Consider the following 72,089-nt stretch of genomic DNA (forward strand, 5'->3'; position numbering starts at 1 on the left):
AGCAAGCACCTGCTAGATTTTGGGAGAGTTAGAGGGGTTCAACACCATATCCCTACGGGTACGCATCCACCCATTAAAGAGAGGTACAGGCCAATCCCACCTGCACACTACCAGTGCGCCAAAGACATGTTGAGGAACATCAAGGAGGCAGGGGTCATCCGGGATAGTTGTAGCCCCTGGGCAGCTCCATTGGTGCTGGTGAGGAAGAAGGATGGTACCATGAGAATGTGTGTGGATTACTGGAAGATCAACCAGATAACGCATAAAGATGCCTACCCTCTTCCCTGCGTTGAAGAGTCGCTTGCTGCGCTGACGACTGCTAATTATTTCTCTACGCTTGACCTCACTAGTGGCTACTGGCAGGTGGCGGTTGCATGGGAAGACCGCGGGAAGACTGTGTTTGCTACCCCCATGGGACTCTGCGAGTTCAACAGTATGCCGTTCGGGCTGTGCAATGCCCCGGGGACCTTCTAGAGGCTCATGGAGTGCTGTTTGGAGCATCTCAACTTCGAGACTGTTCTGCTGTACTTGGACGACGTGATTGTGTATTCCAAGGCGTATGAGGCCCACCTGGAGCACCTGGCAGATGTTTTTGCGGCCCTCGCCAAGTACGGGATGAAGTTAAAACCCTCTAAGTGTCATCTGTTGAAACCCAAAGTGCAGTACCTCGGGCATGTGGTGAGTGAGAAAGGCGTAGCCCCGGATCCTGAGAAGATTATCGCTATCAAGGGCAGCCGCAACCAACCACGGTGAAGGAAGTGAGGCAGTTTCTGAGCCTAGTGGGCTACTACCGCCGTTTTATCAAAGGGTACATGAAGATGGCCGCGCCCATGCAAGACCTCCTCGTGGGACAGACCAAGAATGGTAGATCTCCTGGGCTCCCGTTTGTCTGGGGTGAGGAGCACGAGGAGTCCTTACAACAGCTGAAGTCGGCCCTGACGGGGGAAGAAATCTTGGCTTATCCTGATTACGGCCTCCCGTTCATCCTCTACATCGACGCCAGCAATGTGGGCCTGGGTGCGGTCCTGTCCCAGGTACAAGATGGAAAGGAGAAGGTGATTGCCTACGCCAGCAGAAAGCTCCGGCCAACAGAGAGGAACACCGAGAATTACAGCTCCTTCAAGCTCGATTTCTTGGCCCTCGTGTGGGCGATAACAGAAAGGTTTAAACATTACCTCGCGGCGGCGAAGTTCACTGCCTACACGGACAACAACCCATTAACACATCTAGATACGGCTAAGCTGGACGCCCTGGAGCAGCGGTGGAGCGCAAAAGCGTTGTTATCGTATCATTGGTGTAGGGTCCAACATTTCCATAATGCCGGTGCAGCGACAGGTACGATGTTGATGATGGTGATGATGGTGGCGGTAGTGCAGGGGTGTGTGCGGTGATGATGGGGGCGGTAGAGTCGGTGTGTGCGGTGATGATGTGTGCGGTAGTGCCGGGGTGTGCGGTGATGATAAGGCAGTAGTGCCGGGGTGTGTGCGGTAATGATGGTGGCGGTAGTGTCGGTGTGTGCAGTAATGATGGGGGCGGTAGTGGCAGTGTGTGCAGTGATGATGGGGGCGGTAGTGCCGGTGTGTGCAGTGATGATGGAGGCTCTCTCTCGGCTAAAGAAAACTAACGCAACGCATCATTTCACAGGAATCCGTTGCCTTTATTATCACACTATTTACAACGCATCTGTCACATGCGTCACACAACGCATTGTGACAGATGCCAAACGACTCAAGTGTGAAAGTAGCCTTAGATTTATGAACACTTTCCAATTTTGATATATTAAGCATAAGATCCTATAGTGTTTTTTTCCCTCTTTTTCTTAGCTTTAGAAAAGTACCCCTAATATATGCCTTATGAGCCAGCCAAAGCGTCTCATCCGGGACTTCCTGGTTGTCATTAAATTCAAAGAAGGTTTTAAGTTCTGACTGGGTAGATTCCCTGTTAGTAGCAGACCTTAGTAGATTGGTGTTAACGCTCCAAGAGAATGGAAGGGAAGGGAAGGAGCTCTTGACCGCATCCAAGGTAATTGGAGCGTGGTAAGACCATGAAATAAACCCTATATTGGAATTGGAACAGAGAGGGAGGGCACTCCTATCCACCAGAAAATAGTCAATACGAGAATACATATTATGTCTCCCAGAGAAGAAAGTGTAATCCCTTTCATTAGTGTGATGGTACCGCCAAATATCATGGAAGTCCTCCAAAAGTTATTTTCCTAATGCAAAGATAACACATTGCAATACATTGGTCTTCCAGAAATACAGATAATAACTGTCACACCCAAGATGCCCGCACATAGAAAATGCCACCACCACAACTACAACCAGAGCTTAAAAGTACTGTTGAGCTTCCTCTTCTAAACACAGTTGCAGCATCACCTGCTTCTGAACTGGTAATAGAAGAAGGCCCTGTAAGATCTTTCCTTTGGATGTTAACTTTATTTATTGCTACCATTATCACCTCATCAGCACCTTTGTCTGATTCCCAGGTCTTATCCACCACACAACCATTATCATCATCATCCTGCACTCAGCTGACAGTTGCCTTAGTGTGGGAAATGTCCATAACTTCTTGTTCCCCCTCCTGATTCCCACCTCTAGATTTGCACTGATTTGAAGAGCGACTATCAACTTTGCTGCCAGTGCTCCTACCATCATGGCGTCAGAGCCAACAACAAAGCTTTGCATTTGAATCATGTCCTCCATCTATTCCAACTTCATCAGATGCTTCATTTTCTCCAATGAATTACTTGGATGAAATAATTGTGAAATTTCTTCATTAGCGCCAGGAGTTATTTGGTTTAGCGGGCTTAGGAGTAGGAAAGATAAAGGTATCATCATTGATTGAATTAAAAATCTGTGCAATGTAAGGATTAAAGGGGGCTTTACACGGTAGCGATATCGCTAGCAATTTCTAGCGATAGCGAGCGTGTAAATACCCGCCCCCGTCGCGCATGCGATTGTTTGTGATCGCTGCCGTAGTGAACATTATCGCTACGGCAGCGTCACACATACTTACCTGGTCGTCGTCGTCGCTGTGACTGACGAACAATCCCTCCTTCAAGAGGAAGGGACGTTCGGCATCACAGCGACATCACCGCAACGTCACTAAGCGGCCGGCCAATGAAAGCGGAGGGGCGGAGCTGAGCGTGATGTAAACATCCCGCCCACCTCTTCCTTCTGCATTGCGACCGGCGGCAGGTAAGGAGACGTTCCTCGCTCATGCGGTGTCACACATAGCGATGTGTGCTGCCGCATGAGCGATGAACCACAACGCTAAACAACCCTTACCGATTTTTGAGTTTGGGACGACCTCTCCATGGTGAACAATTTTCACCATTTTTGAGGTCGCCTAAGGTCGCTGGTAAGTATTACACGCTGCGATATTGTTAATGACGCCGGACGTGCGTCACTAACAATGTGACCCCGACGATAAAACATTAACGATATCGTAGCGTGTAAAGCCCCCTTAACTGTTACGATGGTGTAGAAAGAGGACTGTACAGAACACTGACGCAAGCTGCTTGTGTCACTGTCAGAGGTAACATCACAAGTGAGAGTGAGAGACGAGCGATGTGCAAAATATTTCATAACATCCTCCACTATCTCACGACCAACACACTTGTGCATTTGGTAATACTACCACCAAGATGGACTGAACAAGAAATGTAAAAACTCAATTCAGTAGTTTGTGGCATGCATATTTTCTCTGATAAAAACACTGATTTTAAATGTTCTCATTTAAGAAACATTTTTTGGCATCTTGCTTGCTTCTGCATGAAGAAATAATTTAAAATATGTAATTAAAATACAGCAGCTGCAAGCTATACTGAATCACTATGTAATTGTAAATAATTACAGGCACTGCTACTGCAAGCTCTTCTTTGTCTTTTACCAGATCAAATGAATCTCTTAGGCTACTTTCACACATCAGTTTTCTGTATTCAGGTACAGTCCTTTTTTTTGCCGTATCCAACGTTTCCGGTTTTGTTGTGCAAACCGGATCAAACCGGACCCACCGGATCCGGTTTTAAGCGGATCCGTTGTGAACGGATCCGGAAAAAAACGGATCCGGTGGGTCCGGTTTGCATCCGTTTTGCATCCGTTATGTCCGTTTTTTTACGGATCCGTTTTTTTAACACTAAACAAACAATTAACGAGTTCCGTATTCTGATTGGCTATTGGGAAAATATAGTATATATACAGTATTTTGAAGCATATTTTACAGAATGAAGACAGAGACAAGCAGAAACCATGGATGCTATTCTTGCAAATTACACAAAGATCACTGCAGATTTTATATTTGAGGCAAATCGCTTGGCTATCATCGTCAGAGAAAAGGAGCGACAGCGACTGAGGCGTCAGCGACATCGACGCTTTTGGATCCATCCCCTGACTGCCCAGAGACTGACACGTGGGGTGTTTTCAACCCTATACCTGGAGCTCCGTGGAAACCATGAAAAATTCACAAGCTATGTCCGGATGGCAGTGAATAATTTTGACGTCCTCCTTGGCCTTGTTGCGGACAACATCCGTAAAACGGACACCTACAGCCGGTTCTCTATAACACCCGAGGAGCGTTTGCTGGTTACGCTTAGGTAAGTTTTTTTTTTTTAGAACTGTATCCTCCTGTAAATTGACTTTTAACTGTAATGTGTTTGCTATTATTTTTTTATAATTATTGTCTTTCCTTTACAGATTCCTTGCAACTGGAGAGTCGCTTTCGTCCCTCCACTACCAGTTTCGACTAGGAATTTCCACCATCTCGGGAATCATTAGAGACACTTGCCAAGCCTTGTGGGATTGCCTCCATGAGGATTTCATCCCCCAGCCCACCAGGGACAGATGGCTTGCAATTGCTGAACAATACTATAACATTTGTCAGTTTCCAAATTGCCTTGGCTCAGTGGACGGCAAACATTTAAGAATTGTGAAACCTGCTGCTTCGGGGTCAGAATACTACAATTATAAAAAGTATTTCTCAATTGTCCTAATGGCAATAACGGATGCGGACTACAAATTTATCTCAGTGGACATTGGCGCATATGGGAGATCCAATGACTCGCAGGTCTTTAAAATGTCCCCAATGGGGCGGCGAATCTATGGGAATACTTTTGATTTCCCTCCTGCAAGACCTCTTCCTGGCACATGTGAGCCCCCAATGCCCTTTGTTTTTGTGGCCGACGAAGCCTTTCAACTCTCCCAACATCTGTTGAAGCCATATGCAAGCCGTGGATTGACGCAAACACAAAAAATATATAATTACAGATTATCCAGAGCCAGAAGAATGGTGGAATGCTCCTTTGGGATACTAACCAGCAAATGGCGAGTGTTGTTAACAGCCATTAATTTAAACATTGAAACTGTTGATGAAATAGTGAAAGCATGTGTGGTACTACACAATTTTGTTTTAACAAAGGAACCTTTGTCCTTGGATGACCAGAGTTTGGAATCCACCTCTTTGACTGACTACACCAGTCCTGGATTTAGGAGTAGTGTTGCCTGTTCAACAATCCGTGACAAATATGCTGACTATTTTGTGTCCCCAGAAGGTAGAGTAGATTGGCAAGATCAAATGGTATAAGATTTTTGTTTAGTTTTATAACAAATAAACATAGTTAAAAATAAATTAAAAAATATCTTGTTAACCTTGTTAATTTTAATCTTTCACTCGCTTTAAAAATTTGTAATTTTTACACCGTCAAATTACAACATGTTATGTTTTTGTATTACCTTTATTATTAACTTAACTTGCAAAATAATATTACCCCCCAAAAAAACAAGAACAAATAAATACTTTTCAACAAAAAACTTTTATTTTTATTACATAAATAAATTATAAATTGGTATATCTTGGGCTTGGGGTGGAGATAGTACTGGAGGGGCTGACAGGTGGGAACACACGCACAGTTGGAGTATTGAGGGTGGAAAGTGGTGTTGGTGGTGGTGGTGGGGAAGTAACAGAAGGTGAAGGTGTGGTTGAGAAACCAAGAGGGAAACCAGGAGATGGGATGGGATTTGGTAAGGATTGAGGGGTGGAGTGGAGGGATTGGGAGACAGAAGAGGTGGCGGGTGAATTAGTGGCTTGAGTTGGGGTCATGATGGGTGTGGAAGGCGAGATGTGGTAGTGGGAAGGAAGTGTAGGGGCAGATGTGGTTGGGAGCTGGTACTGGGCTGCAGGCTGGTACTGGGCAGCAGGCTGGTACTGGGCAGCAGGCTGGTACTGGGCAGCAGGGGGAGTAGGGACAATGGCTGGAGGGGGGGCAGGTGCTGGAGGAGGGGTGGGTGGAGGTGGTTGGGAGGAAACCTGCGCCAGAGCCTGCCGTGTGGCTTGCATTACATGCATCTGCTGGTCAGGAGATAGCTTTTCCATGCGCTCTAGTACAGCTTGAAAAAAACAATGATTGGGTGATTTACTTGCATCTAAATGCAGCCTGTCCAGACGCGTGCACAATTCGTGTGTATTTTTTTCCATATTGGCATTTATGAAGCTAAAAGATGAACGATTTTGTTCGGCTAATAATTGAATGGCGTTCTGGAAGGCTGCATTTAGATGCAAGAACTCGGGCGCATAGCTCTTTTCCTGACCCCTATGACGCTGACGCCCAGAACCCAAAGGTGTTCTACTGAGGGCAGCAGTGTCAGAGGGGTGGGGTAGGGGAAAAGCTATCTCATCACCAGCAGCTTCAGGTAATGAAGTCTCACGTGAAGCTCCAGCGCAGGTGGATGGGACAGATGTCGATGGAAGGGAAGGTTCAGATGGGTGGGGTCTGTGCCTGTGTTCCCCAGTGGCGGACTGTTCAGGGATCGCTCCTGTCGGGTTCGATGCAGGCTCCTGAGTGCTGCAGACGGTGCTGGTAAAAAGAGGAAAAACAAAACAATAATTAATTTAATTGCTATACAGTGCCACTGAATAAAAAAAAAAAGGCAAAAAAAAACAGACATAAAATATTATACTTTGTACATATTGTGTGGAATATTTACCTTCTGCACACCATAGTTGTCCGGAGGAACGACAACGCTCTAAAGTAACGGTACTTCGATCTGCGTCCTCCGGATCCACTCGGGGCCTGCATCTCTTGATTCAACTCCTTTTTGAAGCGATCCCTGATAGACCGCCACCGCTTCTGAAGTTTGTCACCTGAAAGTGGAAAGCACAAAGTGGTTAGTATACAACACATTACATCCTGCAGCATAACCTACTGAACTGTGAATACTTACGCTGTTTCTTCTGGCCACGAGAATTGAGCTCCCCCCAACCTTCTACCGCTGCGTGGCATACCTCGTCCCAGAGTCGACGGGTTACGATCGAATCAGCGTGGCGGCGGTCAGCCATGTTCCACAGCGGCTCCCTCTCTCTAACTTCATCGATGAGGAGGTCGATGTTGATAAATCCGGCCTCCTCACCGTCAGAATCGGGAGCACGCTGTGATGCCTGTTCAAAGAAACAAAAAAGAAATTAAAAAAAAAAAAAAATTATACCTAAATTCACACAGATATGAAAAAAAAAAAAAAAATAAAAAAAAAAACTTACACTAAGACCACCGCCACCTCGACGACGACCCTGGGACGGTCTTGGGGGAGCTCTATCGTGAGCCCTAGAAGTTGAAGCCTTTAGTGAAGGAAAAAAAAACCCATTATTTACTTATGTGTTTGGTGTGCTGTGGTAAACAATTCCTGTATGAAACTTACACTCTGACCGCCCGCTCCTTGTATTTCTCCACCCCTTCCGTCATCTTCTGGCAGCATCTCCTGTGATGTTTCGGCCACCTATGTAAATGTCGTTTATTTAAAAAATTTTTTTTTTTTTTTTTTAAAAAAAACCCCAAAAAAATATATACCTCAGTTTGTGAACCGGAGGGCGGGCTACCAGAAGACGACATATCTTTTTCTATAACAGGCCTCGCACTGCAAATGGCTTGAACAAACTTTGCCCGCAACACTGCACCTGTAAAAAAAGCAAAAACAATGTCTAAGTACATGTACGCAGCTCACATCAGTGATCTGTGGACAGTACTGTGGACATTACCTCAGGGACACTCTCCGCCACAACAATTCAAGACTGCCACCGAAACAAACTGGCACTGCAAATGGCTTGAACAAACTTTGCCCGCAACACTGCACCTGTAAAAAAAGCAAAAACAATGTCTAAGTACATGTACGCAGCTCACATCAGTGATCTGTGGACAGTACTGTGGACATTACCTCAGGGACACTCTCCGCCACAACAATTCAAGACTGCCACCGAAACAAACTGGCACTGCAAATGGCTTGAACAAACTTTGCCCGCAACACTGCACCTGTAAAAAAACCAAAAACAATGTCTAAGTACATGTACGCAGCTCACATCAGTGATCTGTGGACAGTACTGTGGACATTACCTCAGGGACACTCTCCGCCACAACAATTCAAGACTGCCACCGAAACAAACTGGCACTGCAAATGGCTTGAACAAACTTTGCCCGCAACACTGCACCTGTAAAAAAAGCAAAAACAATGTCTAAGTACATGTACGCAGCTCACATCAGTGATCTGTGGACAGTACTGTGGACATTACCTCAGGGACACTCTCCGCCACAACAATTCAAGACTGCCACCGAAACAAACTGGCACTGCAAATGGCTTGAACAAACTTTGCCCGCAACACTGCACCTGTAAAAAAAGCAAAAACAATGTCTAAGTACATGTACGCAGCTCACATCAGTGATCTGTGGACAGTACTGTGGACATTACCTCAGGGACACTCTCCGCCACAACAATTCAAGACTGCCACCGAAACAAACTGGCACTGCAAATGGCTTGAACAAACTTTGCCCGCAACACTGCACCTGTAAAAAAAGCAAAAACAATGTCTAAGTACATGTACGCAGCTCACATCAGTGATCTGTGGACAGTACTGTGGACATTACCTCAGGGACACTCTCCGCCACAACAATTCAAGACTGCCACCGAAACAAACTGGCACTGCAAATGGCTTGAACAAACTTTGCCCGCAACACTGCACCTGTAAAAAAAGCAAAAACAATGTCTAAGTACATGTACGCAGCTCACATCAGTGATCTGTGGACAGTACTGTGGACATTACCTCTTCCCTGGAGCACTGGACTGGAGGACAGCAGAAGTTGAAGTCAGGAACCAACGGCAGGAGGTGTGTAGAATGTGCTGGATCCTTTTATAAGTTTTGTCATGATGAAAAAAAAAAATTTGCGCATGCTCTGTTTACCAAACCGGATGCGGTCACCGCATCCGGTTTAAACCGCATTGCGCCGGATCCGGCATGCATAGACACCCATTGTATACAATGCCGCATTGCGCCGGATCCGGCAGAATGCGGTTTTTTTAAGGGCCAAAAAAACGTTACATGATACATTGTATCCGGCCGCCGGATTTAATTATTTTGCCGCATCCGGAAAAAAACGGATGCACCGCAAAGCCATCAGGTACAATCCGGTTACAATGCAAGTCTATGGGGATAAACCGGATGCGATACCGGATCCGTTTTATCCTTTTTTTTCCGGATTGTACCTGATGGCAAAAAACTGATGTGTGAAAGTAGCCTTAGACTAACGTCATGTGAGCCGTTTCTGGCTGATGCAGTCTTTCCTATTGTGTAAAATGGGAGCGGGAATTTTTCAGTAATTCACAATAATCAAATTGCAAATTATTCAAAACCGTCGGGTTCAATAAATATTAAAAAATTTAATACAGAGTCAATTTGTATCAGATCAATTCACACATCTCTAATAGTAACAATCAAATTTGCATTTTAAAATGTTGTTTAGTGTCCCACTGTATGTATGCATGGTACAAAATAATAGATTTCAGCTCACCTTCTATGTTCTGTATACTGGAAAGAATACCCCTCCTGCTGCATGGACTAGCAGGTGCCGTGCCTGAGGCAATTAGACAAGAAGTTTTAATAGACATTTGGTGTCTCAATTAGAGTTGAGCGTGGTTCGTGGTTCGAGGTTCTCCAGTTCGCGGCTCGAGTGATTTTGGGGGCTGTTCTAGATCGAACAAGAACTCGAGCTTTTTTGCTAAAGCTCGATAGTTCTAGATACGTTCGAGAATGGTTCTAGCAGCAAAAAAAAACAGCTAATTCCTAGCTGGCTTTCCGCTGTAATAGTGTAAGTCACTCTGTGACTCACACTATTATGAAATTTCAGTGTATAGTGTGCGGGAACAGCACATTCAGATCACTGCTGTATGTATAATGGCGATCACCATTTTTTTTAACTTGTCTTCCTTCCCTAAGCGCGCGCGTGTAGTGGGGCGGGCCAGCATGTCACCCAATCTCAGACACACACACAGCTAAGTGGACTTTTAGCCAGAGAAGCAATGGCATGTGTGATAGGATGTCCATGTCACATGTCCCTGCATTATAAAACCGGACATTTTCCTCCAGCACGCCATTATCTGCCTTCTGAGTCCTTGGTGTCAGACATCACTGGCGCAGCTCCTATCACCGATACTGCTGTATATGCTCCATACACAGCGCTGGACAGCTTAGGGATAGCACTTTCTATCAGTCCTTTTAAGGGCTCATACCGGCAGGGTCAGAGCCATAGGTGACAGAGTTTAAAACAGAGTTTAACAGCTACACAAGATGACAGCGTCTGTGTAGCTAAGGTCAGGGATTTCCTCGCTGCATTTCCCCATTAGGAGGGATAGAAAGGCAGGCTTCCTTTCCTCTACCCAGAGACCCACAACCCTGCCACTGTACCCCCCTGCCCTTTGCACACTCCAACTCATTGTTACTAAGCCATTATACTAGCAAACACTGAGTGAACCTAGTGGCATACTAAACGTGGCTGTTGGACTTCTGTATTGTCCCACTAGTGCAAAGATATTTGCAGCACGTCTGCCTGCATTGCACACTAAAACTCATTGTTACTAAGCCATTATACTAGCAAACACTGAGTGAACTTAGTGGCATCCTAAACTTGGCTGTTGGACTGCTGTATTGCCCCAGTAGTGCAAAGATATTTGCAGCACGTCTGCCTGCATTGCACACTTAAACTCATTGTTACTAAGCCATTATACTAGCAAACACTGAGTGTACTTAGTGGCATCCTAAACGTGGCTGTTGGACTGCTATATTGCCCCAGTAGTGCAAAGATATTTGCAGCACGTCTGCCTGCATTGCACACTAAAACTCATTGTTACTAAGCCATTATACTAGCAAACACTGAGTGAACTTAGTGGCATCCTAAACGTGGCTGTTGGACTGCTGTATTGCCCCAGTAGTGCAAAGATATTTGCAGCACGTCTGCCTGCATTGCACACTCCAACTCATTGTTACTAAGCCATTATACTAGCAAACACTGAGTGAACTTAGTGGCATCCTAAACGTGGCTGTTGGACTGCTGTATTGCCCCAGTAGTGCAAAGATATTTGCAGTACGTCTGCCTGCATTGCACACTAAAACTCATTGTTACTAAGCCATTATACTAGCAAACACTGAGTGAACTTAGTGGCATACTAAACGTGGCTGTTGTACTGCTGTATTGCCCCAGTAGTGCAAAGATATTTGCAGCACGTCTGCCTGCATTGCACACTAAAACTCATTGTTACTAAGCCATTATACTAGCAAACACTGAGTGAACTTAGTGGCATCCTAAACGTGGCTGTTGGACTGCTATATTGCCCCAGTAGTGCAAAGATATTTGCAGCACGTCTGCCTGCATTGCACACTCCAACTCATTGTTACTAAGCCATTATACTAGCAAACACTGAGTGAACTTAGTGGCATCCTAAACGTGGCTGTTGGACTGCTGTATTGCCCCAGTAGTGCAAAGATATTTGCAGCACGTCTGCCTGCATTGCACACTCCAATTCATTGTTACTAAGCCATTATACTAGCAAACACTGAGAGAACTTAGTGGCATCATAAACGTGGCTATTGGACTTCTGTATAGTCCCACTAGTGCAAAGATATTTGCAGCACGTCTGCCTGCATTGCACACTCCAACTCATTGTTACTAAGCCATTATACTAGCAAACACTGAGTGAACTTAGTGGCATCCTAAACGTGGCTATTGGACTTCTGTATTGTCCCACTAGTGCAAAGATATTTGCAGCACCTCTGCCTGCATTGCACACTCCAACTCATTGTTACTAAGCCATTATACTAGCAAACCCTGAGTGAACTTAGTGGCATCCTAAACGTGGCTGTTGGACTGCTGTATTGCCCCAGTAGTGCAAAGATATTTGCAGCACGTCTGCCTACATTGCACACTCCAACTCATTGTTACTAAGCCATTATACTAGCAAACACTGAGTGAACTTAGTGGCATCCTAAACGTGGCTGTTGGACTGCTGTATTGCCCCAGTAGTGCAAAGATATTTGCAGCACGTCTGCCTGCATTGCACACTCCAACTCATTGTTACTAAGCCATTATACTAGCAAACACTGAGTGAACTTAGTGGCATCCTAAACGTGGCTGTTGGACTGCTATATTGCCCCAGTAGTGCAAAGATATTTGCAGCACGTCTGCCTGCATTGCACACTCCAACTCATTGTTACTAAGCCATTATACTAGCAATTTATGCTGCCAGTTTAAGGGCCGTAGTTGCATTGTCAGGGATAATTATTCTTTATTATTCTGCTGTTAATAAAGCTAGACCAGCGCTGCAATCTACACCACCTCTCAATTTTTACTACCACATTTTAAGTGCACAATCTTGTCGCAATCAACATGAGTGGCAAAATGACAGATGCTGGTGGAAAGGGCAAGAGGCGTGTTGGAAAAGGAAAAAAAGGGTTTGTCCGTGGGGAAGGTGGCAAAGCTCTATTAACATCTGCTGAAGATAGACCATCTACCAGCAAAAGTAAGATGTCTACTACTTACCGTGGACAATCCGATGTGCTCCCTTTTTTACGGACACGAACAACAGGAACAAAGGTAGATGATGGCCAATAAAGGAAAATGCTTGAATGGATCTCAAGTGGTCCAACAAGTGCCCTCTCAGCCACCTCAACTACCGCATCCAAAAAACACCAGTCCTCTGAGTTGTCATCCCAATCAAACTTGCTTTCTCCCAGCTCTGAAGTCTCCATCAGCCCTGCACAGTATGGTGGAACTGAGATGGCTGAGTCTGCAGAGCTGTTCAGTCACACTATAGCCTGGGAATCAGAGGTCTGCTCCCAAGCTACAGTGAGTACAGACCAGGAAATGGTCTGTAGTGATGCCCAGAACCTTTGTGACTCTGATTCAGGCCGTGAGGACCAAGTTTCTGAGAATAATGTTGACCCTTTGTCACAAACTGTAACACCTGTGGTTATAGACAATGAGGAACATACTGATGACGATGAGACGCAGATACCAGATTGGGATGACAACTTAAATATTTGGTCAGGGCAAGAAGAGGCTCGGTCTGAGGGTGAGGGAAGTGCAAACACAACAATTGATGAGGAAGTTCTAGATCCCACCTACTGTCAACCCACAGTCAGGCACTCGAGGAGGTCAACAGAGGCGGTGGAGGAGGATGCAACCGACGACGAAGTTACCTTGCGCCTTCCTGGACAGAGTTGGAGCACTGGTAGCACGTCTACAACTGCATCATCAGCCACCACTCTGCCTCTGAGCACTAGTCGGGAGGGCTCAGCAGGTCGCATGCCCTCTAAGCCTTGCCTAGCCTGGTCCTTTTTTGACATAGAAAAAGATCACCCAAATTATGTGATGTGTAAAATGTGTCGTGATTCTGTTAGTAGAGGTCAAAACCTCAGCAGTTTGACAACTTCTTCCATGAATCGTCACATGAATAAATATCATAGGTCCCAGTAGGAAGCTCACCGTGCTGCAATGCGGCGTAGCGGAGCGAACCATCCACGGCCTGCCCCTTGCAGTTCATCCGCGCGCTCTTCATCTTCTAGTACTGTGGGTACAGCTGTCACACCTGGTTTTCCACGCACAACTTCCACCACTGTAACCGCAACAGGCAGTTTGCTTGGTAGGTCGTCAGTTGGTTTGGAAGGGGAAACAAGTGTGTGTGTACAGCTCTCTCAGACATCGATAGCACCAACGTTGGATGAAGGCAACATCATGTCTCCGACTGCACTTTCCTCACAAACCTTCATTTTTCCAGGGACACCCTACTCAACACTGTCTACACATAGCAGCCAGATCTCTGTCCCTCAGATGTGGACAAATAAAAGGCCATTTCCTGCGACCCATGACAAAGCTAAGAGGTTGACTTTATCCTTCTGTAAGCTCTTGGCTACCGAAATGCTGCCTTTCTGCCTGGTGGACACACAGGATTTTAGAGACCTTATGTCTGTCGCTGTGCCCCAGTACCAGATGCCCAGTTGCCACTACTTCTCTAAGAAAGGTGTGCCCGCGCTACACCAGCATGTCGCACACAACATCACCGCTTCCTTGAGAAACTCTGTGTGTGAACGGGTGCATTTTACCACCGATATTTGGACCAGTAAGCATGGACAGGGACGTTACATGTCGCTGACTGGGCACTGGGTAACTATGGTGATAGATGGTGAAGGGTCTGCTGCACAAGTCTTGCCGTCCCCACGACTTGTGTGTCAATCCTCTGTCTGTCCAAGTTCCGCCACTGCTTCTGCCTCCTCCAGCTCATCTGTGTCCTCCCCCTCCGCCCCAAACCTGCCTGGTCAGGCCACCAGCGTTCTCACTGCGCAGAAGGAATCACGCACTCCTCATTACTATGCTGGCAGCAGAGCGCAACGTCATCAGGCGGTCTTTAGCTTGACATGTCTTGGGAATAAGAGTCACAAAGCTGAGGAGTTGTGGTCAGCTCTGCGGTCCGAGTTTAATAAATGGTTGTCTCCACGCAACCTGCAGCCTGGTAAGGCCGTGTGCGACAATGCTGCAAACCTGGGTGCGGCCCTTCGCCTGGGCAAGGTGACACACGTAACTTGTATGGCTCACGTGTTGAACCTTGTTGTCCAGCAATTTGTAACACACTATCCCGGCCTAGATGGCCTTCTGACCAGGGCACGAAAACTGTCTGCTCACTTCCGCCGTTCAAGCGCCGCAGCTGAGCGACTTGCATCGCTCCAGAAGTCTTTCGGCCTGCCGGTTCATCGCCTGAAATGCGATTTGGCGACACGCTGGAATTCGACTCTCCACATGTTACAGCGACTGTGGCAGCACCGCCGAGCCCTGGTGTGTTACGAGGGGGACCCGGGGAAGCGTGCCAAGATGGGAAATGGACTGCTTCCGCCGGTCAAGGTCCACTGTGCGGTGTAAGGGACCGCCGCTATGGTGGGTGAAGAGTGAGCGGGTTGCTGCTAGCGATCGTCTGGAATGTCACAGACGATCTATGTACACCGATCTGCCCTAACCCGTGAGGATTGTATGGCACAGATCTCACGGCTCGGTGTACCTGTTGCACGGGGAAGCACAGAGGTGCCCACGCACGTGTGCCAGTGGAAGTCACGATAATATGGCACGAGGGTAGCACAGAGGTGCCTACGCACGTGTGCTTTCAATAACCAGGTGAGTCCAATGGAGATTTGAGGAGCTCACCTGGGACAGAAACACGGCCTGTTGACGGGGGTACTGCCAGAGCAGCAAGGCAGGAACACGGCCTGCAAACGAGGTACTGCTGGAGCAGCAAGGGCCAAGCCCACAAGAAACAGTAATGCCTGAGCAGTGGCGTGGCAGCACGCTGCCAGACATCCAAACATAGAAGGACAGTCGCGCGCCGCCATGATGGCAGGGGGAGCTTTTAAGGAGGTGCAGCTCCACCCGAGGGCGGGCGCGAGGCGGAGATGACGGACTTGACCCAATCAGGGTCCACGACGTCCCAGCCTGGCCAGTCAGGATTCACCACGTCACCAGCCTTGTCATCAAGCCATGTGACGTCAGTGAGCGAATCAGGACCCACCATGCATTGCACATGCTCACCCTCCTGCCTCTGGGAAATAGAGGCGGGATCCTCGGTCTCACAATGTGGAGAGATAACGGGAATCTCACTGCTTCCCTGAGCAGTAAACCTCTGCACATTGCGCAGCCTCGCAGACCTTCGGGGCCGCTGAGCAGGAGAGTCTGCGGCAGGCCAGGAATGGGAGACCGCTTCACTCCTTGTAACAGGAGAACCACTAGGTGTCACCCTTCTGCTGCCTCTCTGAGAAGGTATCTCCTGCACACTGCGCAGTCTGGCAGACCTTCGGCGCTGCTGAGCAGGAATGCTCGTGGCAGGCAAGGAATGGGAGACTGCCTCAGTCCTTTCCTCAGGAGAGCCACGAGATGTAACATTACCCCCCCGTCTAGGCCCCCCCCCCCCCTGTCCGTGCTCGAAGGCCGCTATCAAACCCGGGGCGCAGATATGATCCTCCAACTCCCAGGATCTATGCTCCGGACCACGGCCGGACCACGGCCGGCCCACTTCACGAGGTAGTACCTCTTGCCCTGTATGACTTTTGTCTCCACAAGTTTTGCCACCTCAGGGTCGTCGGACGGGGAGTCTGTTTGAGCCGGCAGGGACCCCGAGAATTTATTAAGTCGTACGGGTTTCAGGAGGGACACGTGAAAGGTGTTGGCTATAGCCCAGCGTGGAGGGAGCTGGAGTCGATATGCCACTGGGTTTACCTGCTGTAGTACTTTAAACGGACCCAGATACCTAGGGGCGAATTTGGCTGCCTGTACCCGTAGGTTAACATTCTTAGAGGACAGCCATACTAGGTCACCAGGGGCGAAGGATGGTGCAGGGCGGCGGCGAACATCAGCCGTTGTCACCATCCGGTCTTTAGCCCTTTTAAGAGCCTCTTGGGTGTCATCCCAGATCTCCCGGGCCTTGGTCGCCCAATCCTCCACTCTAGTATCGGGTGACGTAATGGGCATCGGAACCGGGATTCTGGGATGTTGTCCGTTATTGAGTAGGAACGGAGTCTGGCCAGAGGATTCATGGACCGAATTGTTAATGGCAAATTCGGCCCAAGGAAGGAGGTTAGCCCAGTTGTCGTGGTGCGCGGATATAAAATGGCGGAGGTAAGTTACCAAGATCTGATTAGTCCTCTCCACTAGTCCATTGGTCTCGGGATGGTATGCGGAGGAGATGTTCAGCTCTACCTGCAGGAGCTGACAGAGCTCTCTCCAGAAGCGAGACGCGAACTGGGGACCCCGGTCGCTCACCACCTTGTCAGGCATGCCATGCAACCTAAATACATGCCGAATGAACAAGGTGGCGAGAGCACGTGACGTCGGGAGTCGTGGGAGAGGCACCAAGTGGACCATTTTAGAGAAGTGGTCCGTGATGACCCATACGACCCTGTGCCCTGCTGACTTGGGCAGATCTCCCAGGAAGTCCATCCCCACCACTTCCCAGGGACGATCCGGCACTGGCAGTGGGTGAAGAAGACCTGCCGGTCTCTGCCGGGACGGCTTATTCCGAGCACACGACATACAGGCTCCCACATATTCCTGTATGTCCTGGGGTAGTCTCGGCCACCAATAATGCCTGGTCACCAGGTCTCTGGTCCTTTTGACCCCGAAGTGGCCCCCGACCTTGGAGGCATGGGCCCACGATAGCACCTCGTTCCGTAGTTCAGGGGGAACGAGGGTTTTGCCAGGTGGCACATGGTCCAAAGAAGTGGGAGTGACCATCCTCAAGCTGTCCGGGGGTAGTATAAGACGAGGCTCCTCCTCGTCCTCCTCCAACACAACCATACAACGTGACAAGGCATCGGCCCGTACGTTCTTCTCACTGGCCAGGTGGCGGATAATAAAGCGGAACCGGGAGAAGAATAAAGACCAACGGGCCTGCCTTGGGTTCAGGCATTGTGCTGTCTGGAGGTATGTGAGATTTTAGTGGTCAGAAAAAACCTCAAATGGATGCTTCGCACCCTCCAGGAGATGCCGCCATTCCTGGAATGCTAGTTTCATCGCCAGTAACTCCCTATCCCCTATGGAGTAGTTCCTCTCGGCCGGAGAAAAGGTCTTGGAGAAAAAGAAACACGGATGTTTCCTTCCTCGTTCGTTTTTCTGGTACAGGACTGCACCTGCACCGACCGAAGAGGCGTCTACCTCCAGTAGGAAGGGTTTGGAGATGTCTGGACGATGAAGGATGGGAGCTCTGGAGAAGTGAGTTTTGAGAGTGTGAAATGCCTCTACCGTTTCCCGTGTCCATGCTTTGGGATTAGCGCCCTTGCGGGTAAGGGCAATGATGGGTGCTGCCACCGTCGAGAAGTTGGGAATGAACTGGCGATAATAATTGATAAACCCCAAGAATCGCTGGATCGCCTTCAGAGAGCGGGGCTCAGGCCAGTTCATCACTGTCTCCAACTTCCCCGGATCCATTGCTAACCCCTGACTGGACACTATGTACCCCAGGAACGGCAAGGATTCCTGTTCAAAAACGCACTTTTCCAGCTTAGCATATAACGAATGGGTGCGGAACCTCTTAAGTACTCGGATGACATTCCTCCGATGGGTGGTAAGATCGGGGGAGAAGATAAGAATGTCATCCAGGTATGCAACCACGGAAAGATACAAATCCCGGAAAATGTCATTCACAAAGTCTTGAAATACGGCGGGGGCATTGCAGAGTCTGAAGGGCATTACTAGATACTCGTAGTGACAGTCCCTGGTGTTAAAGGCGGTCTTCCACTCATCGCCCTTTCGGACTCGCACTAGATTATACGCCCCGCGTAGATCCAGCTTTGTGAAGACCTTTGCCCCGCGGAATCGATCAAATAGCTCAGTAATGAGGGGCAAAGGGTATTTGTTCTTGATTGTGATTGCATTTAATCCCCTGTAATCGATACAGGGGCGCAGATCCCCTTCCTTCTTCTGCACAAAAAAGAACCCTGCACCAGCCGGTGAAATAGACTTGCGAATGAACCCCTTCGCCAGGCTGTCCTGAATATATTTGGACATAGCCTCCGTCTCTGGAGCAGAGAGTGGATACACTCTGCCCCTAGGGGGCTCGGAGCCTGGCTTCAGGTCTATTCGGCAATCATATGGCCGGTGGGGAGGAAGAGTATCTGCGGCCCTTTTGGAAAAGACATCCCTGTAGGCCTCATAAGGTGTCGGTAAACCCGGCCCCTCAGTATTCCCTGAGGACCCAACCGACCTAATGGTAGCGGGTGGTTCGGTAGTCACGAGGTGCTCTCTACAGGATCCTGCCCAGGATGAGATCTCCCCTGTTGCCCAGTTGAGTATAGGAGCATGCTGTCTCAACCAGGGAAGGCCCAGTAGGATCTCATCCGTCCCCCCTGGAAGCACCAGGAAGGACACCTGCTCATGGTGTCCCGGTGGTACATCCATCCTGAGAGGGATGGTGATCTGGGTGATAGGATCGAGTAGTAAGGACCCGTCGACTACCCGGACCTTGAGTGGCTTGGGCAACAGAACCAGGGGAACTGAGTATCGGGTTGCCAGGGAGGTCGAGATGAAATTGCCTTCAGCGCCTGAGTCCAAGCAAGCCAGGGCAGAGAAGAGAGTAGTGCCGAACTGCAACTGGGCGCTGATAGTCAACCTAGAGGGAGAAGTAGCGTCTAGAGTCCCCCCTCTGATAGAAACTAGACGCTGTCTTTTCCCGACGGTTTGGGACATAGGGTAGCTATGTGTCCCCTCTGCCCACAGGAAAAGCAGATGACACAAGACCGAGAACCTGGGGCAGAGGAGACCACCTTGGACACCTCCATTGACTCCACGGAGTCGCCTACAGGACTGGCTGGGGGACCTGTCTGATGGAAGACGGGAGTCAGACGCTTTTTAGGCCGAGAAGACGTGGGTGCTGAAGAGACCTCGAGCCTTCGCTCCGCCTGGCGGATGTCTATGCGAGAGGCAACCTGAATCAAGGACTCTAAAGTGGCAGGCACCTCACGTGTGGCCAGTGCGTCTTTGACAAACCCTGCCAGGCCCTCCCAAAACACAGGGACAAGGACCTTATCCGGCCAGTCCAGCTCTGCGGCCAGTGTCCTAAAGTGTATAGCAAAGTCCCCGACTGAAGCAGACCCTTGCCGAAGTCGTAGGAGGCGCAGCGCGGAATCGTGGGTGACTTGAGGCCCGAGGAACACCATTCTCATGGCCCCAAGATAAGCTGCTAAGTTATTCACCACACGATCTCCGCGCTCCCACAACGGCGTGGACCACTTCAGCGCTCTCCCTGTGAGCAGGGAATGGACGAAGGCTACCTTCGCCTTCTCGGTAGCGTAAAGAGTCGCGGACAGCTCTAAGTAGGTGGTAACCTGGTTTATAAAACCACGGCACTCAGAGCTGTTGCCGCTAAAGCGCTCTGGAAGCGCAAGGCGAGGAGACCTTCTGCCCAATAGTGCAGCCTGGGTAGCCGCCTGGGTGGCGACTGTCGTCAGAGTAGTCTTATCGGAGGAAGACTGCTCCACTGCTGCCAATCGTGACTCCAACTGCTGCACATAACGCAGCAACTGCTGCTGCTCTTCAGCCACAGCCAGACCTTTGGCGCGACCGTAATGTTACGAGGGGGACCCGGGGAAGCGTGCCAAGATGGGAAATGGACTGCTTCCGCCGGTCAAGGTCTACTGTGCGGTGTAAGGGACCGCCGCTATGGTGGGTGAAGAGTGAGCGGGTTGCTGCTAGCGATCGTCTGGAATGTCACAGACGATCTATGTACACCGATCTGCCCTAACCCGTGAGGGTTGTATGGCACAGATCTCACGGCTCGGTGTACCTGTTGCACGGGGAAGCACAGAGGTGGCCACGCACGTGTGCCAGTGGAAGTCACGAGAATATGGCACGAGGGTAGCACAGAGGTGCCCACGCACGTGTGCTTTCAATAACCAGGTGAGTCCAATGGAGACTTGAGGAGCTCACCTGGGACAGGAACACGGCCTGTTGACGGGGGTACTGCCGGAGCAGCAAGGCAGGAACATATCCTGCAAACGAGGTACTGCCGGAGCAGCAAGGGCCAAGCCCACAAGAAACAGTAATGCCTGAGCAGTGGCGTGGCAGCACGCTGCCAGACATCCAAACATAGAAGGACGGTCGCGCGCCGCCATGATGGCAGGGGGAGCTTTTAAGGAGGTGCAGCTCCACCCGAGGGCGGGCGCGAGGCGGAGATGACGGACTTGACCCAATCAGGGTCCACGACGTCCCAGCCTGGCCAGTCAGGATTCACCACGTCACCAGCCTTGTCATCAAGCCGTGTGACGTCAGTGAGCGAATCAGGACCCACCATGCATTGCACATGCTCACCCTCCTGCCTCTGGGAAATAGAGGCGGGATCCTCGGTCTCACAATGTGGAGAGATAACGGGAATCTCACTGCTTCCCTGAGCAGTAAACCTCTGCACATTGCGCAGCCTCGCAGACCTTCAGGGCCGCTGAGCAGGAGAGTCTGCGGCAGGCCAGGAATGGGAGACCGCTTCACTCCTTGTAACAGGAGAACCACTAGGTGTCACCCTTCTGCTGCCTCTCTGAGAAGGTATCTCCTGCACACTGCGCAGTCTGGCAGACCTTCGGCGCTGCTGAGCAGGAATGCTCGTGGCAGGCAAGGAATGGGAGACTGCCTCAGTCCTTGCCTCAGGAGAGCCACGAGATGTAACACTGGTGCAATACGTCATGACGTATAGCCTGGGCCAACGAGATGCAGAGGTGGGGAAGATCACCCTGATGGAGTGGTCTCAGATTAAGGACCTATGCACCCTTCTGCACAGTTTCGACATGGTGACGAATATGTTTAGCGCTGACAATGCCATTATCAGCATGACAATTCCAGTCATTTACATGCTGGAGCACACGCTAAACACTATTCAGAGTCAGGGGGTGGGACAACAGGAAGGGGAGGAACTACAGGAGGATTCATATGCGCAAGACATAACAACATCTCCAAGGTCCAGACGTTCATCATCACCAACGCGGCAGGCATGGGACCATGGGGGACAGGGATCAACAAGGGCGCATGGTAGCAGGCGAAATGTTGAGGAAGGTGCAGGAGAACATGAAGAAATGGAGGTCGAACTGTCCATGGACATGGAAGACTCAGCGGATGAGGGAGACCTTGGTCAAATTTCAGTTGAAAGAGGTTGGGGGGAGATGTCAGAGGAAGAAAGAACGGTTAGCACCTCTATGCCACAAACACAGCGTGGACTTGGTCCGCATGGCTGCGCAAGACACATGAGTGCTTTCTTGCTGCACTACCTTCAACATGACCCTCGTATTGTCAAAATTAGAAGTGATGATGACTACTGGCTTTCCACACTATTAGATCCCCGGTACAAGTCCAAATTTTGTGACATAATTCCAGCCATAGAAAGGGACGCACGTATGCAGGAGTATCAGCAGAAGCTGTTACTCGATCTTAGCTCGGCTTTTCCACCAAACAACCGTGCAGGTGCAGGGAGTGAATCTCCCAGTTGTAACTTCACAAACATGGGACGGTCTCGTCATCTTCAACAGTCTACCCGTACCAGTAGGACTGTATCTGGTGCTGGTAACAGCAATTTTATGGAATCTTTTCATAATTTTTTTAGACCCTCCTTTGCAAGGCCAACAGAGACAACAAGTCTAACACATAGTCAACGGCTGGAGAGGATGATACAGGAGTATCTGCAAATGAACATCGATGCCATGACTTTGCAAATGGAGCCTTGCTCATTTTGGGCTTCAAATCTTGAAAAATGGCCAGAGCTCTCCACTTACGCCTTGGAGATTTTATCATGTCCAGCTGCCAGCGTTGTCTCTGAACGTGTCTTCAGTGCTGCTGGGTGTGTGCTGACAGATAAGCGCACGCGTCTGTCCAGTGACAATGTGGACAGACTAACGTTCATCAAAATGAACAAGTCATGGATCCACAAGGAATTTACTACCCCTGTGTCATCCTGGGGAGAGTAAATGCTTGTGGATTTGGAATGTGCTTGATGCAAATAAAAACATCCTGTTTGCAACTAGGGCACAAGTGCTGCCACTGATGGGGTGTCTGTGTGGCCCAATTTTTTGAAAAAAGGGAGACTCCGCTTGTAGTAACCCTTGCTTACATTGTTTTTAAAAATGATCCAAGATGAACAGAGCTGGGATCAGGAAAGACTTAGCTTCCTACCCCGGTGTCATCCTGGGGATGGTTAAGGATGGCGTATTTTTGAATGTGCTTGATACAAATCTACCTGTGAAGTGTACAACTGGGGCACAACTGCTGCCACTGAAGGGGTGGGTGTGTGTGGGGCCCAATTTTTGGAAAAAAGGGAGACTCCGCTTGGAGTAACCCTTGCTTGCTGTGTTTTTTTAAAAGGAGCCAAGATGAACAACTCATGGTTCAGCAAAGACTTTGCTACCTACCCCGGTGTCATCCTGGGGGCGGTTAAGAATGGCGTATTTTTGAATATGCTTGATGCAAATCTAGCTGTGAAGTGTACAACTGGGGAACAAGTGCTGCCACTGATAGGGTGTCTGTGTGGCCCAATTTTTTGAAAAAAGGGAGACTCCGCTTGGAGTAACCCTTACTTACATTGTTTTTAAAAATGATCCAAGATTAACAGAGCTGGGATCAGGAAAGACTTTGCTACCTACCCCGGTGTCATCCTGGGGACAGTTAAGTATGGCGTATTTTTGAATGTGCTTGATGCAAATCTAGCTGTGAAGTGTACAACTAGGGCACAAGTGCTGCCACTGAATGGGTGGGTGTGTGTGGGGCACAATTTTTGGAAAAAAGGGAGACTCCACTTGGAGTAACCCTTACTTACATTGTTTTTAAAAATGATCCAAGATGACAGAGCTCGGATCAGGAAAGACTTTGCTACCTACCCCGGAGTCATCCTGGGGACGGTTAAGTATTGCGTATTTTTGAATGTGCTTGATGCAAATCTAGCTGTGAAGTGTACAACTAGGGCACAAGTGCTGCCACTGAATGGGTGGGTGTGTCTGGGGCACAATTTTTGGAAAAAGGGAGACTTCGCTTGGAGTAACCCTTGCTTGCTGTGTTTTTAAAAATGATCCAAGATGAACAGAGCTGGAATCAGGAAAGACTTTGCTACCTACCCCGGAGTCATCCTGGGGACGGTTAAGTATGGCGTATTTTTGAATTTGCTTGATGCAAATCTAGCTGTAAAGTGTACAACTAGGGCACAAGTGCTGCCACTGAATGGGTGGGTGTGTGTGGGGCCCAATTTTTGGAAAAAAGGGAGACTCCGCTTGGAGTCACCTTGCGGTGTTTTACATGATTTTAGAAGGGCGTGCCATGCCTATATCTGTGTCTCATCCTCTTTTTCCTCGTTACGCTCTTTTGTTTTCGCATGAGAATTTGTTCTTGTCACTTTCCCATGTGTTTGTGTTGTGTTGTGAGTTGTTTGTCACCTTTTGGACACCTTTGAGGGTGTTTTCTAGGTGTTTTTATGTGTTTGTGAATGCCTGCCATTGTTTTCTATGCGGTTTGAGTTCGGTTCGTCGAAAGTTCGACGAACCGAACTCGAACAGGACCTCCGTTCGGCGAACCGACCTCGAGCCGAACCGCGACCGGTTCGCTCATCTCTAGTCTCAATATAAAATATGACAGGTCATAAAAGTCACTCCACAGGAAAAATTATGACATAGCAACGCGTTTCTGCTACATGAAGTAGCCTTTGTCAAGCTTGACAAAGGCTACTTCATGTAGCAGAAACGCGTTGCTATGTCATAATTTTTCTTTTGGAGTCACATTATGACCTGTCATATTTTATATTGAAAAACAAGAATGCCGTGGAGACACCATCACATGTTACTCAACGCTGGCAGGATACTAGCCAGGTCTTTCACCAGGAAGGAACAACCATGGGAAGGGCAGTCTCCAGTCAAGGAAACCGCCTATACCAAAACATGGTATCCATCCACAGACAGCTGTTTCGGGCTATTTGCCCCTCATCAGTGTGGAGTTCCTAGCCAGTTTCCTACTCCACACTGATGAGGGGCCAATACACCAAAACTGCTGTCTGTGGATGGATACCATGTTTTGGTATAGGCGGTTTCCTTGACTGGAGACTGCCCTTCCCGTGGTTGTTCCTGCCCGGTAAAAGACCTGGCTAGTTTCCTGCCAGCTTTGAGAAACATGTGATGGTGTCTCCGCGGCATTCTTGTTTTGCATATTTTCCCAGGGGGCCTTGTTCTAGTGTCACTGTGTTGAGAAACACGTGATGGTGTCTCCGCGGTGTTGGATGTTGATCTCTCCGAGGTCAAGCATCCTTACCTATATTTTATATTGAGACACCAAATGTCTATTAAAACTTGGAAATTTACCTGGCTGAATCTGAATCTGATTACTCTCCAGCGCTGGACATTGTTCTTACTTCTTGTCTAACTGTATGTATTGCTGCAGGATAATTGGTCATGTGCTCTGTGAGAACTAGATGACCCAGGAAATAGGTCCGCAGGCAGAGGCTTAACTAGAGTCCCATGGGTCCTGGAGCATAATTTGGACCTTCCCCACAGCCGCCAACACTAACAGATTGGTTAGATGTATATGTAGCGCCCCTGAACCCATCAGGGCACTACAAGGTACTGCCTCCTGCCAAAAATGCAGGGCCTACCCTCAGGGACATGGAAGACCAGTGCCGGTAACAGCAAAACACATTATAATCCCAATTTTTCCTCAACCCCACAGATTGGAGACATTCTAGAATTGGACCCAATGGATTGCCTCCCAGGGGTGGAGCTGATCCAGTCCACTAGACAATGATCAGGTGGGGGTGGACAGACAGACAGTTAGTGAGAGTTAGTAAGTGAAAGTGAGAGGAGACGGACGTAACTGCACTGATTCGGGAGTGTGACAGTGACCTGAGGGCCCAGGCGTGTGGTTGCCGGTGGGGTACGGCGAAGTACTCCCGGAACCATAGCACCGATGGGGCACAGAGCCCTAGGTCAGGCAAACACTCCAGGCACACCTGATAAATATCTGCAGAGTGAGGGGACCATCTAGGACCTCACTGACCCTAGAAGTCCGGGGCACCAGCAGTAACGGGAGAGCCAGGGATCGAAACCGAACACCGTCCCTACAGGGTTCACACTGCCCACCGTACGGACCAGAGACTGAGAGACAAACAGGAGGGTACCCCAAGATGCTCCAAGCCACGGGGACTCATTAACTTGAGAAAAGTGCAGGGGACAGAAGCCACCAGGTTATCAACCGGCACTGGGACTAAGGGAACCAGAGGTGAACACCAGCCATCCTCCGGGTACCAGTTACCATCTACTATGAGTAAAGAGAACCAGTTACACAGCAGCTCTTCGTGTGGCCTACCATTCTTTCCACGCCTTATCCTCATCACCTAACCCCCTGGGGCCCTGGCACTACTTGCGGAGGGCCCAACATCCAGGCTACCCTCACATCAGCCCCAGCGGGAAGACTGTGCAGCGGCGGTTCTATCACCATAACCGCAACCTGCAAGTGGCATCACGACATAAACTTTATTAATAGGGATGATCGAATACCCTATTATTCGCTTCGATGGATATCCGACGAATACCTCACCGCTATTCGAGTATTCGCAAATATTCGACCCCCAATGTAAGTCAATGAGAAACCAGAATAATTTTACGACGGACATTTCGGTGACCTGTGGTGACTGAGGAAAAGGCTGAATTGGATAGGAAAAGGCTGAAACAGTATGGGCACAGCCTGTAGAAGGTGTCTCACTGCATTTCTGGTGTCTTTAAATAACATGCTCAGAGCAGCACGCGGCATTTACGTAGTCGCCAGAAGAGCTCTCAAACCAAAGTAAAGAGGGGAAATTGCTAAGAAACAGTTTCTAGTGCCTAATAACTGTAATAAAACGTCACATCAAGCCCCGACCACCAAAAAAAAACCTTTAGCATATGTTCACACGTTTCGTTTTTTATATTTTTCCTTCTTTTTCGATTAGAAAGGGCTGTAACATATATTATATTGGTGTCTGTCTCACACTTCCTTTTTGGGGACATATTTGACAGCACTTTAAAAGGTCAGCTACAATGTGCCCGTTGGGATGTTGACCTTGCCCTCCTACTCCTCCACCAGCATCACCGACTCCAGTGGCCCTCTAAGGGCCACTAGCTGTCCTCAAATCTCAGACTTCTTAGGGCTCTCAGGTGGGCCCTGTAACATACATTGGGGTGGGATGGCAGTCCTTTGTAGTTTTCTGCGTCCCCTATATCATTAGTGTGAAAGTTGGAATACGTACTCCATAACACTTTACAGTGCTATTGCCAATGTGGCCATTTGGGTGTTGGCCTTGCCCTCCTCCTCCTCCTCCACCAACACCACCGGCTCCAACACCACCGGCCCTCTATTCAAATTCTATTCAAATGATTCAGAAATGTATGTTTTATGGACAAACGAACGTCACGCTGGGACATCGAAGCTCATGTCATTGATCACGATTGCATCTGACCAAAAGCAGGTTGGGAGCAGGAGGCATCATTGCCTACTGCCTAGACTGCAGTTTGTGAAGCATGCAGCACCGTGGAAGTGGCAGTTGATTCACTCTGGAACTCAGGCTTTATTCCACGGATTTAAAAAAATTCAGTTTCCCCACGGGGGAATGGTTCAAAGACCATGTAGCACAGCATCAGAAGTTACTCCCAACAGCTCCCAACAGGTTATTTTAAAAAATAATGGTAGGATAAGCAACAGGGTATAACATGCCAAGGAGATTAATACATTCTGTTTCCCCAGGGGATAATGGTTCAGACACCATGAAGCACTGGATCAGTAGGTACTCCCAACAACTTTTTTTTAAAATAATTGGTAGGATAAGCAACAGGGCATAACATGCCAAGGAGTTTAATACATTTTGTTTCCCTAGGGTGTAGTGGTTCAGACACCATGCAGCTAAGCATTACAAGGTACTCTCAACAGCTCCCAACACATTCTTTTTAAAAAAAAATGTAGGATAAGCAACAGGGCATAACATGCCAAGGGGTTGAATACATTAATTTTCTCACACCGCCAAAAGGTCGCAGAAAGCCTCTGTTCCCACAAACCGATACGGAAAAAATCTCAAGGGCTATAAATCGTGCAATGTGTGCAGTTATAGTTTCTGCCCTTGGGTGCGTAACAGGGTATTTTCACTTCTTTTTGAAGGTCTGTAGTATGGACAACTGAACGGAACGCTGGGACACCGAAGCGGATGTGGTTGTTGATGATTGAGTTTGGCCAACATCAGGTTGGGAGAAGGAGGCATCAGCGCCACCTACTTGCACAACAGTTTGGAAAGCAGGCAGCCCAGGGGAAGTGGCAGTTGTTTCACTCTGGAACTTTATTTCACTAGCTAACAACGAGGATTTAAAAAAAATTCAGTTTCCCCTGGGGATAATGATTCAGACACTATGGAGCACTGCATCAGTAGGTACTCCCAACAGCTTTTTATTAAAAAATGGTAGCAAAGCATCATATGGTACTCCTGACAGCTCCCAAGAGCTAAAAAAAATTGGTAGGATAAGCAACAGGGCATAACATGCCAAGGAGCTAAAAAAAAAAATGCTGGTTTTGCAGGGGGCCATGTGTAACACACCGTGGAGCACAGCATTAATAAAGAACACAAATAGAGACTGCCTGACCAATTGTTCTAGACAGTGTAGCCTCGGCAGTGCTTGTGCCAGTGCATAATGTACAAAGGCTTGAAAAATATTGCCCTGGGTGATTGAGCCAAACAATTACATCGCAGCAGCATAACAAGTTAGATTAGTCATGCGGTATCATTAGATGATAGAAGACAAAATAGTTTTGAACGAGAAACAATGGAACTTATGTAAACTTAAGAAATCCAAATTTTAGGGCTACACTTATTATTGGGTATTGTTAACAGGCAGCCTGAGATACTCTGGGGCAATCCATCTATGGTTCATTTTGATCATCGTCAAACTGTCTGCAGTTTCCGTGGATAGTCGTGTGCGACTGTCATTATTGACCCTGCTGAGCTGAAAACACGCTCACACAACAAACTCGCAGCAGGGCAAGCTAGCACTTCCAAAGCGTATTACGCGATGTCTAGCAAAGTGTTGAGCTTGGAAACCCAATAGTTAAAAGGGAACAGTAGACTCTGAAAGCACACTGATATGGTCACTTACATAGTCCATAGTACATCATCATTTTATTTAACTGTTCCCTCCTTGTCATCGTTCCCCTAACCGTTATCTGATTCGCAGTTGACGGTTTGTGGAAAATGGACCAGTTTTGGCACATTAGTCCCCCGCCTGTGTTGCTCCTACTATGCGTAGCCCTCTCTTGTAATCCTGTTGCGTGAGATGACACGCTACCTCTGACGCCAGCATGATCTGAGGGTAATCGTTTCATCAACTGCTCCACTACAGCCCTCTTGAATGTTTCCGTAGTACAATCCTTATTTGCCTCCACAATTAGCAAAGCAAATTTGTCTTTGTAGTGTGTGTCAAGGAAGGTACATAACAAGTATTTATTGTCTGCCAAAATGTGGACTAGTCATGAGAAAGGCAGTGTGACAAACTGTGCCATGTGTCCCAGACTCCGAACTGGAAACCTTTGTGTGTCACTGCTAAGAATACATTCTGTCTCCCTAAACCTCCTCTCCTCCTCAGTCTCTCTCTCCTCCTCCTTCTGCTCCTCCTCAGGCCTTCCATGCTGGACAGCCCTGAAGCTTGAGTTCCAATCCCTTGGTTACCAACTTCAAAGCATTCTTGTTCTTCATCATCCCCCTCATCCTCCTCCTCATGATGCTGAGCAAAGGTGGCCTGATCTTGTTGGCCGAGGTTGTGTGGATCACTAGCAACCATTCTGAAGTCTGGATCCACAGACAACTCGGGTGCATGAACACTTTGGTCAGTCAGACCATCCAGAGAGTGTTTCAATAAACAAATAAGTGGAATGGTAATGCTGATAACAGCATCCTCACTGCTCACAATGTTGGTACAGTAATCAAAATTCTCCAAGACCTAATAAATGTCTGCAATCCACACCCACTCGGCAGTACTTATGTCTGGCAGCTGCGTCTGATGGGCATGTTCCAGCTGGAATTGGGATACTGCCCTATGCTGCTCATGGATCGTGGCCAACATACAGTATGATAGGTTGAATTCCATCTCGTTGGGAGGTCACATACCAGTCTGTGATGAAGCAAGTGTAAGCGTTACTGCAGCACTGCCAGGCCAGCAAAAGAGGGAGATGACTTGAGGAAATTTGCGCTAATACGTCGTACCTTGGTAAGTAGGTCTGGTATCCCAGGGTATTTCTTCAGAAATTGCTGAACTACTAAATTTACAACGTGGGCCATATAAGGAACATAAATAAATTAATAAACAGGAGAACAAGAGTAAAGTGCAAAAAGTACATGATTTTTATTGAATATACAACAAGAAAAAGATTGTAATTAAAATGGTACACTACCAATAACTCCTAGGGATATAAATAATTAGGACTAAACCAGTTTCAATAGCCTATCCTGTGGATCAAAAGATTAACTAGTAGATATCTATATAGAAGGTGGCTATAGGCCTGGGAAGGTCCAGGTAGTTGGTATGAATATTCAGGAAATGGGGGGGGCTGCTTTATAAGATATGAGGCATAGTCAGATCAAAGCCATGGTTTCCCACCAGGTGTGGGTAGGAAATCATGGTGATCCTGCTGGCAACGCTGTTGCTAAATACCAGTGCACAGCAGAATAGGAGATACCATACAATAACCATGTAACACAAGTGTGCAGGATAAGGAAATTCTCTTACCTAAAGTGCTGAAGTGCAATACAAGCCAATACAGGGCAGGCAGCCACGATAAAAAAGCAGTCCCAATGAGAATAGAAAAATATCCCTAAGAGAAGCCAAAGGTCTCCATCCGACGCGCGTTTCGCGAGGATAGCTTTATCAAGGTGGAAAACCGAGGTAATAACCCCATGACCTACATGCCTCCTATATATCCCCCTCCTAATGTGGAATCAAACAGCTGAGTGGCTGGGAGTGACGTAGAAACCGGAAGTGACCTATCACACCTTGACAACAAGCTTTGATTAACACCATGCCTCAAGATGGTTAAAACCTGTTCAATCTGATCATCCATGGTGCGTCCAGGCTAATCTCTATTAAGCCGCTAGGTATTTAAGCCCAGAAGCCATAAACCAGATAAGCATTATCGCTATCAGAGCTCCAGCCCGGTCTGTATGGTAACTACGGACGCACTTCCTGATGATAACAGGAAGTCGTCATAAGTCCCTGGGATGGCTTCTCACCAGCGCCGGATGAGTGACGTGCAGGTTAGCCAATAGTAATCAAGTAAAAGATTTGTGCGGATTACCATACAGAGGGAAGATTCCACATGAGCGCTGTGGGCGCGTCAGCCCCACAGACACGCCTCACCAGTCCCGATCGATAGGAATATAACCAAAAGCCACAAACATGTTCATGATGTATCATACCATATAGAGCTAATCTACACGGTCAGTGCTGCTAACGAAAATGCCACCCAATTAACATGGTGACTAAGGACGCTATTTATAGATAGAACCGGAAGTAGTCATGAGATCTAAAACGTACATCTCCCGAGACTTAAATGCTACACAATTCAATCAATGGTGGTCCAGAAGGAAAAATATATATCATCATTGGCCTCCATACCTGATGGAAAGGTCCCACGTGATTACTGGGGACGCGTCAACCCCACAACCACGCCCCACCATTCCCAATCAGGACGACAGAACCAAGAGGGACCAAAAAACCCCCCCATTGCGTCCTGAGCCCCGTCCCCACCAGCCACCTGGTCCGAGGGACGCGTATCCCCGGAGACAGAGTGTGCATGTGTGTCAGACAGGTGCCAAAGAACGCCCTGGGGAAATAATATAAATCCGAGCAATTGAAGTAGTTCACAATACATATCACAATCTTGTTATTGTACAATTGAAAGGTGCCAAAGCTCGGGTAGATAATACCACATGAAAAATGGGGAACAGATGGAAGAATGGTACAATTAAAATTACTCAAAGAGCCACATGAGGACGTGCAGATAAATCTTCGATTTTTCTGAATCTTGAACGCGAAAAAGACCACCGGGGCTTGAAGATCGTAAAATTTTCGCCACAAGAGGATGGAAAGATGATTCTTCAGGTATCCCAAGTATGATATGTCCGGCGGAATTCCAAGTCGTAGACCAGCCAAACAACAATTAATCACCAAAACAGCATAAAGGAGGGATAGGTCTAAAAAGTAATGTATCAATAATTAATATCAGGTCAAAGATCACTACAAGGGTGAGCAAGGCATTGCTCACAGTAATGCAAGGATAAAAATATAGATGACAAAACAATTAAAAACAACACTCATGAAAAACACAAACGATAAAGTTAAAAACAGGAATTACAGAAAAGGGAGACGAGAGGAGATTATGACGCTAAAAAGGCATCAAATTATAGGAAGGACACGAAGCTAATGTTCTCATTGAGTCCATTAGGGGCCAAGGTGTCCAAAGTGGAGATCCATCGAGCCTCAACCTGAGCTAATCGTTTTTTCAAATCACCGCCACGAGACCCACCACGAACATGATCGATGCCCCGTATCCTAAGTCCAGACGGGTTACTCCCATGGAACTTATAAAAATGCCTAGGGAGTGTTTTCAGCGTGGTAGGATCAATGGTATCTTTAGCAGCACTAATGTCCCGCACATGCTCCCTCGTGCGTACCCTTAACTCACGTGAAGTGAGACCGACATACACGAGGGAGCACGGGCACGTGGCGTAGTAGATAACATATGTAGTAGCACACGTAATATAACACCTGATGTCGAATGTCCTACTGCCATTGGATGACATAAATGTGGAACTGCGCATGATATTCTGGCAGGCCAAACACCGACCACATGGGAAACACCCAACCAAGGGGCCACGGGTACTGAAAGGGTTACGAATAGGTGGTACGTAATGGCTCCTTACCAGAATATCTCGAAGGTTTTTAGAACGACGAGCCGTCATAAGAGGACCAGGAGGGAGGACATCAGCCAGGACAGGATCCGATCGAAGAACAGGCCAGTGCTTGCTTAAAATTTCTCGCATGGTCTGCCAGTGGTCGTTATGAGTGCCTATAAAACGAATAGGGGGATCAGTTTTTTGAGATTTAGGAGTATACTGAAGCAACTGCTGACGGGGGGTCCGCTTAGCACGTAAATATCCCTTCCGGACACAGCGATTGCTGTATCCTCGATCCCTGAATCGACCTCCGAGGTCGGCCGATTGTGACTCAAATGTCTCATCAGTGGAACAAATCCGCCTCGTTCTTAGGAACTGGCCAGTCGGGATGGCGCGTATTGTGGAAGATGTATGGGCAGATGATGCATGCAGCAGGGCATTGACTGAAGTGGATTTGCGATGGACACTAGTCTGAATCATCGACCTAGGGTCCACCTCGATGTTAATATCCAAAAAGTCAATGCACCTGCTGCTATGCTTGTATGTTAATTTGATGTTACATTTATTACTATTCAAATGCCCCATAAATTCGTCGAGCTGCTCCACTGTGCCCTGCCAAAAAAACAAAACGTCATCAATATATCTGAGCCAGCACTGCACATGGGAGCTAAGCCCGGTGCCACCCTCGCCGAACACCAACCTCTCCCACATGCCGAGGAAGAGGTTGGCATACGCGGGGGCACAGGCCGCCCCCATGGCAGTGCCGCGCTGCTGCAGATAAAATTGGTCCTTAAAAATAAAGAAATTATGTGTAAGGACAAAGTGGAGCAGCTCAAGGATAAATTTATTGAGTTCGCCATCCCGACTGCCCATCTCCAGAAAGAGGCGGGTGGCCTCCAAACCATCAAGGTGGGAAATGCAAGTGTACAGGCTCTCCACATCAGCCGTAACAATCAGCATGTTATGATCCATAAAGATGCCGTCGATCCGCCGGAGCACGTCAGTCGTGTCACGGACATAGGAGGGCAAGGTCTCTACTAGGGGCTTCAGATGGTAATCAATGAATTTACAGATGGGGTCACACAAGCCTCCTATGCCGGACACGATGGGGCGCCCCGGAGGGCAGAGGGCATCTTTATGGATTTTTGGTAACAAATAAAAAGTGGGTATCTTAGGATATTTGGTGGAGAGCCCGCACGCCATTTTGTTAGTAATTAGGCCGACCTCAGATGCCGACTCAAGGATCTTGGAAAGGTCAAGAGAAAAGGACTGCACAGGGTTATATGATAACTTAGAATAAGTGCTCCTGTCGCGCAGCTGCCTCAAGGCCTCCTTCTCATAATTTTCTACTGCCCAGATCACAATGTTGCCCCCCTTGTCCGCTGGTTTTATTACTATATCCGATATATTGTTTAGCTCCTCTAGCGCTAGTCTCTGTCTATAAGTGAGATTATCATGCCGTCTCCGCGATGGAATTTGTTTAAGGTCACTAGACACTAGGCGGGTGAAAATCTCAATAGCTGGACAAAGAGACAGGGGGGGAAATTTTGTGGATCTGGGCAGTAGTGATCTGGGAAACACACCTACTGTAGCACTGGACTGTTCTTCAAGCAGGTCCTCCAGTACCTGCAGAGCCTCCCTCTCCGCGGGACTATCCAAGCCCGTGTTGTCCCGTCTGTGGTGAAATTTCTTAAGTATCAGCTTGCGTGCAAAAAGGTGGGTATCTTTTAAAGCTGTAAAGAAATCAAAATTGTTGACAGGGGAAAAGGTTAGACCCCTTGACAATACCTCCAGCTGATCATTGGAGAGTACATGTGAAGAGAGGTTAATCACCTGGAGTCTATTCCTTCCCCCCTGTCTGGTGGCCTGTTGCTTGTTGCGGGTAGTTTTTACTCGGGCACCAACACTTGATTCAGCCTCACTACCGCCGCCCGATGCCTCCGATGACTCGCCAAGCGAAGTGAGGGATGACAGGGAAGCAGACTGACCGCGAGAGATGGTTCTACCTCGAGGGCCTGTTCTGGATCTGGTCTGCCATCTATATGCAGTGGAACTGGCATAATCACCCAAATCTCTGTTGAATTTTTTCAATTTTTGGCCACAGACCTCTTTCTCCAGTTTGGACAGCTCTTTTTCAATTTCGGCCTCCATCCCAAGGACAGCATCAGCTGTACATTTACTCTTGATGGTTTTCTCAAGCTCCTCTAATTCAACCTCCATAGTGGAGAGAGTTGTTGTATTATGTTCCTTCAACAGAGACAAAAATCCCAAGGAGCATGTTTGGGCCAGACACTCCCACCTCTCACGGAAGGAAGGATCTTCCACCGGAAAGGATGGGAATATCTGAACCCGCAGGCCCCGAGGGATCATGTCTCTATCAAGGTATTTAGAGAGCAATGCGCGGTTCCAACAAATTCTCAATCTCCTTTTCAGTAATTCCTTATATTTAAAAATCAAAATGCACTTTACTCTTGTTCTCCTGTTTATTAATCTCCTAATGAGTAGTGCTGGCATCCTCCCTGCCTAATTTGGCAGGCTTGGTGCCCATTAATTAATGGCTCTTTATGTGAGTTATGTTTTGTTAATATGTGTTCCTGTGCTTCTCACAGATTACTCGCATTCAAGCATGGATTTTCGCGCCCGTGATCGGGCCTGGTCAGTACATTTTGATAATGTTCTGAATGACCACAACAAGGATACCACTAATGATGTCAATTCGCCCAATTGTGATATTTTGATTTTTAAATATAAGGAATTTACTCTTGAGAAAACCATCAAGAGTAAATGTACAGCTGATGCTGTCCTTGGGATGGAGGCCGAAATTGAAAAAGAGCTGTCCAAACTGGAGAAAGAGGTCTGTGGCCAAAAATTGAAAAAATTCAACAGAGATTTGGGTGATTATGCCAGTTCCACTGCATATAGATGGCAGACCAGATCCAGAACAGGCCCTCGAGGTAGAACCATCTCTCGCGGTCAGTCTGCTTCCCTGTCATCCCTCACTTCGCTTGGCGAGTCATCGGAGGCATCGGGCGGCGGTAGTGAGGCTGAATCAAGTGTTGGTGCCCGAGTAAAAACTACCCGCAACAAGCAACAGGCCACCAGACAGGGGGGAAGGAATAGACTCCAGGTGATTAACCTCTCTTCACATGTACTCTCCAATGATCAGCTGGAGGTATTGTCAAGGGGTCTAACCTTTTCCCCTGTCAACAATTTTGATTTCTTTACAGCTTTAAAAGATACCCACCTTTTTGCACGCAAGCTGATACTTAAGAAATTTCACCACAGACGGGACAACACGGGCTTGGATAGTCCCGCGGAGAGGGAGGCTCTGCAGGTACTGGAGGACCTGCTTGAAGAACAGTCCAGTGCTACAGTAGGTGTGTTTCCCAGATCACTACTGCCCAGATCCACAAAATTTCCCCCCCTGTCTCTTTGTCCAGCTATTGAGATTTTCACCCGCCTAGTGTCTAGTGACCTTAAACAAATTCCATCGCGGAGACGGCATGATAATCTCACTTATAGACAGAGACTAGCGCTAGAGGAGCTAAACAATATATCGGATATAGTAATAAAACCAGCGGACAAGGGGGGCAACATTGTGATCTGGGCAGTAGAAAATTATGAGAAGGAGGCCTTGAGGCAGCTGCGCGACAGGAGCACTTATTCTAAGTTATCATATAACCCTGTGCAGTCCTTTTCTCTTGACCTTTCCAAGATCCTTGAGTCGGCATCTGAGGTCGGCCTAATTACTAACAAAATGGCGTGCGGGCTCTCCACCAAATATCCTAAGATACCCACTTTTTATTTGTTACCAAAAATCCATAAAGATGCCCTCTGCCCTCCGGGGCGCCCCATCGTGTCCGGCATAGGAGGCTTGTGTGACCCCATCTGTAAATTCATTGATTACCATCTGAAGCCCCTAGTAGAGACCTTGCCCTCCTATGTCCGTGACACGACTGACGTGCTCCGGCGGATCGACGGCATCTTTATGGATCATAACATGCTGATTGTTACGGCTGATGTGGAGAGCCTGTACACTTGCATTTCCCACCTTGATGGTTTGGAGGCCACCCGCCTCTTTCTGGAGATGGGCAGTCGGGATGGCGAACTCAATAAATTTATCCTTGAGCTGCTCCACTTTGTCCTTACACATAATTTCTTTATTTTTAAGGACCAATTTTATCTGCAGCAGCGCGGCACTGCCATGGGGGCGGCCTGTGCCCCCGCGTATGCCAACCTCTTCCTCGGCATGTGGGAGAGGTTGGTGTTCGGCGAGGGTGGCACCGGGCTTAGCTCCCATGTGCAGTGCTGGCTCAGATATATTGATGACGTTTTGTGTTTTTTTGGCAGGGCACAGTGGAGCAGCTCGACGAATTTATGGGGCATTTGAATAGTAATAAATTTAACATCAAATTAACATACAAGCATAGCAGCAGGTGCATTGACTTTTTGGATATTAACATCGAGGTGGACCCTAGGTCGATGATTCAGACTAGTGTCCATCGCAAATCCACTTCAGTCAATGCCCTGCTGCATGCATCATCTGCCCATACATCTTCCACAATACGCGCCATCCCGACTGGCCAGTTCCTAAGAACGAGGCGGATTTGTTCCACTGATGAGACATTTGAGTCACAATCGGCCGACCTCAGAGGTCGATTCAGGGATCGAGGATACAGCAATCGCTGTGTCCGGAAGGGATATTTACGTGCTAAGCGGACCCCCCGTCAGCAGTTGCTTCAGTATACTCCTAAATCTCAAAAAACTGATCCCCCTATTCGTTTTATAGGCACTCATAACGACCACTGGCAGACCATGCGAGAAATTTTAAGCAAGCACTGGCCTGTTCTTCGATCGGATCCTGTCCTGGCTGATGTCCTCCCTCCTGGTCCTCTTATGACGGCTCGTCGTTCTAAAAACCTTTGAGATATTCTGGTAAGGAGCCATTACGTACCACCTATTCGTAACCCTTTCAGTACCCGTGGCCCCTTGGTTGGGTGTTTCCCATGTGGTCGGTGTTTGGCCTGCCAGAATATCATGCGCACTTCCACATTTATGTCATCCAATGGCAGTAGGACATGCGACATCAGGTGTTATATTACGTGTGCTACTACATATGTTATCTACTACGCCACGTGCCCGTGCTCCCTCGTGTATGTCGGTCTCACTTCACGTGAGTTAAGGGTACGCACGAGGGAGCATGTGCGGGACATTAGTGCTGCTAAAGATACCATTGATCCTACCACGCTGAAAACACTCCCTAGGCATTTTTATAAGTTCCATGGGAGTAACCCGTCTGGACTTAGGATACGGGGCATCGATCATGTTCGTGGTGGGTCTCGTGGCGGTGATTTGAAAAAACGATTAGCTCAGGTTGAGGCTCGATGGATCTCCACTTTGGACACCTTGGCCCCTAATGGACTCAATGAGAACATTAGCTTCGTGTCCTTCCTATAATTTGATGCCTTTTTAGCGTCATAATCTCCTCTCGTCTCCCTTTTCTGTAATTCCTGTTTTTAACTTTATCGTTTGTGTTTTTCATGAGTGTTGTTTTTAATTGTTTTGTCATCTATATTTTTATCCTTGCACTACTGTGAGCAATGCCTTGCTCACCCTTGTAGTGATCTCTGACCTGATATTAATTATTGATACATTACTTTTTAGACCTATCCCTCCTTTATGCTGTTTTGGTGATTAATTGTTGTTTGGCTGGTCTACGACTTGGAATTCCGCCGGACATATCATACTTGGGATACCTGAAGAATCATCTTTCCATCCTCTTGTGGCGAAAATTTTACGATCTTCAAGCCCCGGTGGTCTTTTTCGCGTTCAAGATTCAGAAAAATCGAAGATTTATCTGCACGTCCTCATGTGGCTCTTTGAGTAATTTTAATTGTACCATTCTTCCATCTGTTCCCCATTTTTCATGTGGTATTATCTACCCGAGCTTTGGCACCTTTCAATTGTACAATAACAAGATTGTGATATGTATTGTGAACTACTTCAATTGCTCGGATTTATATTATTTCCCCAGGGCGTTCTTTGGCACCTGTCTGACACACATGCACACTCTGTCTCCGGGGATACGCGTCCCTCGGACCAGGTGGCTGGTGGGGACGGGGCTCAGGACGCAATGGGGGGGTTTTTTGGTCCCTCTTGGTTCTGTCGTCCTGATTGGGAATGGTGGGGCGTGGTTGTGGGGTTGACGCGTCCCCAGTAATCACGTGGGACCTTTCCATCAGGTATGGAGGCCAATGATGATATATATTTTTCCTTCTGGACCACCATTGATTGAATTGTGTAGCATTTAAGTCTCGGGAGATGTACGTTTTAGATCTCATGACTACTTCCGGTTCTATCTATAAATAGCGTCCTTAGTCACCATGTTAATTGGGTGGCATTTTCGTTAGCAGCACTGACCGTGTAGATTAGCTCTATATGGTATGATACATCATGAACATGTTTGTGGCTTTTGGTTATATTCCTATCGATCGGGACTGGTGAGGCGTGTCTGTGGGGCTGACGCGCCCACAGCGCTCATGTGGAATCTTCCCTCTGTATGGTAATCCGCACAAATCTTTTACTTGATTACTATTGGCTAACCTGCACGTCACTCATCCGGCGCTGGTGAGAAGCCATCCCAGGGACTTATGACGACTTCCTGTTATCATCAGGAAGTGCGTCCGTAGTTACCATACAGACCGGGCTGGAGCTCTGATAGCGATAATGCTTATCTGGTTTATGGCTTCTGGGCTTAAATACCTAGCGGCTTAATAGAGATTAGCCTGGACGCACCATGGATGATCAGATTGAACAGGTTTTAACCATCTTGAGGCATGGTGTTAATCAAAGCTTGTTGTCAAGGTGTGATAGGTCACTTCCGGTTTCTACGTCACTCCCAGCCACTCAGCTGTTTGATTCCACATTAGGAGGGGGATATATAGGAGGCATGTAGGTCATGGGGTTATTACCTCGGTTTTCCACCTTGATAAAGCTATCCTCGCGAAACGCGCGTCGGATGGAGACCTTTGGCTTCTCTTAGGGATATTTTTCTATTCTCATTGGGACTGCTTTTTTATCGTGGCTGCCTGCCCTGTATTGGCTTGTATTGCACTTCAGCACTTTAGGTAAGAGAATTTCCTTATCCTGCACACTTGTGTTACATGGTTATTGTATGGTATCTCCTATTCTGCTGTGCACTGGTATTTAGCAACAGCGTTGCCAGCAGGATCACCATGATTTCCTACCCACACCTGGTGGGAAACCATGGCTTTGATCTGACTATGCCTCATATCTTATAAAGCAGCCCCCCCCATTTCCTGAATATTCATACCAACTACCTGGACCTTCCCAGGCCTATAGCCACCTTCTATATAGATATCTACTAGTTAATCTTTTGATCCACAGGATAGGCTATTGAAACTGGTTTAGTCCTAATTATTTATATCCCTAGGAGTTATTGGTAGTGTACCATTTTAATTACAATCTTTTTCTTGTTGTGTATTCAATAAAAATCATGTACTTTTTGCACTTTACTCTTGTTCTCCTGTTTATTAATCTCCTAATGAGTAGTGCTGGCATCCTCCCTGCCTAATTTGGCAGGCTTGGTGCCCATTAATTAATGGCTCTTTATGTGAGTTATGTTTTGCATATAAGGAACATGTACAAGCTTTCCAAGCTTTAAAGCCGCCACCAGATTATGACCATTATCGCACACTACCATCCCTGGATGGAGATCCAAAGGCTCAAGCCACTCATCTGTCTGCTCAGTTATCGCTTTCAAAAGCTCAGGTGCCGTGTGCGATTTGTCACCGATACAAATGAGCTTCAGTAGAGCATGTTGACGCTTAGCCGAGGCAGTGCTGTAGAGATCCCAGCTGGGGATTGATATCGACGGTTGGACACTGGTGGATGTTGAGGAGCATGCACAGGAGCCAGATGAAGAGTATGAGGAGGAGGGAGTTGTTGCTGTGTAGGAGGCTACTGAAACTGTGATTGAAGTGGGCCCCGCTATTCTGGGTGTGGGAATTATATGGGATGTTGCCGGCTCAAACTCTATACCAGCCGCCACCAGGTTCACCCAGTGTGCCATCAGTGAGATGTAGCGTCCCTGTCCGCTTCTGTTTGTCCATGTGTCTGTGGTTAAGTGGACCTTTCCTGTTATGGCGTTGATGAGAGCCCGTTTGATGTTTACAGACACGTGATTGTGGAGCGCGGAAACGGCACAACGAGATAAATAGTGGCGGCTAGGCACAGAGTACCGATGTTCTAACACTGCGAAAAGGTCGCGGAAAGCCTCTGTTCCCACAAGCCGATACGGCAACATCTCAAGGGCTATCAATCGTGCAATGTGTGCAGTTATGGTGTCTGCCCTTGGGTGCGTAACAGGGTATTTTCACTTCTTTTCAAAGGTCTGTGGTAAGGACAACTGAACGGAACGCTGGGACATCAAAGCTGATGTTGTTGATGATTGAGTTTGGCCAACATCAGGTTGGGAGAAGGAGGCATCAGCGCCTCCTTCTTGCACACCAGTTTGGGAAGCAGGCAGCCCAGGAGAAGTGGCAGAGATTTGAGTCTGGAAATTGTGTTTTTCACCTAGAGCTGTCAACCACCTAGTGTGTGCTTGGCTAACATATGGTTTCTAATGCTGGAGGTGCCCAAGCTGGAAGTATTTTTGCCTCTGCTAAGCTTGGTCTGACAGATTTTACAAATGGCAGCCGTTTGGTCCGAAGGACTCTTGGAAAAAACTCCCACTCAATCGCACCATGGACCCTTGGATTCTGAGATGGTTGAGGTGGTTCATGGACCCTTGGACTCTGAGATGCCACAGTTGGTGGTGTCATGTGCACAGTTGATTGACCTCTGGCAGTGGTCGAAACCCTATGTCTTACAGCCTTTTTGTGGACTATGGGCACATGCTCCTCTGCACTGCTGCTCTCGCAATCCATGCCACCCGTCCATGTTGGATCAGTCACCTCATCATCGATCAGGTCGTCTTCAAATTCCTGAAGGTCAATATCTTCGGGAATGGAGGTTTCAGGCTGACCTGAGGGCATCTGTGTCTCATCATCCTCCAACACTTCCACCTGATTGCCCAGCATGTCATGGCCAACAAAATGGCTTTCTTCTGGCCTTGGGTGCTCAAAGATCTGTGCATCACTGCACACCACGCCCTCACCTGCGTTGGTTGTGTTGTGCAGTGAGAGGCAAGAAAACAGTTCCTGAGAGTAACCTGCTTTGGTGTCATATGTTTCCTTAGAATACTGGTGTTGTGAGAAAGGATGACCAGGCTGAGGATTCGATGGGCCAGTCTCTGGGCTACTCAAGTCTGTTTGTGTGGACCCTTGGAATTCGCTACTCGACAAGTAACTGGAGGCATTTTCCAAGCCAATCACAGTAACACTCAAGAGACCATGAATTTCTATAACAAGGGGGTGAATAAATCAAAGACCTTAAAGAAAAAACCCTAAAACATCAATTTTAATATATCCATTTAAAACAGAATCCCCACATGTAACAAAACACACAATAAGACAATGAATCGCCAAAGGTTTTCACTTGGCCACTGAAAGGAGATTCTTCTAACTCCACAAATTAAATGAGAATGGGAGAAGAGAGAAATCGGCTTGGTGGCCTAAGTGAGGCAGACACTCGTCCAAATAATTAATTAACATTAATGCCCATCATACATGTCTGATAAAGATATATATATATATATATATATATATATATATATATATATATATATACGTGTATCCTTCATTGGCAGTGCAACAAGGGTGTGGTCAATTAGTTACCTAGTCTGGCCCTACCTAGCCGCAGAGGTCGGCACCCTATATCCAGATGCCAATGGCGCCCCCGCTCAACGAAGACTCACCCTTCTTTCCCTCCGCTGTTCTCAAGTGCAGCTGGACTGGGAGAGCGGGAGTGCGGGGAAGTTGCACTGCGAAATAATCAAACAAAATCAGACACTCAGTATTTAAGGCAATACAATAATGTTAGAATGGTGTTCTGAATGGACCATGTAATTATATAGTATACCTCAAAGGACATTATCATTCAATAAATATGGTATCAAATTCAATACCAAATAGTGCTCCAATTTAATCCATGAAGTGCATTAACCAATTATTCATACAGAATGTCAGAGGATCGTTATCGTACCAACTAATCCTCAATCAGGATAGCAGGACCCTCCCATGGAGGACTAGAGGGAATAAATCCCCAGTTGTCCACAAATCACAGTGACACTCATAGAAATATACTTCAACCTGAATAGGCCAAAAGCAGTAAACAAGTCACCCCTCAAAATCATAAGGTCTAACATCAAAATATGCCCATATGGTAATGGAATCAAAAGGTTAGTGGGGAAAGAAATGCTTCACAGAAGATATAATGCATACACTTCACAGAAGGCAAATAAAATTGGAGCAACCAATGAGGATGAAAAAAGCATGGTCCAAGTAACCACATTAAGATATTATCAAGTACTCATCATTATCATAGTGATACTTAGCTTCCTTTAGAAGTCTAAACAGGGGTCCAATAACCCATCGTCCTGATTAACGTCCCACAGAAAGGCCCGACGCGTTTCTCCCCGATCGAGAGTCCCACCGGGGTTCATCAGGGGCACCCTAATAGGGCAAAGACCACTGGCCGCAATCTGCCAGGTGATCACTAAATCGCAGTCACCATAATAGCTGGACTTACGGGAAACAGCTTGTATTTCAAAAGATGGCTCCGAACGCCACCCATTCACGGCGTTCCCAGAAATGACGTTGCTAAACTGACGTCACTACTCATGGCTTGAGCGTGATTGCTCACCACTACAGTGCCATCTGTGTCCTATACATTGTGGAACGCAGCGTGCATTCCATGGACCACCACATGACCTCCGGATGCCACTCCTACCAGTCAGAACGTGCGCAACTAAGAGGAAGTGTAGCGCACTGGACTAGAAATGGCACCCCACACACCCGCGGACGGAAAACATCAGTTCCGCTTATACATTTGATCCAAATGGAACTTATGGCTAGCCGTGCAGATATACTGACAGAATATAATGAAGGCCAGTATATCACATACTGTTAGGTCTCATCTGCTCATTGCCTATTAATGTATATAGCCAACCAGAGAATACAGATTATGATTGGCTAAAAAGAGCTATCGCAACAATCACAACAGATCACAGATAAAAAATGATCACCCATCTTTATATAATTTTGTACCCAAAAAGTCCTATAACCCAATATGATTACTAAAGAAGGGGGATATTTCTGAAAACCTAAATACAAGGCCAAACAATGTGTTTGCCTATGGAAAAAATGTTTGTGATAATTTTGTCACAAAAGAAAGACGCTCGTGGTAAACACCAATAACAAGCATAAGCTGGCTAAACTCAAGAACAATTACTCGCAAGAATAATATACAAGGCTCAGTGCCCACAATGGGGAGCCCCGGACCAGGGCAAAGGAGAAAGGGGGAGGGGGGGGAAGTGTCGGGGAGAAGGGAAACTGGTTAGATAAAACTAGAGAAGACCAATTGCTCATTAAGACCACCCGGACTCACAGATTCCATCCAAAATATCCACCGCGTCTCCCTCTGCAGCAAACTCCTATCCCAATCACCCAGACGTACAGGCAATGGAATGATCTCAATGACCCTAAACGAGATGGAGTTCAGATCTCCATTATGGCAACTATTCACATGGCGGGCTATGGGGGTATCGCGTTTATTTCTAATATCGCCAAGATGTTCACCTATCCTAATCTTTAGTTGTCTCTTTGTTTTCCCCACATAGTCTTTTGGACATCTACATGTGCAGAGATAGATTACACCCTCAGTTTTGCAACTAGCAAAATTGCGATTTTTGTACACTCGTCCAGTACATGAACTCCTAAAGTCCTTGGAGGGAAAAACAAACTTACAATAAATACAAGATCCACATCTAAAGGTGCCAACCTCTCTGCGGTCCAGCCATATTCCACTCCTGTTGGGTGGTGAATAGAAGCTATGGACAAGTTGGTCCTTCAAAGTTCTCCCTCTTTTGTATGTAATTGAGGGATGGCTACAGATAGCATTGCCAATATCAGGGTCACTTTTTAGAATGTCCCAATGTCTCCTTAAGATCATCATTATTTTTTCGTTTTGATCATCATACATGCCTATGAGTCTTGTCACGTTATTCTCATCATGTTTTGGGGCCGTAACCAGAAGATTATTTCTGCTTTTATACAGAGCATTTTGATATGCCCGGTCAATTACGGCTGCCGGATATCCACGCTCTCTAAATCTCCCTTTCAAACTCCCTGCCTGTCTGTCAAACTCAGTAGTTGTTGAACAGTTCCTACGTAATCTCAAAAACTGTCCTTTGGGAATCCCGGCCCTAAGACTCCTAGGGTGGTAGCTCTCCCAATCAAGGAGACTGTTGGTAGCATTTGGTTTCCTAAAAATAGAGGTACTTAACTTGCCATCCAAGTCCTTAGTTAGCATCACATCCAAGAACGGAATGTTGTTACCGCCAACTTCAAAGGTAAACCTAAGTCCCAAGTTGTTATCATTAAGATGATAAATAAATCGCTTGAAGGAGTCAACCAAACCGGACCACACCACCAAGATGTCATCGATGCAGCGCCCCCAGAAACGAATCTGGGGGCACCACACCGACTCATCCCCAACAAACACTACAGTATCCTCCCACCAACCCAGAAGCAGGTTTGCGTAAGTGGGAGCACAAGGGCTCCCCATCGCAGTGCCCCTGAGTTGGTGGTAGTATTTAGAGTTAAAGATAAAGTAGGTGTGTGTCAAGATAAACCTGATTAGTCGGAACATGAACTGATTATGCGCAGACATGGAGGTACCACGCATATTCAAGAAGTGTTCCACTGCTTTTAAACCAATGTCGTGTGGAATGCAATTGTACAAAGATTCGACATCTATTGACACTAAGATGTCACCCGGCTCAACAGTCAAGTCCTCAATTTTGCCCAGTAGATCAAGGGTGTCCCTCAAATATGAGGGCAAAGCAATAACAAAAGGACGCAAGATCTCATCCACATAAGTACTACATTGTTGACACAAGGCATCAACCCCTGACACAATAGGGCGACCTTTCAGGGGATTCACACCCTTGTGCACCTTCGGAAGCGTATAAAAGGTCGCCACCATTGGACATTTTGGAAGTAGGAAATTGAATTCTTCTACAGAGATTAGCCTGAGAGTTTTGTCTTACAGCCTTTTTGTGGACTATGGGCACATGCTCCTCTGCACTGCTGCTCTAGAAATCCATGCCACCCGTCCATGTTGGATCAGTCACCTCATCATCGACCAGGTCGTCTTCAAATTCCTGAAGGTCAATATCTTCGGGAATGGAGGTTTCAGGCTGAGCTGAGGGCATCTGTGTCTCATCATCCTCCAACACTTCCACTGATTGCCCAGCATGTCATGGCCAACAAAATGGCTTTCTTCTGGCCTTGGGTGCTCAAAGATCTGTGCATCACTGCACACCACGGCCTCACCTGCGTTGGTGGTGTTGTGCAGTGAGAGGCAAGAAAACAGTTCCTCAGAGTAACCTGCTTTGGTGTCATATGTTTCCTCAGAATACTGGTGTTGTGAGGAAGTGTTACGAACCGGCGCTGCTATAGCCGCAAGCAGCCTGCTGTAGTTCCTGTTGCGCCCAGGCGCCGGCTGCCGTTCTTGGCCGTGCCTCGGGTCATCCGGCTGTTCCTTCCACCACGTCTAAGTGTGGAGAGGCGTCTAGTGCGCATGCGTGCGCCGATTTACCCCAGCCAGAGTTTAAGCCCGGTGTTTTGCCTAGTGAGCATGCTCAGCCTGATTGTGTTATGTCTGAGACTAAGTCCTCAGTTCAGGCTACTGAGCATGCTCCCACAATTAACCCTAACAGCCTCTTTGCACAGGTACTTGGACTTCGTGCTGTGTCTAAGTGCTGGGATGTGCCTACTGAGCATGCTCAAACTGATAGTCTGCTTTCTGAGCCTGTTGCTCAGGCTACTGGGCATGCTCAGGCACTTAGTGCACTAGAGGCTAGGTCCGGTAAGGACCTCACTGAGCATGTCCGTGAGGTGGCAGACCCTGATAGGGCAGAGGGTGTCAGGTGTCCTGATGACGTGGCAACTCCGGACTGGCTCGCAGAGGCCCGCCCCTATGATCTGGCACCTCAGTATTGGTCGTCAGACGATGACTGGTGAAGTGTTTGGGGCATGGCTGCCATGAGGTCATCAATGACGTGGCGGTTCCGGATAGGTCGCATGTGACGTCACTGATGACATGGCACTCTGCTATTGGACCTTGGTGGTTCACCCTGGGTTTGGGGCGGACCCAGGTTATAAAAGGGGCTGGAACCAACATGGAGGTGCGCAGTCTTCACTTTTGCTCAGTCAGAGCACACCTCCATGTTAGAGCCTAATTGCGGCATAAGCCTATGTTGGGAAGCGGTAGGTAGGGTTAGGCGAACGGTGCCTGTCACGCCAAGATTCGTGGCTCGGCACATCAGGGTCAGGCGCCGTGCTTCCCTCCTGCCGTTCCAGTCTTGCTATTGCAGCCCAGTGGCGTTAACTGGGCTGCGGCTGCTGTGCTTCCTGTCCGATTGTGCCCCCTATGCACACGGACAACGCACCTGCTGCGCCACCTGTCCGATTGTGCCTCCTACGCACACGGACAACGCACCTGCTGCGCCACCTGTCCGATTGTGCCCCCTACGCACACGGACAACGCACCTGCTGCGCCACCTGTCCGGTTGTGCCCCCTACGCGCACGGACAGCGTACCCCAGGACCCCTGTGGAGTTAACAGGGTGTTCCTTATCCTCCTCGGCTTCCCGGTCAACGCTACTGGTGTACCCATCTGGCCTGACGTGTCCTACACACACGTGGCCAGTCGAGAGGTGGCCAGAAACGCTAATCGGAGGACCGCTCGGCCTGACGTGTCCTACACACGTGGCCGACAGGGCGCTTTCGTGGCAGTCTTCCGGTCAACGCTACCTGGTTACCACCCGGCCTGACGTGTTTCCTGCACACGTGGTTGGTGTAGCGCTATGTGCACCAAAACGCTAATCGGGTTGTCGTCCGGTCTGACGTGTCCCAACACACGTGACCAGTTCCCAGAGTTCCTGGGTTATCTCAGAGCCATCCAGCTCTATAGTCTCCGCCTAACCCTCAGGTGCCAGCAGCTCCTTTGTCATCTGGAGCACGGTTGGCCCCGACTGGCGATTAGGATATATACCCCCTGGTCCTAATCTGCCGGTCCCCCCGTAACAGTAAGACTGCGCCAGGGTCTGGCTGGCATGGCGGAGATGGAGCAGCTACGTCAGTTCTTGCTGCAGCTTGATGCTAGAGTGAGGTCTCTGGAGAAGTCTGCTCTTGCTGCTGATATGGATGATGTGGTGGCTCAAGCGGCTGCAATGGTGTCAGTCACCAAGCCTACTCCAACCCTCCCTCACCTCTCGCTGCCCAACAAGTTTACGGGGAACAGCAAGGCTTGTAGGGGATTCGTGAACCAGTGCTCAGTCCATCTAGAGCTGTTGGCTGCACGGTTTCCTACAGAGAGGTCGAAGGTGGGGTTTATCATCTCCTTGCTCCCTGATAGAGCACTGGAGTGGGCTACACCATTGTGGGAGAGGAATGACCCCGTAGTACAGGACTCTAAGGAGTTTTTGGAGTCCTTGCGACAAGTGTTCCTGGGGCCTCTGGTCACTCATGACTCGGCCCTACAGCTACTGACTTTGGAGCAGGGGCGTACCTCCTCAAGTCAATATGCTGTGAGTTTCAGGACACTTGCTGCAGAACTGGGGTGGTCAGAGAGGACTCTCATTCCACTGTTCTGGAGGGGATTAGCCTCGCACGTGAAGGACGCATTAGCGTCGCGTGAGGTACCAGCTACCCTTGAGGGCCTCATGACTCTGGCTACCCGCATTGACCTGCGGACCTCCGAATGTCAGCTGGAGCGCAGGTCAGAGGGTCGTTCAGGCACTGTAGTGGTCTCTCCTACTGCACCTCCCTTAGAGGACATCTCTGTCCCTATGGACATTGCTAGGGTTGGTGTTGCTAGGTCTTCGAGTCGCAAGGGCATTTCCTGTTTCGCTTGTGGGCAGTATGGTCATTATGCCAACCGTTGCCCAAAGCGTCAGGGTAAGCGACCGCGATTGGTGACCATAGCTGAAGGTAGACTGGACTCTGCGTCATCCATTAGGGTGACGTTTCCCGCGTCCATTTCCTTTAAGGGGTCAACATGGTCCACAAGGGCAAGTGTGGACACAGGTGCTGGGGATAGTTTCATCTCCTCCTCTTTTGCCCGGCGGCATGCCATCCCACTGGTGCAAATGCCAAGGCCAGTGAGAGTCCGTGTATTGGATGGGTCCTTGTTGCCCAAGGTAATTCACCAGCGGACAGTGCCCATTACCCTTGCCATGTCATCTGGGCATAGGGAGACCATTTCATTTCTGGTTCTCCCTAAGGGTGCAGATGATATTCTGCTGGGTATTCCTTGGTTGAAGCAACATTCCCCACATATCGACTGGTCGTCTGGGGTGATTACGCAGTGGAGCGAGTCTTGTAGCTCCCACTACATGTCTCCATCTTCCGCCCGTCGCTCAGTGGTATCTGTGGCGACTATAGACCATTCAAGTGGGAGGGCCGCTAGAGGGGGGGGTACTGTTACGAACCGGCGCCGCCATAGCCGCAAGCAGCCTGCTGCGGTTCCTGTTGCGCCCAGGCGCCGGCTGCTTTTCTTGGCCGTGCCTCGGGTCGTCCAGTTGGCTGTTCCTTCCACCACGTCTAAGTGTGGAGAGGCGTCTAGTGCGCATGCGTGCGCCGATTTACCCCAGCCAGAGTTTAAGCCCGGTGTTTTGCCTAGTGAGCATGCTCAGCCTGATTGTGTTATGTCTGAGACTAAGTCCTCAGTTCAGGCTACTGAGCATGGTCCCACAATTAACCCTAACAGCCTCTTTGCACAGGTACTTGGACTTCGTACTGTGTCTAAGTGCTGGGATGTGCCTACTGAGCATGCTCAAACTGATAGTCTGCTTTCTGAGCCTGTTGCTCAGGCTACTGGGCATACTCAGGCACTTAGTGCACCAGAGGCTAGGTCCAGTAAGGACCTCACTGAGCATGTCCGTGAGGTGGCAGGCCCTGATAGGGCAGAGGGTGTCAGGTGTCCTGATGACGTGGCAACTCCGGACTGGCTCGCAGAGGCCCGCCCTATGATCTGGCACCTCAGTATTGGTCGTCAGACGATGACTGGTGAAGTGTTTGGGGCGTGGCTGCCATGAGGTCATCAATGACGTGGCGGTTCCGGATAGGTCGCATGTGATGTCACTGATGACATGGCACTCTGCTATTAGACCTTGGTGGTTCACCCTGGGTTTGGGGCGGACCCAGGTTATAAAAGGGGCTGGAGACAACATGGAGGTGCGCAGTCTTCACTTTTGCTCAGTCAGAGCACACCTCCATGTTAGAGCCTCATTGCGGCATAAGCCTATGTTGGGAAGCGGTAGGTAGGGTTAGGCGAACGGTGCCTGTCACGCCAAGATTCGTGGCTCGGCACATCAGGGTCAGGCGCCGTGCTTCCCTCCTGCCGTTCCAGTCTTGCTATTGCAGCCCAGTGGCTTTAACTGGGCTGCGGCTGCTGTGCTTCCTGTCCGATTGTGCCCCCTACGCACACGGACAACGCACCTGCTGCGCCACCTGTCCGATTGTGCCTCCTACGCACACGGACAACGCATCTGCTGCGCCACCTGTCCGATTGTGCCCCCTACGCACACGGACAACGCACCTGCTGCGCCACCTGTCCGGTTGTGCCCCCTACGCGCACGGACAGCGTACCCCAGGACCCCTGTGGAGTTAACAGGGTATTCCTTATCCTCCTCGACTTCCCGGTCAACGCTACTGGTGTACCCATCTGGCCTGACGTGTCCTACACACACGTGGCCAGTCGAGAGGTGGCCAGAAACGCTAATCTGAGGACCGCTCGGCCTGACGTGTCCTACACACGTGGCCGACAGGGCGCTTTCGTGGCGGTCTTCCGGTCAACGCTACCTGGTTACCACCCGGCCTGACGTGTTTCCTGCACACGTGGTTGGTGTAGCGCTAGGTGCACCAAAATGCTAATCGGGTTGTCGTCCGGTCTGACGTGTCCCAACACACGTGACCGGTTCCCAGAGTTCCTGGGTTATCTCAGAGCCATCCAGCTCTATAGTCTCCGCCTAACCCTCAGATGCCAGCAGCTCCTTTGTCATCTGGAGCACGGTGGGCCCCGACTGGCGATTAGGATACAGTTAGGTCCAGAAATATTTGGACAGTGACACAATTTTCGCGAGTTGGGCTCTGCATGCCACCACATTGGATTAGAAATGAAACCTCTACAACAGAATTCAAGTGCAGATTGTAACGTTTAATTTGAAGGTTTGAACAAAAATATCTGATAGAAATTGTAGGAATTGTACACATTTCTTTACAAACACTTCACATTTTAGGAGGTCAAAAGTAATTGGACAAATAAACCAAACCCAAAAAAAAAAATTTTTATTTTCAATATTTTGTTGCGAATCCTTTGGAGGCAATCACTGCCTTAAGTCTGGAACCCATGGACATCACCAAACGCTGGGTTTCCTCCTTCTTAATGCTTTGCCAGGCCTTTACAGCCGCAGCCTTCAGGTCTTGCTTGTTTGTGGGTCTTTCTGTCTTAAGTCTGGATTTGAGCAAGTGAAATGCATGCTCAATTGGGTTAAGATCTGGTGATTGACTTGGCCATTGCAGAATGTTCCACTTTTTAGAACTCATGAACTCCTGGGTAGCTTTGGCTGTATGCTTGGGGTCATTGTCCATCTGTACTTTGAAGCGCCGTCCGATCAACTTTGCGGCATTTGGCTGAATCTGGGCTGAAAGTATATCCCGGTACACTTCAGAATTCATCCGGCTACTCTTGTCTGCTGTTATGTCATCAATAAACACAAGTGACCCAGTGCCATTGAAAGCCATGCATGCCCATGCCATCACGTTGCCTCCACCATGTTTTACAGAGGATGTGGTGTGCCTTGGATCATGTGCCGTTCCCTTTCTTCTCCAAACTTTTTTCTTCCCATCATTCTGGTACAGGTTGATCTTTGTCTCATCTGTCCATGGAATACTTTTCCAGAACTGAGCTGGCTTCATGAGGTGTTTTTCAGCAAATTTAACTCTGGCCTGTCTATTTTTGGAATTGATGAATGGTTTGCATCTAGATGTGAACCCTTTGTATTTACTTTCATGGAGTCTTCTCTTTACTGTTGACTTAGAGACAGATACACCTACTTCACTGTGAGTGTTCTGGACTTCAGTTGATGTTGTGAACGAGTTCTTCTTCACCAAAGAAAGTATGCGGCGATCATCCACCACTGTTGTCATCCGTGGACGCCCAAGCCTTTTTGAGTTCCCAAGCTCACCAGTCAATTCCTTTTTTCTCAGAATGTACCCGACTGTTGATTTTGCTACTCCAAGCATGTCTGCTATCTCTCTGATGGATTTTTTCTTTTTTTTCAGCCTCAGGATGTTCTGCTTCACCTCAATTGAGAGTTCCTTAGACCGCATGTTGTCTGGTCACAGCAACAGCTTCCAAATGCAAAACCACACACCTGTAATCAACCCCAGACCTTTTAACTACTTCATTGATTACAGGTTAACAAGGGAGACGCCTTCAGAGTTAATTGCAGCCCTTAGAGTCCCTTGTCCAATTACTTTTGGTCCCTTGAAAAAGAGGAGGCTATGCATTACAGAGCTATGATTCCTAAACCCTTTCTCCGATTTGGATGTGAAAACTCTCATATTGCAGCTGGGAGTGTGCACTTTCAGCCCATATTATATATAAATTGTATTTCTAAACATGTTTTTTGTAAACAGCTAAAATAACAAAACTTGTGTCACTGTCCAAATATTTCTGAACCTAACTGTATATACCCCCTGGTCCTAATCTGCCGGTCCCCCCGTAACAGGAAGGATGACCAGGCTGAGGATTCGATGGGCCAGCCTCTGGGCTACTCAAGTCTGTTTGTGTGGACCCTTGGAATTTGCTACTCGACAAGTAACTGGAGGCATTTTCCAAGGTAATCACAGTAACACCACAACAAAGATGGCTGCGGTGTTACTGTGAGGGCAAGCAATGTCAGATGTGTTCATTGGCTGGAAAAAGGCACCAGGAAGTCCAAAAACGAAAATTAAAGTATCAGAGCGAATACTATATTAGCCGTCGGATAGCGAATAGTGGCAAAAATATTTGCTCATTCTATTTATTAACTTTCCCTCTGTAAATAAACTCCTTTTTAAAGCGACCCCCAGGGTCATTGAACCGGGCAACGGCCACCCATTGACACATCCCAGAAGTACACTGCCTGGAACCGAGTATCCCATAGCCCTGGGCGGCACCTATAGGCCCCTGCAACCATGGGCGTACATAGAAATTATGGGACCCCACAGCAGAAGTGCTACTTAGGGCCCCCAAAAAACAAAAATTTGGCACGATCACAGAAGAGCAAATCTCGCAACTTTGCAGTCCATACAAAGTAAGCCACTTAGTGTTGTTCTACCCCTTTTATGGCCTCCATAAAGTATGATGCCAACAAAAGTGCCCAACAAACACAGTATGATACACCACATTGAATTCCACCATCGCACCGTCCACACATACAGTTTGATGACAACATAGTACTCCCCTCTGCAAAGTATGATATCCCCACAGTGACCCCAATACAGTTTAATGGCCCCAACACTATCCTCTCAAACAGTAAGGCCCCCACAGCCCTCCACACAATATGATGACTCCCATAGAAGCCTCCACACAGTATATTGGCACTCCATACAGTATAATGTTCCTTCACATGGTATGATAGTTTCCACACAACATAATAGTTCCCACACAGTCTAATAGCCTCCAAAACATTATAATGACCTCTGACACATGCCCCACTAGCCCTCCAAAAAGTGTAATGGCATGACATAGGCCTTTAAACAATATAATTGATCTCACATAACCATCCATACAGTATAATGCCTTTCCTCCACAGCCCTCCAAACGATATAATGGCCCCAACATACTCCTCAAAATAGTATATTGGCCCCCACATAGCCATCCAAACAGTATAAAGGTCCCATATATACAGTAGCCCATTAAACAGTAAAATTTGCAAACAACCCTCCAAGTTGTGTAATGGCCCCCACATACCCCTCCAAACAGTATAATTGAGAAAAAAAATCCACAAAGGGAGAGATCCAGAACTTTTAAAAGGATAGACTTTATTCCATTAGTTAAAAAACATTAGAAAAATGGAGACAGATATAGAGACGATTCACCATGGCGTTGGTTTACGTATTTCAGGGCTAAATGCTCCTTGATCATAACCTAAAGATACATGGTATAAAAAAGGAACTTGGCACTCCAAAATGTATGTAAGGAATTATAACATGTGCATTGCACTGATCTGTGAGGCCTCCAACGGTGGGTAAGACGCTTTACTACACTGTACCTTCATATATCTACAGCATTTTCCTTTTATTTCTTCTTTCGATTATAACTATGTTCCACTACAGTCATGCTTTTACATTACCCAGTATGTACTAAACTCTACAGGCAATGTGACCACATGAGACATGAGATATACCTCATATTCCATTGTTTAGTTCAATTACTTTTATTATTTCACTAAATTTCTAAGTGGCTTATATTACACTCTTTATTGCTTTGTATTGTGATATATAGTCCACATGATATTACATTATATATGCCACCAGATACTTCTAAATTATATACATGCAGTGTCAGACTGGGGTGGTAGAGGCCCACCAGTAATATTGACTCTGGGATTGAGTTACTGATCAACTACATGCCAATGTTACATTCACAAATTTGCCTTTGCTTCTGGGGTAGTTTGTAAAATGAAGGATGAGAAGCTTTCTTTGTTAGTATAAAGTGAAAGAAGTGTATTGCTGGTAACCCGAGGAAGGCTGGTCCTCACCGCTGGTCCCCTTAGTCCCAGTGCCGGTTTGGTAACCTGGAGGCTTCTTTCCGCTGCACCTGTCTCCGGTTGGTGGGTCCCTGTGGCTTGAAGCATCTGGGGGTCCCCTCCTGGTTCTCATTCAGTCTTCAGGCCGCTTTACACGCTGCAATATCGTTACCGATATTGCTAGCGTGCGTACCCGCCCCCGTCGGTTGTGTGTCACGGGCAAATCGCTGCCAGTGGCGCACAAAATCGCTCGGACCCGTCACTCTACTTACCTGCCTAGCGACGTTGCTGTGACCGGCGAACCGCCTCCTTTGTAAGGGGGCGGTTCGTTCGGCGTCACAGCGACGTCACTAAGCGGCCGCCCAATAGAAGCAGTTGGGGCGGAGATGAGCGGGACGAACATCCCGCCCACCTCCTTCCTTCCTCATTGCGGGCAGCCGCAGGTACGATGTGGTTCCTCGTTCCTGCGGTGTCATACATAGCGATGTGTACTGCCGCAGGAACGACGAACAACCTGCGTCCTGCAACAGCAACGATATTTGGGAACTGGACAGCGTGTCAACGATCAACGATAAGGTGAGTATTTTTGATCGTTAGCGGTCGCTCGTCCGTGTCACATGCAACGACGTCGCTAACAAGAACGAATGTGCGTCACGAATTCCGTGACCCCCAATGACATCGCGTTAGCCTTTAGTCTGTATAACAGGTAGATTGAACCCTGTGGGGATGGTTTCTCTGGTCCTGTTCCCTGGTTCTCCTGTTGCTACGGTGTCCCAAACTTTAGAAAACCAAAAACCAGGGACCCAAAGCAGATCTCATAACACGTATAGAGACAACAACTCCCAAGAATATAATAGAAACCAAGCAATGAAGTCTTTAACTTTGCCAATAAACAATAAAGAAGCAATATCCAAAGAAGCAAGTAATAAATGCCATATAAATTTATTGTAAAATTAGCTTCAGGACAATAAATATCAAACAATACATAACGTGGATGGGTAAGGTGCAGAGGGGCAAGGAAAGACCCCACATGCCCCTGGGAGATTGTCAAAAGTAAATATGGTGAGCCAAACTGATTGTAGGCAGCAGAGTATTAAAAGTGCAAGGGTTAAAAAACTCACTCAAGCAATCAAATATGCTAAACAAGCAGCTACCGGTAAACCACTCACCCATGTTAATGTGGTACAATACCAGGGTTGCACGTGGGGACCCGCGTCCCGACACGTGTTTCACGTCTCTTACGCTTCTTTGGGGGACAGATAAAAAGTGTGAAAATGTGCAAACCTTCTAACTGTCCCGGCTAGTCCCCGACACGCCTAGTCATTATTGCGCACAGCCTCTGTTCCAGGCACAGCGGCATTCAGCTACCCGGCGTCCACAGTGCAGACCGGATGGAAGAAAACTTCTTGTGATGTCACTGAGTAAATCCGGATTGCCGTTGTTAAGGACGCCGATGTAACCATGTAACCATGCTTGAAACACGGACACGCCCGGCTGTGCGTCAGGGGCGAGGACCTCCCACATCCCGGATTCTAAAGTGGCCAAACTTATAATAAGCGCCACCAGTGGCACATGTAGTCCGACCTATACTTCCCTGTTAGAACATTGACAGCCATAACGGCGAGCAGGAATACTATTGAAATAAACAAATGTATTAACCCCGATCCAAAAACACCCATACCTCGTTACTCAAAACAAGGGAAGAAAAAGCAAAGAAACTCCATACAACAGCTCTGAGACGTGAACATAAATACAGAATTGGACTTGTGGCGCCCTGGACAAGCCAGGACGTCACAGGTACTGCAACAACACACCCCACACCCCGGCTAGGCACATCAAAGTCAGACAAAAATCCTTGTTGCCTCCCTCCAGGGGCTGATGTCCACACCAGGGGGTGGAGCCAGTCGGTTGACCCCACCCACCGAGGAGTTCACAGTCCTGGAGGCGGGAAAAGGAAGGGAGAGTAGAGAAGTTCAGTTTTGAGAGTTGAAGAGTGAAGTGGTAGAGGAGCATACTGACGTGTCCGGGTGCGTGGCCCGGGCACATACAGCAAGGTTGGCAGACGGTGGTGACCGTCTGCAGGAGAAGCTGATTGAACCGTAAGGACCGGGGACGGGCGGTGGCCCGCCGGTACCGGATCGGGGAGCGAAGAGAAGCCAGCACCATTCGGCAGGGCCTACGGACCCCGACCAGGCTTGGAGTCGCCGTAAAATCGGTCAAATCCGTTAGCGAAGGGAACCTCCAGGGTTTCCCAGCAGTCAAGACCCGATTGAAGGTAACCGCTCAAACCGTGAAGGGAAATACAGTCACCGCCAAGGCTACAGTTCCCAGGGCCAGAGCCTGTGGGCAAAAGGGGCTCCCTCAGCATCCATCCAAGCTGGGGAGCGGGTTACCGGTGGGAAGTCACCAGAACAGAGAACATAACACAGGTGCAGGGAAAGGCAGTCACCGCCAACCTACCGGGAGAAGAACCACCGCAGCCGTCTGTGGGACCCGTCCATCCAGCCGTTTGTTTTACCGGAGACTGTGCATTCATCATTGGCTTAGGGAGTACCACTGTACCGTGCAGCACCGCGCTGCCGCCGCGACCCTGCACCTCACCAGGCCCCGTAACCCACTTGCCATTCCTCCCTCACCGGGCCCCGGGACAACCAACCCCCCTACCCATGGAGGGGAAAAACAACATCGAAACTGCTCCCTGTCATCGCTCCCGGGATCCCCGTCCAGAGCAGCGGTGGTGTCACAACCTCACCACAACCGTGGGTGGCGTCACGGACAATAAATCCCCAAAACCATTCCCCTTTTCACTCACGGGCGAGGAGCGCCGCTCGAGTCCCCGGATCCGGCCCACCGCTCGAGCCACCGAGCAGCAAGCGAAGCAGCAGCAGTGCCGGACCCGAGCGTGGTGAGTAGAGTTGAGCGCGGTTCGTGGTTCGTGGTTCTCCAGTTCTAGGCTCGAGTGATTTTTGGGCTGTTCGAGATCGAACTAGAACTCGAGCTTTTTGCTAAAAGCTCGATAGTTCTAGATACGTTCGAGAACGGTTCTAGCAGAAAAAAGCAGGGCTTTTTACAGCTACAGTGAGCAGGAGCCATCGCTGGCAGCCTGCCACAAGCTGGTAACCAAGATAAACATCGGGTATCCAAGCAAAGCGCTTTGGTTAGTAACCCGATGTTTATCTTAGTTACGTGCAGGAAGCCCACACTTTCCCGCTCAGCTCGCTCCACCCCCTCCTGCCCGCGGCATGTACACAAACATACACATACACAAACACACACACACACACATCCACACCCCCCCCCCACCCCCCCGCCCGCCCGCCCGCTCGCTCGCTCGCTCGCTCGGCTTACCTCCGGTGATGAAGTCCCGCCATCCCGACCTCAGCGCTGTCACTGTCCTCCATGGCCGCCGCTTGTCACATCACCTATCGCTTCCGACCCGAGACTGACACTGGCGGTGACGTCACGGACCTCTCGCGATACTTGATGTGAAGGCGCCGGTCATTGACCTCAGTGACAGGGGCTGTCAGTGTGCTGGAGATCAGCGCAGGTAATGTACCTCACTGACAGCAGCACTTGTCACCCCCCTGCAGTGACCTGGGCTGACCCATTGATGTTAGCTCAGGTCACTGCACTGCTCTCCCAGCCAATGGGGAACATCCTGCTCTTCATTGACTGGGACAGTGTGCATCGTCATGGCAACCCCTTGGATTACACCAGACCTGGATTTGTTTTTCAATCTAATAAATTGGTTAAAGAGGGAATGTTTTGGGGAGTGTTTTTTCAAATAAAAATGTGTTTGTCGTGTATTTTTTTTTTATTACTGACTGGGTTGGTGATGTCGGGTATCTGATAGACGCCTGACCTCACCAACCCCAGGGCTTGATGCCAGGTGACATTACACATCTGGTATTAACCCCAAATATTACCCCGTTTGCCACCGCACCAGGGCGCGGGATGAGCTGGGGCGAAGCACCAGGATTGGCGCATCTAATGGATGCGCCACTTCTGGGGCGGCTGCGGCCTGCTATTTTTAGGCTGGGGAGATTCCAATAACCATGGACCTCCCTAGTCTGAGAATATCAGGCCCCAGCTGTCTGCTTTACCTTGGCTGGTGATCCAATTTTGGGGGACCCCTACGTGTTTTTTTTTTTAATTATTTATTTAATTTAAAATAACAGCGTGGGGTGCCCTCAGTTTTGGATTACCAGCCAAGGTGAGGTTGCCAGCTGTGGTCTGCAGACTGAAGCCGTCTGCTTTACCCTAGCTGGCTACAAAACTAGGGGGAACCCTATGTCATTTTTTTTTCATTTTTTTGGCTAAATACAAAGCTAAGCACCCCTTAGTGCCACATGAAAGGTACCAAAGGGTGTTCCACTTTTTCTCCATTTTTTTCTCCACTTTCTCTCCACTTTTTCTCCACTTTTTCTCCATTTTTTTCTCCACTTATTCTCCACTTTTTCTCCTCTTATTCTCCACTTTTTCTCCACTTTTTCTCCACTTTTTCTCCTCTTATTCTCCACTTTTTCTCCACTTTTTCTCCACTTTTTCTCCATTTTTTTCTCCACTTTCTCCACTTTTTCTCCACTTTTTTCTCCACTTTTTCTCCTCTTATGCTCCACTTTTTCTCCTCTTAATCTCCACTTTTTCTCCACTTTTTCTCCACTTTTTCTCCACTTTTTCTCCACTTTTTTCTCCACTTTTTCTCCTCTTATGCTCCACTTTTTCTCCACTTTTTCTCCACTTTTTCTCCACTTTTTCTCCACTTTTTCTCCACTTTTTCTCCTCTTAATCTCCACTTTTTCTCCTCTTATGCTCCACTTTTTCTCCACTTTTTCTCCACTTTTTCTCCACGTTTTCTCCACTTTTTTCTCCACTTTTTCTCCTCTTATGCTCCACTTTTTCTCCACTTTTTCTCCACTTTTTCTCCACTTTTTCTCCACGTTTTCTCCACGTTTTCTCCACTTTTTTCTCCACTTTTTCTCCTCTTATGCTCCACTTTTTCTCCACTTTTTCTCCTCTTAATCTCCACTTTTTCTCCACGTTTTCTCCACTTTTTTCTCCACTTTTTCTCCTCTTATGCTCCACTTTTTCTCCACTTTTTCTCCACTTTTTCTCCACTTTTTCTCCACGTTTTCTCCACGTTTTCTCCACTTTTTTCTCCACTTTTTCTCCTCTTATGCTCCACTTTTTCTCCACTTTTTCTCCTCTTAATCTCCACTTTTTCTCCACTTTTTCTCCACTTTTTCTCCACTTTTTCTCCACTTTTTCTCCACTTTTTTCTCCACTTTTTCTCCACTTTTTCTCCTCTTATGCTCCACTTTTTCTCCACTTTTTCTCCACTTTTTCTCCACTTTTTCTCCTCTTATGCTCCACTTTTTCTCCACTTTTTCTCCTCTTATGCTCCACTTTTTCTCCACTTTTTCTCCACTTTTTTCTCCACTTTTTCTCCTCTTATGCTCCACTTTTTCTCCACTTTTTCTCCACTTTTTCTCCACTTTTTCTCCTCTTATGCTCCACTTTGTCTCCACTTTTTCTCCACTTTTTCTCCACTTTTTCTCCATTTTTTTCTCCACTTATTCTCCACTTTTTCTCCTCTTATTCTCCACTTTTTCTCCACTTTTTCTCCACTTTTTCTCCTCTTATTCTCCACTTTTTCTCCACTTTTTCTCCACTTTTTCTCCACTTTTTCTCCATTTTTTTCTCCACTTTCTCCACTTTTTCTCCACTTTTTTCTCCACTTTTTCTCCTCTTATGCTCCACTTTTTCTCCTCTTAATCTCCACTTTTTCTCCACTTTTTCTCCACTTTTTCTCCACTTTTTTCTCCACTTTTTCTCCTCTTATGCTCCACTTTTTCTCCACTTTTTCTCCACTTTTTCTCCACTTTTTCTCCACTTTTTCTCCACTTTTTCTCCTCTTAATCTCCACTTTTTCTCCTCTTATGCTCCACTTTTTCTCCACTTTTTCTCCACGTTTTCTCCACGTTTTCTCCACTTTTTTCTCCACTTTTTCTCCTCTTATGCTCCACTTTTTCTCCACTTTTTCTCCACTTTTTCTCCACTTTTTCTCCACGTTTTCTCCACGTTTTCTCCACTTTTTTCTCCACTTTTTCTCCTCTTATGCTCCACTTTTTCTCCACTTTTTCTCCACTTTTTCTCCTCTTAATCTCCACTTTTTCTCCACTTTTTCTCCACTTTTTCTCCACTTTTTCTCCACTTTTTTCTCCACTTTTTCTCCACTTTTTCTCCTCTTATGCTCCACTTTTTCTCCACTTTTTCTCCACTTTTTCTCCACGTTTTCTCCACGTTTTCTCCACTTTTTTCTCCACTTTTTCTCCTCTTATGCTCCACTTTTTCTCCACTTTTTCTCCACTTTTTCTCCTCTTAATCTCCACTTTTTCTCCACTTTTTCTCCACTTTTTCTCCACTTTTTCTCCACTTTTTTCTCCACTTTTTCTCCACTTTTTCTCCTCTTATGCTCCACTTTTTCTCCACTTTTTCTCCTCTTATGCTCCACTTTTTCTCCACTTTTTCTCCACTTTTTCTCCTCTTATGCTCCACTTTTTCTCCACTTTTTCTCCACTTTTTTCTCCACTTTTTCTCCTCTTATGCTCCACTTTTTCTCCACTTTTTCTCCACTTTTTCTCCACTTTTTCTCCTCTTATGCTCCACTTTTTCTCCACTTTTTCTCCACTTTTTCTCCATTTTTTTCTCCACTTATTCTCCACTTTTTCTCCTCTTATTCTCCACTTTTTCTCCACTTTTTCTCCACTTTTTCTCCTCTTATTCTCCACTTTTTCTCCACTTTTTCTCCACTTTTTCTCCATTTTTTTCTCCACTTTCTCCACTTTTTCTCCACTTTTTTCTCCACTTTTTCTCCTCTTATGCTCCACTTTTTCTCCTCTTAATCTCCACTTTTTCTCCACTTTTTCTCCACTTTTTCTCCACTTTTTTCTCCACTTTTTCTCCTCTTATGCTCCACTTTTTCTCCACTTTTTCTCCACTTTTTCTCCACTTTTTCTCCTCTTAATCTCCACTTTTTCTCCTCTTATGCTCCACTTTTTCTCCACTTTTTCTCCACTTTTTCTCCTCTTATGTTCCACTTATTCTCCACTTTTTCTCCACTTTTTCTCTACTTTTTCTATGGTCGGTCTACCCATTAGCTCTGCCATGCATAGTGTAGCTCTACACCTACTGCACATGTTACTTTATGATTGACATCTCTTTCGTACCAGAGCTGTCTAAGTCTACTCTGACCCCATATTTGTCATTACTATATTGTCCTTGTACTGTATTATGACATTTGTATCATGTGTTTCATTTCTTGCTGTGTTGCAATTTTTTTGCTGCATCCCAATTGTACCTCTACATTGTTCGAGTTTATGTTATTGTTCTCTCACTCTTATGTGATACTGATTATTGTCATTTTTCATGATTACATGCAGATAAGTCCAATCTGACGAAGGCTCAGGCCGAAACGTCATTTGTAACTTGTTTTGGACAAAAACATATATGCTTATGAAAAAAAAATTTTCTTAATACGGACCAATAAAGAGTGATTTTGCATTACTATCCGTTGTGACTTACTGACTTAGTCTGGGAGATATAGAGTGCCGAGGTTACTCACTAATTTTATCTATTATTACCTCTGAGCACCTATATACCAGTGAGCAGAGCTTCCTCTACAGTAGTTCTCCTGATTAGGCATGCCCTTACCTCATGAGCAGGGCATTGCAGCTTTGGTAGCAACCATTACGACATGGACTCTGCTGCTGTGGACCCGGGGAGAGTGAGTGCAGATTCATTGCACCCACACTCCTCACATGAAGGGTCCGCACTCCTAGAAAATGGGGGATACGTTCCCTGAGTGTCTCCCCCCCATATTCTAGACGGTCCAGAGTCGTCGTGGGACCCCTTTATTTTTTTTCTTACAATAAATTGGTGAAAGAGGAAATGTTTTGGGGACTGTTTTTTCAAATAAATTTCTTTTGTCGATTTTTTGTTTTTGTTAGTACTGACAGTTTATGATGTTGGGTATCTAATAGACGCCATGACATCACAAACTGCTGGGCTTGATCTCAGGTGACTTTACAGCTAGTATCAACCCGATTTATTACCCCGTTTGCCACTGCACCAGGGCACGGGATGAGCTGGGGTGAAGCGCCAGGATTGGCGCATCTAGTGGATGCGCCACGTCTGGGGTGCCTGCGGCCTGCTATTTTTAGGCTGTGAAGGCCCAATAACTATGGACCTTCCCACCCTGAGAATACCAGACCACAGCTGTCCGCTTTACCTTGGCTGGTGATCCAATTTGGGGGGTCCCCTACTTTTATTGTGTAATTATTAATATTTATAAAATAATTATAAAAAAGAGCCTGAGGGGACCTCCACATTGGATCCCCAACCACGGTAAAGCTGCCAGCTGTGGTTTTCAGGCTACAGCCGTCTGCTTTACCCTAGCTGGCTATCAAAAATGGGGGGACCCAACGTAATTTTTTTTTTTTAACTATTTTTTAAATAGAAAAAATTAATGGGCTTCCCTGTATTTTGATTGCCAACCAAGGTAACGGCAGGCAGATGGGGGTGGCAACCCATAGCTGTCTGCTTTATCTGCGCTGAGAATCAAAAATACCGCGGAGCGCTACGTCATTTTTTTAAAGATTTATTTTTACAGCACTGTGATGTCCAGCAATCAAAATACAGGGAAGCCCATTTTATTTTTAGTTATTTAAATAAATAATTAAAAAAAATATATGTTAGCTCCCACTGCATTTTTTGTATTGCTAGCTAAGGGTAATCCAAGCAGCTACTGGCTGCTAACCCCCACTGCTTGGTGTTACCTTCACTGGCAATGGAAAATCCAGGGAAGCATTTTTTTTTTTTTTTGCCAAAAAGCTACAAAAAAAGGACGTGAGCTTCGCCATATTTTTGTATGCTAGCCAGGTATAGCAGGCAGGTGCTGGAAGAGTTGGATACAGCGCCAGAAGATGGCGCTTCTATGAAAATGCCATTTTCTGAGGTGGCTGCAGACTGCAATTCGCAGCAGTGGGGCCCAGAAAGCTCAGGCCAACCGGTGGTGCGGATTCCAATCCCAGCTGCCTAGTTGTACCTGGCTGGACACAAAAATGGGGCAAAGCCTACGTCATTTGTTTTCTAATTATTTCATGAAATTCATGAAATAATAAAAAAAGGGCTTCCCTTTATTTTTGGTTCCCAGCCGGGTACAAATAGGCAACTGGGGGTTGGGGGCAGCCGTACCTGCCTGCTGTACCTGGCTAGCATACAAAAATATGGCGAAGCCACATAATTTTTTCCGGGGGCTAAAAAACTTCTGCATACAGTCCTGGATGGAGTATGCTGAGCCTTGTAGTTCTGCAGCTGCTGTCTGTCTGTATGGAGAAGAGCAGACAGCAGCTGCAGAACTACAAGGCTCAGCATACTCCATCCAGGACTGTATGCAGAAGTTTTTTGCCCACCAAAAAAATGACGTGGGCTTCGCCATATTTTTGTATGCTAGCCAGGTACAGCTGGCAGCCACGGGCTGCCTCCAACCCCCAGTTGCCTATTTGTACCCGGCTGGGAACCAAAAATATAGGGAAGCCCGTTTTTTTTTAATTATTTCACTTATTTCATGAAATAATTAAAAAACAAATGACGTGGGCTTCGCCCTATTTTTGTGTCCAGCCGGGTACAACTAGGCAGCTGGGGATTGGAATCCGCAGCACAGGTTAGCCCGAGGTTTGTGGGCGCCTCTGCTGCGGATTTCAGTCCGCAGCCGTCCCAGAAAATGGCGCTCTCATAGAAGCGCCATCATCTGGCGCTGTATCCAACTCTTCCAACAGCCCTGGAGCCGGGTGGCTTGTTGGGTAATCATGAGTTAATACTGGCTTTGTTTTACCAGCCAGTATTAAGCCAGAGATTCTTAATGTCAGGCACGTTTGACCCGGCCATTAAGAATCTCCAATAAAGGGTTAAAAAAAGACACCACACAGAGAAAAAATACTTTAATAGAAATAAATACACAGACACATTAGAGACTCCATCTTTATTACCCCCTGTCAGCCCTCCACGATCCTGCTCTTCTGTCTTCTTTCTTTCTAGTGTAGTAGTAGTGACGATTGTAGTGAGGGGCATCACTTGGGGCTGGGGAACCTCCATCCTAACTACAATGCTCACTACAATTGGGAAGCAGCGTGCAGCCTTCACTCCGTGAGTGATCACTGCTGGCTGCTAGCGGTAACGCTGACAGACGCGTTACCATAGCAACGGTGCTCCCGGAGCCGCGGTTAGCGGTGACGTCACCGCTAACTGCGTTGCTATGGCAACGGTGATCTCCGTTAATGACCGGCTGTGTCAGCCGGTCCCTAACGGAACGGGGAGTCGACCGTGTGCTAGAGCATGTCGCCGGTACACGGCGATACACATATGTGCACCGTGTACCGGAGAGATGCACTCGCAGGTCCTACATGACGTGTCATAGTCATGTGACCAGTCTGTAGCCAATGAGATAATAGCCACGTGACTGGTCACATGGCTATTTTGACGTCACGATAGGTCCTGCTTCTCTGCTGGCAGTGCAGGTCACCGGGAGGATTCAGCGATCATCGGATGGAATAGCGGCAGGAGACAGAGTGCAGAAGGGATCGCGAGGACCGGTAAGTGTTATGGCAATGTTTATTAACTGTTTGTGTACATTTATAATGCATTTTTATGTGTTTGTGATTGCCTCCCATTATAGCCTATACGTTCGAGTTCGGTTCGTCGAACGTTCGACGAACCGAACTCGAACGGGACCCCCGTTCGGCGAACCGGCCTCGAGCCGAACCGGGACTGGTTCGCTCATCTCTAGTGGTGAGCGCAGCGTCCCCTCCCCGCCCGCGACAGACTCACAGTGCCACAATAAACACATATGCACAGTACATGGACACCTTCCAAAACGATACATAATCACAGTGAAGTGAATGGAGTATTAGAAAGAATATGATGAAACACATTCTTTATTTAGATGTCAATCATGTGACGTCATGGTGGATGCAGAAAGAGAGGGGTTTCAGTTTCTCCAGGGGGTGGACCACTGTGGACGCCGGGTAGCTGAATGCCGCTGAGCACGGAACACAGGCTGTGCGCAATAATGACTGGGCGTGTCGGGGACTAGCAACTGACAACTTTTGTTACTGGATGGGCAACTCAACTCTCTTTCTTTGGCAGCCACACAGCGGTACAACTTGTGGGTGACAACCAAAAAGAGCATGTGCTACATTGTATGGCAGGCACTGCATTACAGTCATATGAAAAAGTTTGGGCACCCCTATTAATGTTAACCTTTTTTCTTTATAACAATTTGGGTTTTTGCAACAGCTATTTCAGTTTCATATATCTAATAACTGATGGACTGAGTAATATTTCTGGATTGAAATGAGATTTATTGTACTAACAGAAAATGTGCAATCCGCATTTAAACAAAATTTGACCGGTGCAAAAGTATGGGCACCTCAACATAAAAGTGACATTAATATTTTGTAGATCCTCCTCTTGCAAAAATAACAGCCTCTAGTCACTTCCTGTAGCTTTTATTGAGTTCCTGGATCCTGGATGAAGGTATATTTGACCATTCCTGCTTACAAAACAATTCTAGTTCAGTTAAGTTTGATGGTCGCCGAGCATGGACAGCACGCTTCAAATCATCCCACAGATTTTCAATGATATTCAGGTCTTGGGATTGGGATGGCCATTCCAGAACATTGTAATTGTTCCTCTGCATGAATGCCTGAGTAGATTTGGAGCAGTGTTTTGGATCATTGTCTTGCTGAAATATCCATCCCCTGCGTAACTTCAACTTTGTCACTGATTCTTGCACATTATTGTCAAGAATCTGCTGATACTGAGTTGAATCCATGCGACCCTCAACTGTAACAAGATTCCCGGTGCCGGCATTGGCCACACAGCCCCAAAGCATGATGGAACCTCCACCAAATTTTACTGTGGGTAGCAAGTACTTTTCTTGGAATGCCGTGTTTTTTTGCCTCCATGCATAATGCCTTTTTGTATGACCAAACAACTCAATCTTTGTTTCATCAGTCCACAGGACCTTCTTCCAAAATGTAACTGGCTTGTCCAAATGTGCTTTTGCATACCTCAGGCGACTCTGTTTGTGGCGTGTTTGCAGAAACGGCTTCTTTCGCATCACTCTCCCATACAGCTTCTCCTTGTGCAACGTGCAAAGTATTGTTGACCGGTGCACATTGACACCATCTGCAGCAAGATGATGCTGCAGGTCTTTGGTTTGGAGGTGGTCTGTGGATTGTCCTTGACTGTTCTCACCATTCTTCTTCTCTGCCTTTCTGATATTTTTCTTGGCCTGCCACTTCTGGGCTTAACAAGAACTATACCTGTTTTCTTCCATTTCCTTACTATGTTCCTCACAGTGGAAAATGACAGTATAAATCTCTGAGACAACTTTTTGTATCCTTCCCCTGAACAACTATGTTGAATAATCTTTGTTTTCAGATCGTTTGAGAGTTGTTTTGAGGAGCCCATGATGCCGCTCTTCATAGGAGATTCAAATAGGAGAACAACTTGCAAGTGGCCACCTTAAATACCTTTTCTCATGATTGGATACACCTGCCTATGAAGTTCAAAGCTCAATGAGGTTACAAAACAAATTTAGTGCTTTAGTAAGTCAGTAAAAAGTAGTTAGGAGTGTTCAAAACAAGAAATTGATAAGGGTGCCCATACTTTTGCACCGGTCAAATTTTGTTTAAATGCGGATTGCACATTTTCTGTTAGTACAATAAACCTCATTTCAATCCAGAAATATTATTCAGTCCATCAGTTATTAGATATATGAGACAGTAATAGCTGTTGCAAAAACCCAATTTGTTATAAAGAAAAAAGGTTATCATTATTAGGGGTGCCCAAACTTTTTCATATGACTGTAAGTAGCCTCTCCTTTTCTTCCTCCACCTCAACCTCACACACAGTATAGTCCTCAGAGGTGACATTCCAAATACTTTTGTTTATCCCACATGTCACAACACTCCAACGCTCAACTGACTGTGGGGCAGAGCTGTTTGTACATTCTATTTGAGTTGCCCACCATAGCGCTGCAGTGGTCGCCCGCAGGACACTGCGGGGACTTCTCTGTAGGGACCCCTTCTGGCAACAGGTATGTCAGGTTCACTTTCATAGGAGTCATGACGCCACTCTTGGTTTTGTGGTCAGGGTGAGGGGTGACCGCCACTGCAGTTTAACGAGGGTCTGGCGCTGATGGTACTTGCAGATAGATGGTATGGCCTCCCGAGAGTGAGGCTGGCTCCAGGGGCTCAGGTGTATGTGTGTGGAACAACAGGTCGCAGAATAACTCAGTCTCAGTCCAGAAATGGCTTTCAATTGTGTACTCACTTTCTGGTGGTGGAGTGAGGCAACCCGGGCGATACTGCGATCGACCAGAGAGAATCAGGTATCCTTCAGGCTGATGTGAGGGTGACTGCTGACTCGCCTTCCTAGCACTTCTTGTTTCGGACAACCCCTGACTTAAAGTACCGTGGGATTCATCCAGGGAAGTCGCAGCTGCCTTTTCTCCCCTTTCTGGCCTGTTTGCTGGCAGCGTGGACCAAGAAAAAGATGGCTCCAGGCTCGATCCTCCTTATGGGCCTCCTCGTTGCTGATGCTCGGGCTCTGTGATGGTTGGTGTGGGACTTGTTGTCCACCCCACCGGCAGGTTTAGTAGGTAGTTAAACTTGAGCCTACTTCGGGAACCTGATTCCCCTGCGTGCCTAGCCCTCCAGAAGTCTCTGTACATGACTAGGTGGTTCCCTCAGTGTTCTCCAGACCAACTGATTTCCCCAGCGTCTTTCTGTCCAACTTCTGGTGACTGTTCTCCCCCGCCAGCAGCCACTACACGTGCAGGGTCTGACTAGTGTTCCGCTCCTCGGCGTCTGCATTTCAGACTCTGCTGCTCCACTCCTACTCCTCTGACTGCCACTGCAACTACTCCTTCCAGCTTCTCTACAGCACCACACTAACTGAGATGTGGAGGCCACCCCCCTCCTGGCTCTGCCCAGGGGTCCCCTCTAATGTGTGTGTTAGACCTGGTTAAAGTGTGCCTGTGCGTACACACCCTACTCAGCCTTTGAGATTACCTGTTTGTACTCACCCAGCATGGGTGCAGTACTCAGTAGTGCCTGATCATGTCTAGTCAACTCTAGTGAAGACTGTGAACTTAGTGGCTGCTAGATATTGCTTGAACCTCTCAGTGATAGCTCAGACCATGGCCAGGAACTCCAACTTGAAAGAGCTGTAATTTTCCGGATTTCTCTCAGTAGGCCGAAGCTTCCTGCTAGTGTAGGAAATTACTCACTCTCTCCCATTCTGGACCTGTGACAACACTGCTCCTAATCTAACGTTGCTGGTGTCTGTGTACAGCACAAAGGGTAAGTTGTAGTCTGGATAAGCAAGAATTTCTTCCCCCGTCAGAGCCCACTTCATTTGTTTGAAGGAACTTTCTTCTTTTTCGCCCCATTCGAATGGAGGATCAGACTTCTTGCCTTTCTTGGGTTGACGAACCAGGAGGTCTTGCAAGGGGGCAGCCATCTTGGTGTAACTTTTGATGAATCTTCGGTAGTATCCTACCAGGCCCAGGAACTGACGTATCTCTTTCATAGTAGTTGGTCTTGGCCAGGTCTTTATGACTGTTATCTTGTCTGGATCTGACGCATCTCCCTCAGCACTGTCTACGTGTCCCAGATACTGAACCTTGGGTTTAAGGAGATGGCACTTGGATGGTTTCAGCTTCATGCCTTACTTGGATAGTGCTTTAAACACCGCTGCCAGATGTTCCAGATGGTCTTCGTAGGACTTGGAGAACACAATGACGTCATCTAAATAGAGTAGTACAGTTTCAAATTTCAGATGCCCCAGACAACAGTCCATCAGGCCCTGGAAGGTTCCAGGTGCGTTACAGAGTCCAAACGGCATACTGTTGAACTCGCACAGGCCCATCGGGGTGGCAAACACAGTCTTCTCCCGGTCTTCCTCTGCTACAGAGACCTGCCAATACCCACTAGTAAGGTCTAAGGTGGAAAAGTAGTTAGCAGTCTTGAGTGTAGCTAGTGACTCTTCTATGCTGGGTAATGGGTAAGCATCCTTATGTGTAATGAGATTTATCTGCCTGTAATCTACACACATCCGCATGGTGCCATCTTTTTTTCTCACTAAGACTAGTGGAGCTGCCCAAGGGCTACAACTATCTCGGATAACCCCAGCCTTCTTCATGTCATGTAGCATTTCTTTGGCCCTCTGATAGTGTTTTGGTGGAACAGGTCTATATCGCTCTCCTCACCTGGGAGGATGGTTCCCAGTTGGGATATGGTGTTGTACCCCTTTAATTCTCCCAAAATCCAATGGATGCTTACTGAAGACTGGTTCATATTCCTGCACAACCCGGTATACTCCTTGCTTCTGGTAAGAAGGCGTGGAGTCGGTACCAACATGGAGTTCCTGGCACCAGTTTGCTAATTGCTCATCTTCCAGGTCTGTTGGGGCAAGTGGTTCTGCTGCTTGAATGGCATTTTCAGTGACGGTAAACAATTTACCAATGGTAGCGTATCTGGGCAATTTGGCTTCCTCGTCCCCACAATTTAATATACTTACAGGAACTCTCTCCTTGTGTACATTGACTACTCCCCTGGCTGTCAGGATTGTGGACCAGTCCCCTGAGTACACGGGCTCTACCACTGCCTGGTAATCTCGCCCTCTAGGACCTATGGATGCCCGACACCACACCATCATTTCACTTCTTGGAGGTAACATAATGGGGTTAGAATCCATTACCCGCACACGACCCAGTTCTCCACCAGACTGGTTTACCTGTTGTTTTAGCAAGAGGGCCTTAATCTCTTTCTCCAAGACCCTCTGCTGCCTGGCATCGGCTGTCTTGGCGATCTGTTGGAGCAAGAACAATACTTCTCCCAAACAATTTTCGATGACATTGGTACCTAGGATCATATGGGGATTTCTATCATTTGCATCAGTTTTAACAACAATCAATCCCTGATCCCTAAGCTCCACCCTCCCCACCTTTATGGTTACTTCTTAAATCCTATCTGCTCTACCGGTAACCCATTTACAGCATATATGGTGAGGCTTGGATCAGGTCGGGTGAGTTCTTTATCACACCAGAATCAGCAGTACAGCTCATAGGGAATGGTGGTTACCTGTGAACCGGTGTCCAACAGTGGAGAAGTGTGGATCTCGTCCAAGGTAATGGACAGAATTGGACGTCCTCCCACATACCGATCATGCCATTCCATTGGGCCTTGTCGACTTACACCTGGGGATTGGCCCTTGGCCCCAGGGGTTGCATATTTAAAGGACACCTTCTTGCAAGATGGCCTGTTTTACCGCAATGCCGGCAGATGGGTTGTCCTGAAGAACAATAGCGATCGATGGGTCTTCCTCGCAGTGGGGGACTCCTCCGGTTCCTCATCCACGGAACGTCCTCAGAGCAGTCAACAAGCAGGATACGGTCTGGTGGCTTGGGCTCTGGAGCAAGCTGCATGGCTTTGAGGATCTTTGCTACGTCGTCGCTGAGTCGCTGCACTTGGGAACGCAGGTCCTCTGGTGCACTAAAGGGTGCAACCTGCCCGTTGGCCTTTGGTGGAGTCGAGGAGGCAGGTTCCACTTCCAAGGAAGGGACACTGGCAGGTAGCACCGACAGGGTAGAGTCTGAGGTTGCCGGGAGCTGCAACGCCTTGATAGCCCGGTCTTTTAGAGTTGCAAAGTCCGCATCAGCATGTTCAAGGGACCACAGTCGCAATTGCTTGCGGTCCTCTGATGACAACAGGCCCTGTATGAACTGCTCCGTTAGCATCCGGTTTTCCTCTCTGGCACTGAGAGGATCAACATGTTTTAATGTCCTTATTGCTGCTTGGAGTCTCAGGGCATAGTACCTGATGTTATCCTGCGGTTTCTGCCTGCAGTTGTAGAACTCCATCCACAATTCCGCCTCAGTGCGGGTCTCAAATGCAAATTTCAATTTGTCAAAGATGGTGGTTACTGACTCACGTTCAGCGTCTGACCAAGTTTCTGCTTCTAGTTCCGCTGCCCCTTTAAGCTGACCCAGTATAATGGACGCCCTTTGCTTGCCAGTTAAGGGATACATGTCCATTGAAGTAGTTATTTTCTTTTTGAACCCGGCTAAGGTATCAGATTTGCCATTGTACTGGGGCATCCAGGTCGTGCCTGGGAGGTAGGGTAGCATGAGCGGTATGATCGGTGCCACCGCCGCAGCGTCTGCGCTCCGACTCGGTCCGGCAGCGTCTCCGTTCTCTTGAGCTTCCATTTTAGTCCCCC

General features: G+C 47.7%; 1 protein-coding gene across 1 annotated transcript; it reads right to left on the minus strand.

Annotated features, from left to right (window-relative positions):
- Positions 1-5,835: 5,835 nt before the first annotated feature.
- On the minus strand, positions 5,836-29,014 carry LOC142254377 (uncharacterized). Its single transcript, XM_075325422.1, has 7 exons — positions 28,966-29,014; positions 7,841-7,947; positions 7,692-7,769; positions 7,534-7,611; positions 7,221-7,434; positions 6,984-7,140; positions 5,836-6,853 (listed from the first exon to the last, which is right to left on the minus strand). Exons 1-7 carry the CDS (start codon positions 29,012-29,014, stop codon positions 5,836-5,838), a joined length of 1,701 nt encoding a protein of 566 aa, XP_075181537.1.
- Positions 29,015-72,089: the final 43,075 nt, after the last annotated feature.

Source organism: Anomaloglossus baeobatrachus, chromosome 10, assembly GCF_048569485.1.
Source record: "Anomaloglossus baeobatrachus isolate aAnoBae1 chromosome 10, aAnoBae1.hap1, whole genome shotgun sequence".
NCBI lineage: Eukaryota > Metazoa > Chordata > Amphibia > Anura > Aromobatidae > Anomaloglossus > Anomaloglossus baeobatrachus.

Bases quoted from the DNA above. Each gene is read 5' to 3' on its own strand.
- LOC142254377 (XM_075325422.1), bottom strand. From the start codon at position 29,014: ATGACAAGGAGGGAACAGTTAAATAAAATGATGATGTACTATGGACTA. The intron at 7,770-7,840 runs GTATATATTTTT...ACATTTACATAG, and splicing joins CCTCCGGTTCACAAACTGAG to GTGGCCGAAACATCACAGGA. The intron at 7,141-7,220 runs GTAAGTATTCAC...TTCCACTTTCAG, and splicing joins TCGTGGCCAGAAGAAACAGC to GTGACAAACTTCAGAAGCGG.